At 31.6% G+C, this 72,089-nt stretch overlaps 5 protein-coding genes and 1 pseudogene across 18 annotated transcripts; 4 read left to right on the plus strand and 2 right to left on the minus strand.

Annotated features, from left to right (window-relative positions):
- Positions 1–3,257: 3,257 nt before the first annotated feature.
- Positions 3,258–6,868, minus strand: LOC107944346 (uncharacterized). 12 transcript variants are annotated; one of them, XM_041106414.1, is made up of 11 exons: positions 6,727–6,859; positions 6,425–6,594; positions 6,246–6,341; positions 5,954–6,148; positions 5,767–5,873; positions 5,613–5,657; positions 4,633–4,754; positions 4,219–4,349; positions 4,007–4,120; positions 3,832–3,900; positions 3,258–3,729 (listed from the first exon to the last, which is right to left on the minus strand). In XM_041106414.1, the coding sequence occupies exons 2-7, from the start codon at positions 6,545–6,547 to the stop codon at positions 4,739–4,741; spliced, it is 582 nt and encodes a 193-aa protein (XP_040962348.1). In that variant the 5' UTR covers positions 6,548–6,594; positions 6,727–6,859; the 3' UTR covers positions 3,258–3,729; positions 3,832–3,900; positions 4,007–4,120; positions 4,219–4,349; positions 4,633–4,738. The 12 variants fall into 12 exon arrangements, with proteins under 12 accessions (XP_040962348.1, XP_040962353.1, XP_016733658.1 ...); XM_041106419.1 differs by lacking the exon at positions 5,613–5,657 and having other exon boundaries at positions 6,727–6,868; XM_016878169.2 differs by lacking the exon at positions 6,727–6,859 and having other exon boundaries at positions 6,246–6,320; positions 6,425–6,701.
- A 21,280-nt stretch (positions 6,869–28,148) lies between these two features.
- On the plus strand, positions 28,149–29,069 carry LOC107912861 (uncharacterized). Its single transcript, XM_016841215.2, has one exon. It carries the CDS (start codon positions 28,149–28,151, stop codon positions 29,067–29,069), a length of 921 nt encoding a protein of 306 aa, XP_016696704.1.
- A 1,356-nt stretch (positions 29,070–30,425) lies between these two features.
- Positions 30,426–31,533, plus strand: LOC107911326 (uncharacterized). The gene has a single exon (XM_016839186.2). It carries the CDS (start codon positions 30,501–30,503, stop codon positions 31,380–31,382), a length of 882 nt encoding a protein of 293 aa, XP_016694675.2. The 5' UTR covers positions 30,426–30,500; the 3' UTR covers positions 31,383–31,533.
- Positions 31,534–43,391: 11,858 nt separating this feature from the next.
- On the plus strand, positions 43,392–44,466 carry LOC107911325 (uncharacterized; annotated as a pseudogene).
- A 1,412-nt stretch (positions 44,467–45,878) lies between these two features.
- On the plus strand, positions 45,879–47,967 carry LOC107911040 (IST1-like protein). Of its 2 annotated transcripts, none has more exons than XM_041106422.1 (7): positions 45,879–46,078; positions 46,184–46,316; positions 46,441–46,544; positions 46,636–46,807; positions 46,901–47,041; positions 47,122–47,210; positions 47,309–47,967. In XM_041106422.1, exons 1-7 carry the CDS (start codon positions 45,903–45,905, stop codon positions 47,832–47,834), a joined length of 1,341 nt encoding a protein of 446 aa, XP_040962356.1. In that variant the 5' UTR covers positions 45,879–45,902; the 3' UTR covers positions 47,835–47,967. The 2 variants fall into 2 exon arrangements, with proteins under 2 accessions (XP_040962356.1, XP_040962357.1); XM_041106423.1 differs by having other exon boundaries at positions 45,895–46,078; positions 47,125–47,210.
- A 42-nt stretch (positions 47,968–48,009) lies between these two features.
- On the minus strand, positions 48,010–52,770 carry LOC107912859 (protein S-acyltransferase 10). 2 transcript variants are annotated; one of them, XM_016841213.2, is made up of 11 exons: positions 51,593–52,770; positions 51,230–51,344; positions 50,825–50,899; positions 50,645–50,714; positions 50,361–50,497; positions 49,940–49,973; positions 49,440–49,549; positions 49,010–49,096; positions 48,711–48,794; positions 48,513–48,578; positions 48,010–48,376 (listed from the first exon to the last, which is right to left on the minus strand). In XM_016841213.2, the coding sequence occupies exons 1-11, from the start codon at positions 51,672–51,674 to the stop codon at positions 48,202–48,204; spliced, it is 1,035 nt and encodes a 344-aa protein (XP_016696702.1). In that variant the 5' UTR covers positions 51,675–52,770; the 3' UTR covers positions 48,010–48,201. The 2 variants fall into 2 exon arrangements, with proteins under 2 accessions (XP_016696702.1, XP_016696703.1); XM_016841214.2 differs by having other exon boundaries at positions 50,361–50,488; positions 51,593–52,009.
- Positions 52,771–72,089: the final 19,319 nt, after the last annotated feature.

The following is a 72,089-nucleotide window of genomic DNA, read 5'->3' on the forward strand; positions in this document are numbered from 1 at the left end:
TCCCTAGACTATGAAACGGAGCATGTGAACCATGCCATTTTTTGCATTACAATATTACACTCTGCCGCCCCTTTGCCCTTCTCTCAACCACTAAGCTTTGTTATTCTACTGTTCCAAGCTTGTAAAATTGAATGCCTTCTTCAATAAACCATCAATCTGTCTTTTCAGGCGGGTGGCCTATACAAGTTGTTGCAGAATTCATGGGGTTTTGTTGTATGTCGTGGCCGCCCTATATACATAAATGTAAGATTCTGAATCATGAAATTGCCAGACCGATAAACTAATTTTAAGGACATGACAGTGGTTACGAGGAAATGATTGAGGAGGCAAGGCAGCATACGGCTTACACGGCCTGTACGAGTTGTTGGCGATTTGACACCATACATTGTTCATCTCTCAAACGTAACTTGAAAGAATGATAAACAATTGCAGGTTGCTGGCTAGATATGCTACAAGCATCTTTTCGATTGTAAAGTGTCATCACATGGTCAATGATTGGCCTAGCTTCGGCATGAAATTGCTTTGTTATACGTAGATGGAAGAGTTACGGATATGCATAAAGAAAAACGTGGTGAGAGGCAGGTTCAAATTGCCTGTTTAGATGCCTAATCAGAAACAGGGTGTCGTTACTTCAATATCCTTACACGTCGAGGACACAATTGTACACCTCGTTAATTGTTCATGGCATCAGTATTTTAAAGGATTGGTCATTGTTCATGAACCAGATTTTGTGAGAGATACGATTGTACAACAATCCTGTTGAAATCTAATGAAAGGCAATTTATTATAATATCATATTTATACTTCACTTTAGATTCAAAATATCCATTTGTATAGATAGCGAGATTGGTTCCGCGAGATTTAAGGTAGTAGGAGCGATGAGATTAATTATTATAATGATCAAATCAAAATTACATTTAAAATCGAACTCAACACTTCATTTCGATTAACGGTTAACCGGTCAGTTAATTTGGTTAATAATAATTCGGGTCAGTTAATCGATTAGACACCCCTAAATATATATATATCAATTGAGTTTATGTCAAGTAGTAATTTAGGGTTAACTTATATCAAGTTTATGATTAATGAAATTTATATATTAATTAAATTATTATATAGAAATCAAAATTATAAAAATATTGATAAGTTTTGCTAATAAATTTATTTTTCTAATTGGAGAAATAAAAAATCTGGGAAGAGCTAAACTTGAAGAGGATCCAATTTATTGTTTAATTAAACATAGAAACTCAAGGGATTAAAATATATTTAGTGATTTCTATAATAGGCATTTCTACAGCAACATTTCATCTATAATACTAATATTAAATTAATTTTTTTATAACAACCTCATGTTTCAAATTTTAGTAAAATTAATTTTAATTTTTAAATTGTTTAAACTTTATATAAAAATATATTATTCATATTTTATTAAACAAAAATAATTTTTAACAAATGAAATTTCATTTAAAGATGTAATCAAAAGCTCACTAACTAATATTATTAATATATTATAGTTTTAAAATTAAAATATAATCTAAATATCAAATGTTGTTATAAGGATACAACAACCACATTTCTATAATATCCAAAATTTTGACAATTAGTGAACTATTATAGTGAAGAATAAATCTACAACAGGGACATCCTATCAGCAAAAGTATTAAGCTCCAATGAAAAATGATGGGTGTAGCACGATGGGACTTTTGTTTCAAATTATATTTTCTTGGTATTATCAATGTATCATCTATGTCTGTTTTACGGTCCATAAAGGTAATGAATAAAAAAAAAGGTAAACTACAAAAATAGTCAATTTTATTTACCTCAAGTTACATTTTAGTCACTTATGTTTGAAATGTTACGTTATCGTTTGTTACGAAATTGTCACTCTACCGTCAAGATCTATTACCTCTCAAACCATAGTCCAACGTAGCAGTTAAAATAGGTTTTAAATGCCAACATGGATGTTTAGCTAAGTAAATTAATTGATTTTTAATTAAATAAATTTAATTAATTGAATTTTTTAAATTAATTAAAGGAAAATGTTAATTTGGTTTCTCGAAATAATCAAAATCAATGCATTGGATTAATCCTTGAACTAGAAAAAAAGAACCATTGGTCTCTTATAGTTTTTGTAATACCCGATTTTGGCCCGGGTAAAAGGCCCAAAATATAAACGGGTCTGTAAGACCTAAAATGAACAGAGGCCCAATTACAGTTTAGCCCAAATGGCGAGAACAGTTTCTGAAACCCTAGCAACAACAACATCTCGCGCCGCAGCCCTCCGAATCTCCGTGGATCTTCACCTGCACAGCAAACAAATACAAAAAAGGAAATCAAAGATTGAAAATCAAAGAAGAAATCAAGCAAATTTCTTTCTTTTATATTTTACTATTATTTCGACTATAAAAAAGGCCATCGAACACTGTAAAAGGGGATCCCGAATGAAAAATCAATAAAAGAGCAAGCATTTTCATAGCATAAACAGACCAAAAATCGATCAAAGGTGGTTACTTGTAATTTTTATTTATTTTCTTTACTATTATAGTTTTTTTTACAAAGATAAAAAGTAAAAAAGTAAAAGATACAACCTTTTTGTTTCTGAAACGAAACTGAGGCGGTAGAGGGAGCCACCCCCGAGGATCGGTGGCCGGAAACTGAAAGGTTTGTTGCCTGCTTTGAGGATTTTTGTTGACATTTTGGTGTTTTTGAGCCTGGATTTGGGTTTAGCACTACACCAAAACAGGCTTTTAGCGGCGCTTTTTTTACAAACGCCACTATAGATCAAGACCTTTAGCGGCGCTTTCCCAAAAACGACGCTATAGATCAGGACCTTTAGCGGCGCTTTTCCCACAAATGCCGCTATAGATCAGGACCTTTAGCGGCGCTTTCCCAAAAACACCGCTATAGATCGACCTTTAGCGGCGCTTTTCCCACAAACGCCGCTATAGATCAAAACCTTTAGCTGCGCTTTTCCTACAAACGCCACTATAGATCAGGACCTTTAGCGGCGCTTTTTTCACAAACGCCGCTAAAAGTGCCATTCCGCTTTTTATTAAATAAATTTTTGTAATAACAAATGGAAAGGTCAAATTTTATTTTGAATGCATTACTTTTCATTAACAATAAAAGTAAAATAAATTATAGTAATAAATTTCAACATTAAATTATAGTAATAAATTTCAACATTCACCTATAATAAATAAATTAACATAAACAATTAAATTTCCTAACAATAAATAAATAAATAAATTTCATTATACAGGAAAAGAACATATATTCCTTTCATTATTATATAACAAAAATCAGTACTACAAATACAGTTATTATACATAAGCTTCCGTTTTCTTGCGGTGTTGAATTGATTGAACTCTACAAGTATCTATTACTGATAGGTGACAAAATTTTGGCTACCTTATTTCAATGTCCTTATTTCTAGTCTAATAATAAAAACAACAGCACCTTAATTTTCCATAGTGATGAAACAACAAAAGAAAACTTTACTTATCACTCCATGTTTGACCAAAGAAAAATACCTCCATGGCTTCTTGCATCTGCCTTCTTTGAGTAACTACATGGCAATCTTGAGTAACTACATGGCAATCTTGAGTAACTACAGTAGCATCTGCCTTCTTTGAGTAACTACATGGCAATCTTGCGGCCGAAATAGCTCTCTAATTTTTGTTCCTTCATGGCCTTTGGCTCATTGTCTGCTAGAAGCTTCGTTAAACCCTAATCATGAAATTCAAATGCCAAAACATCCATCAATATTTCAGATAAAGAAAACCCCAATTTAATTATTCAAAAAAAGTTAGAAACACTTAAAAAAATCACCTTAATACCCATATGCTCTTTTCGTTCAGCACCCTCAGCCATTAAAATAGCATCAACTGCCAACCTTACCTACAGTATTCGTATTGGATAACCAAGCTAGGTTACTGTCCAAGATGAAGAATATGTACTTCTGATTTTAAAGTTCTTTAAAAATAAAAAATGAGACAATCCATACCTTCTCAGGCAACTCCACAGATGGAAAAGGAAGATTTCAAGCAGCTAGGCAAAATGACTATTTTGTGAGTTTCTTCATATTCTAGTTCATTGTTGTCAAATCCACCATCAACACCTGTAAATCAAATTGCATGGATATTACTATTTAGCCACAACAGATAGTACTAAGGCAATACAATTATTCAGAAAACATTTGAAACTTCAAACTTTTACTTTTATCATTTTGTAGCTCTCACATGGGTTCCAGATGCAGAGTCCAATGGAACAAGACATGCAATAGCTCTAATTCTTTAAACGTGCTAGTAGATGGATAAACTAGCTCCAACTTCTTTTATTAACAACAACTGTAAATAATAGAAAATGTGAGCAGTTACAATTTATAAAGTCCTTCCCATAAAACATTATCAACCAGATCTCAAGCAGACATGTAAGAGTTGTGTAATTATGGAGATACGACTTTTCGCAATACAATATGTAAAGCTTTTCCATTGCATAATTCAATTCGAATTCGCATTCTACTTAGACTAATACCATGGCTCTAAACTCAATAATGGGATTTAAATTACAGACTGTGATAAAATATAGTACTTTGCATTTGTAAATGAAAGGATTTAACTTCTCGTTTACCTATTATCGAGTTCGAATAACTTGAAAAAAAAATTTCGCACACCTCATAAGGCATCATGACCAGCCAACGAAGAGAAAATGAGGTTATACAAAGACTTCACACCAATTATAAGGATGCATACCTGAAATGGATATGTAACAAGAATGGCAGCAATTTTAGAAGATCCACCCAGCACAGCATAATCAAATGAATTTTTTACATCAACTGGTTATGAGCTTGATTAAACCATGTATAATAATTGACAGGCACATAATACATGTAGACAAATGCGGGCATGCTACCAGTCACGAGCCTGTACATCAACTAGTATATGCCCTACCAACATTTAGCATAAAGTAAAACCAAAGTTCAAATAAACAGAAACTTCATCTACTTACCAACAAATTACTAGCACATTAAGCATATAATGACTTCCTAACTATGCTGTTCTATTTTCAGAAAAACTCCATGTACAGTATTCTGCAGAACAGGGACGAAGCCATGAACTTTGTATGAGGGAGCTAAAGCTAAAAAATTTTAGGAGCAGCCAAAAATATAATTTTTCCATTTATCCAAGGGGTAAAAGGCTTAAATTTACAATATTAATATTTAGGAGAGACTAAAAATGAAAATTTCCCATTTAACCAAGGGGCCATGGACCTTGATTAAGACTGGAAAAAAATGGACTTCCTTCCAGATAAAATAAGGGAAAAAAAAGTTATAAAAGATTATACATCAAAATAATCATTAATGAGTTGAGTATATTGGTGAAATAATTACTCATCGTTTTTTTTTTCTTTTTCTGGCTTTGGACCTACTCTCTTTATTGCCTTATCACAAAAACGAATCCGTCTCTCACACTTTTATAGGATCTCTCACAGTCCACTCGTTGCCATATGGTTTTCATGCAATCTTCTTTAAATTTTGACCCTTTGTTTGCAGTAAAAATCCCCCACCATAATGGTAAATTATAAATGTTCAGTGAGTATCTTTATAATACCTAGGGTTCTTCAAGGACTTAACTACAAGAGGGATCAAATCACCCCTGCACATTAGAACAAGGAACATAATGCACTAGTCAAATTAAATCTAAGACACCCGATTCTCTAGTCTTAATTTCTAGTCAGATAACCAAGTAAGAATTGGAGGCTTACAGCATACTATGCATTCTTTCCTTATGGAATACTGATAATCGACGAACATTATTGAGTGTTTCAACAACCAGAATCCAATCTTTAAAGTCAAGTCCATGTAAGAGCTTCTGAAATAGGTATATATGCAAATCAGCAAACAGTACACCAAATATTAGAAATTGAAGTGTAAACTGAAAGTAAATTATACCTTAAGACATGTATCAACATCTTCTAGATCACTCAAGTTCTCAGATTCAATGTATTCTACTTCCGAATTAGCTACCTCCACTCCAACATTTACAGTTTCACCTCCATTTATTTGAACAGAAGCAGAGCTCTTATTGTGCTGCACATTTAAAGTTTCACCTCCATTTATTTGAACAGAAGACAGGCTTTTCTTCAGCTGCTCTTCAATGATATAATCAACGAAAACGAAGAAATCTAAGTAAATCTTCATTAACTTTGATTTACGAAGAGCAGCACCGGGGAGGAAGAAATACCGCAGAGGAAGCAATAGATTCCAAGTGGGTCATTGGCTCTCCAACATATTTGACAGTCGTCTTGAAAAACATGTCCTGGTTGAATACCTTCTCTGCCTGTAAGATTTAAAATAGAAACAAAAAAAAACACACACACACAGCTGAAAATTCTTAGAAAATGGATGAGAAATATTAGTTACTTCTGATTTTAACATTCCCAGGAGATTAAGTGATCCATGATTCCCAAAGACAAGCATGGCCAATTGAAGGAACATGATGCAATATGCAACAACGTAAGGCATCTGAATCCCAAACCAAGGCATCAACGAGCATTTGGAACCCCTCCTCTCCTCCTAGTATCACAAAGTTCCTGTCAATTATCATTTCCTTTTCCCATTAGAAAACAAATCAAAACCCCCCATACCATAATAAATCAAAACTTTGCTACTCCATATATATATACATATAATATCAGAAAAAGAATATATAGGGAAGAAGAGACCTGTTGTATGTAAAGATTAAGAGTCTCATCAGAAAAAAAATATAAGGAAGAAGCAAAAATAGCAATAGGCATGGAGTTAAAAGTTTTAGAGGACGGTGTGTTTGTAAAGTTGGGGGTTTCAAGGGGGGAAATTAGGGATTTTAGGGGGGAAATATTTCAGGGGGAAAATTTATAAATGGCGCCATTTTTTTTTAAAGCAAAATTTTTTGTTGCATTTTTATGAAAAATGCCGTAAAAAATTATTTTATTTAGAATAAAATGACACTGTTTTAGCATATAAAATAGTACTATTTTTTAAAATAAAATTATTTTTTGTGGCGTTTTTTAAAAAAATGCCGCTAACGCAGCAAAAAAAATATTTTATTTGGAATAAAACGACACTGTTTTGCTATGCTAAAAAATCTTTTATTTTGTCTGTTAAAAATTATTAGTTAAGTGATTTTATAAAACATTAATTTTTTTAAATCTAATATTTAAATATATCAAATGGTTTAGATTAAATATTTTTTAGTCATAAACACCGCTAATGTTACCTTTTCCGGCGTTTACAGAAGAAACGCCACTAATAAATTAAATTCTTGTAATGAAACGACATCGTTTTGAAAATTTCTAATACATATTAGCGGCGTTTTTGCTATAAACGCCGCCAAAGCTCGCATATTTTATATTTTTTTATATTCAATTATTGTGTATTGTATATCAATTTATTATTATATCTTTTACAATTATATAAGAATTTATTTAGTATATAAATTAAAAAAAATACTAATTAATCTAAACCTTAACCCTAACCCAACCCTAAATCTATAAACCCTAAATCACTAACTATTAACCCCAAACCCCTAAACCTTATTTAATATATAAATTAAAAACACTAATTAATCTAAATCCTAAACCCTAATATGACCCTAAATCCCTAACCCTAAACCTTAACTCGACCTTGAATCTCTAACCCCTAAATATTATTTAATATATAAATTAAAACACACTAATTAATCTAAACCATAACCTGACATCGAATCCATAAACCCTAAATCCCTAACTGATCTTAACCTCTAACCCCTAACCTCTAACCCATAAACCTTAAATCACAACCCTTAAATCAAAATCCCTGATCCCTAATTCCATAATCTATAAACCTTAAAATTGTAACTTTTAAACTGACCCTAAATCTTAAATTAACCATATATATACTCTAAACCATATATATTAAACCTAAACTATAATGATAATTAAATTAAATCTTTTAAAATTAATACTATCGTATCTTTCACAATTATATTTGAAATTATTTAATATATAAATTAAAAATCAATATTTAATAACTTTTATTCGAATTTCAATATTTATAATATTTTCCTATAACCCTTTCTCAGCCTAAAAAACCTAGCTAGTATTAATTTATAGTGGGTATTAGACCAAGTAACAACCTCATTTGCCCCTTTTCATTCATTTCCAGTTCTTACTCTTGAGTAGGTACTATTAGGTCATTGTTGTGTTCATATTTGATTTACTAAATATAAAATTATTTTTGGTAATAAAATTATCAATACATAATATTATTTATCACGATATTTGGTGTTTTATATTACTTTCTTTGATTTATTTAATCGAACTATCAAAATTTATTATTCTTATAAAAATTTATTCTATTTTTTATTCTTTACAACACAACAATTTAAGTTTTATGATATTTTATTTTACTCATAATTTAATATATATTTTCTAGTAAAGTAGTTTAAATAAACTGTGATTGAAAATAATAATAAATAGTTAGGAGTTAGGACTTCTCTTTAATAAAAACATTTTGTATTAAACAATATTATTTGTTAATTATCATTTAAATGTAAATTTGACCAATATATAATAAATACAACGAAATATAAATTTTTTCAACTTACAATAAAAAAATATAATTGAAACATTACTTGAGAATATATCAAAGAATGAGATAATTAAAATGGTTTTAGATTTTATTATTATTAGCGGCACTTTTTCAAAAAACGCCGCTAAAGGTCGAGCATTAGCGGCGCTTCTTTAAAAACGCCGCTAAAGGAAAGAGCATTAGCGGCGCTTTTTCAAAAACGCCGCTAAAGGCCCCCAAAACTCAGAAGCGGTGTCGTTGGGCTTAGGCTTTTTGCGGCGCTTTTTAAAAAACGCCGCTAATGCTTATTTTTAGCGGCACTTTCCAAAAAGTGCCGCTAATGCTCGACCTTTAGCGGCATTTTTTATAAAAGCGCCGCTAATGCTTGATTTTTAGTGGCGTTTTTTGTCTAAACGCCGCTAAAAACGCCGCTAAAAGCCTGTTTTGGTGTAGTGTGGAGGGGTCGACAAGGCCAAATCGGGGATTTTCCTTTTTTTCGGCCGCCGCAGATGGCGGTGCCGGCGCCGAAGATCGGTAGCCGACGCGGTGGCTGACGACTGGCCGACAACCGGCCGATGCCCGGACCTGGGCCGGACTAACTGAGGAGGGAGAGAGTTTTTTTTCTGGTTTTGGTTTTTTTTTTTGAGAAGAATGAAAAAATGAAAATTTTGAATTATTTTTTTGGCTTAAATAGCCTTTTAAAACAACCCCAGGCGCTAAAACGACATCGTTTTGGGGAGGCTGACCCGACTCCAACCCGACCCGGCTTAGGATCCGCGTGTTTTTGAGCGGAGGGGTAAATTTCACTTTTAGCCCCTCCGCCTTTTAAATATTTTACAATTAGGTTTTTATTTTATTTTTTAAATTCGCCCTTTAATTTATTTTCGATTTCAATCTAGTCCCTATGGAACTACGCCGTTTAGAGGAAAAGGAACAATTCCCTTTCCGGTCCCTCCGTGATTATGCGCGTGTTCAATTTAGTTCTTGTGACTGCATTTACTTGCAGATTTGCCCCAGATTTTTCATATTCAGTTCAATTTAGTTTTTGTTTAATTAATTTCCATAATGTATTTATTCTTCTTATTTTTATATGCATTTATTTTTATCTATCTATATATATATATATGTATATTGGTTGTTTTTATGTACATATTTATTTATTTATTTTAACGAATATTTTTTATATTCATATATATATATACGTATATTTATTTTTATTTTTAATATTATAATTATTATTTAATATATATATTTTATGTACATGTATATATTTTTTAAAACAAATATTCTTTTATATCTATAAATACGTATATATCCATTTTATTTTTAAAAATGCCTAAATACCTATTTATATTTTTAACACATATTTTATATGTATATATATTTATTTATTTTATAAATACATTATATATTTTATATAAATTTTATAATCCAAAGTTTTACATGTAAATTCATATGTATGTCTTTTATTCTTCACAATTTCAATGTATATATTATATACCTTCTATTCTTTATTTATTTTGTTTGTTTTCTTCGTTCGCTATTTACTTATGTTTACATTCATGTTTTTTTATTTTGCTCATTTGTTTGATATTTTATATATCATTAGTTATTTTTGCTTTTATATTTGTTTACTATTCATGTTATTACTCCATTGATGTATTTATTGCGGTACTTGTTTTTGTAACATTTATGCATACATTCAATTTAACATTACATAATCTTTTTACTCAATTTTAAAAATAGAAAATTTTCAAAATAGAGATAATACTCGTATTTAAGATTTTCAAGGAAATTGAGCCTTAACGTATTGGGTTCCGATTTTCTTCGTAAAATCTAAAAATCGAGTATTGTTCTTTAATCAAACAAAATAAAACTTGTCATCGGGAATTCAATGTGTTGTGTCCTAACGTATTGGATGTGACACGTTAATTTTTCGAGATAAATATTTTTAAATATATATATATATAAAGGAAATATTGAATGTTTGGGATTTTAAGAAATCGTGCCCTAACGTATTGGGCTGCGATTTCTTCATAAATTTTAAACAATTAAATATTTTCTTAAATTTTATTATACGAGTTTTTTGGACCAACTCATCTTGAAGAGAATAAAATGTTGTGCCCTAACGCATTGGGTGTGATATTTTTCTTTTCAAAAAGAGAAAGTCTTAATAAATAATTTCATTTAACTAAGGATAGTATTTTTAAACTCTCGACTTTAAGACATTAATTAATCACTTTGGTACCAATTTTTGGGCGTTACGAGGGTGCTAATCCTTCCTCGTACGTAACTGACTCCCGAATCCGTTTTTTTGAAACTCGTAGACCAAAGCTATTTTTTAGGTGATCCAATCACACCTTAATAAAAGATTGGTGGCGACTCCCAATTTTTGTTTTTTTCCAAAAAAAATGGCTTCGATAGTTTTCATTTTCATTTTGACTGAAAAAACTATCCATTTTCATAGTCTCTTTGTTGAATCGAAATAGTAGAAATTAAATTGACTGCTCCATCAATCGGTTGGGTTTTTTTTATTCAAAATGGAAGAACAAAGGATCAATTCAATGGAAGGTCCATGCATGGATTATAGTAAGTAATTGGGGTTTTGTTATTTACTTGGGTTTTGGGTTCATATATTATTATTATTATTATTTTGCAAAAAGGTGGTCTATCTTTTCATTTTTTTATTTGTATATGTGATAAACAAAAAGGACATGCTTCATCTTTGTTTATTTGTATATTATGGGCAACGACAATAGCAAGCATGTATAGAGGTTGGACGCCTTTTCTATTCTGTTCTCTGATCGTAACAAAAAAAAATTGATGCTTCTTTTTAAATTGGAGAAAATTAGATTTTAGGGAAAAATTTTGTATTCTATTTTCATAAAAATAAAATTAATTTTTCTCATCCCAGCTAGACTTTCACATTGGCATTTAAAATTCATTTTAACTGTTACGTCAGGCTATTGTTTGGGAGGTAACAAATCTTAACGACAGAGTGACCATTTTATAACAAAACGATAACGTAAATGACTAAAACATAACGTTCCAAATATAAGTGACTAAAATGTAACCTAAGTCAAACAAAAGTCACTAACAAATATATATACACTACAGCAGAACAGGTTTTTAGCGGCGTTTTTTTAGGTCTTTAGCGGCGCTTTTTAACGCCACTAACTCCATTTCTGGCGCTTCTAGAAGCGCCACAAAAAATGCCGCTAATGACAACGTCACTAACTTTTGCGGCGCTTACATAAAAAAACGCCGCTAAAGATCATGTTCTTTAGCGGCGCTTAGAAAAAAATGCCGCTAAAGATCATGCTCTTTAGCGACGCTTAAAAAAACGCCCCTAAAGATCATATTCTTTAGCGGCGCTTAGAAACAACCGCCGCTAAAGAACATGATCTTTAGCGGCGCTTTGGAAGAAAACGCCTCTAAAAGTAATGTTCTATAGCGGCGCTTATTCAAAAACGCCGCTAAAAGTAGTGTTCTTTAGCGGCGCTTATTTCACAAACGCCACTGTTTTGATATGACTTTTAGCGGCGCTTTTTTAAAAAACGCCATTAATTTTGGGATTTTTTTAAAATAAAATTTTTTTGTTTTTTTCAGCCCTCCTGCAACAGCAAATCAAAAGCAACCAAATCTAAACTAACCAAAAACAATAAATTTATATAATATTTAAAATTAAATGACTAAAATAATATTAATTGATAAATAAAAGAGAATTCATACTTTTTTTTTGCAAAAGCGTTAAAAGTATTTATGCAACATACACTATGACGGCGGAAGTTGCGACTGCTTAAACATCGTCATCATAATCTGAAGCTGCTGTTGAAGTTTGTCGTACTTTTTGCTCTGCTCTGCTTCTCTCGATGCCGCATCTTTTTGAAGTCGTAGCTGTAGTTCTTCATATTTCTTTTGAACCTCTGCTTCTATTGCTGCTTCTCTCGCTGCTTCTCTCGCTGCGGCCTCTGCTTCTCTCGTTGTAGCCTCTGCTTCCCTCGCTGCCGCCTCTGCTTTAGGTTGCTGCTGAAGTTCTTCACATTTCCTTTGAACCTCAAATGTGGTCGCTTGCATTTGAACCATCTGGTCTTTTAACCTCTGAACTTCAGCTTGAGATTGACTCCCCGAAGCCATGTATTGGTGCGAGCTAGATCCAAAATATTGGGTTGGGCTGATAAAAGATCCTTGAAATCGAACCCGACCATACTTTTCAGGACCCAAAACTTCAGTAATAATCCGGTTATCAATGTCTTCAAGATGAACCGAACTATCACTAGAAGCAATCGCTTCGTACTCCGTCTTTTTTTCCTTTAGTTTTTCCTAATAAATAAATCACATAGTTAGGAACGCAATATATAGTAAAAAAACAAATGCAATATAACAATAGTCGCATTACATGCAATGAATTAAACCATTAGAAAATAAACACTATAAATAACTAAAACAAGTGAAATCGTATTAAGTAAACGTACCATAATTTCACCAGCTTCAGGAGTCATAGCAGATCCATCTTTCTTCTTAAGTGTAATTTCAAAAAGTTGTAGGCGTCCAACTTTTTGACCGGACGACCGTTCCTACAATATAGTAGTAAAAATATTATTTAATAGAAAGTTATACATATTTGAGAATATTAAAAAATTAAAAATACCTCCGCCTCAGCTACACATGCAAAACTTCTCGACCCGGCTGTGTGAGTGAATTTTTGTTGCTGCCGGCTACTTTTTCCAACTCGTTCACGATCCTACGTTATAAAATTTTTAGTACGTAAATAGTAAATACTATAAACCAAAATAATTACAATAGTTTGGAAGTACGTCGTACCTCCCCTTTCTGAGAATGCCAAAATCTAACCGCATCTTCCCATTGGTACCTCAACATACCCGGCGGGACATTTTGCATTTTCTCATCGAGGGTGGTTTTTGTCTTATAATAATTTTTCTTCAAAGTACTTTTATTGTCTCTCTATCTTTTTCCCAATGCCTTCTTTACATAAGCATCGGAGACCTCTAAAGCAAACCTCGCCTACAAAAAACACAAGTTAATAAATTAAATATAAATGAAACTATTTCCCAAGCATTACAGATGACATTAACATTTTGTTACCTTAATATTATCGAGGGCTTGGTTTTTGTTGCTATCGGGCATTTGACGCCATGACTCGTAGTTGATAGGCAACATATTCGGATTTCGTGCTAAAATGCCCATGTATCCTGCTAAAAGTCGAGCTTCTGATCCAACAGGCTGACCAAAAATGTTTCTGCATACCTTGACACGCTCGACTGGATCTAACTCATATAACTCTCTAAGTATCGTACGACCTCGACCTCTATGCGTCCCACCATTTTCAGCTACAAATGGTATATTATAATATAAGAATTTGAAAAATAAATCAATTATAAGTCAACACGCATGGAATTAATGTAAGTTACTTTGAACTTCCGTAGGATCCTCGTGTGTAATCAGAACATTCGAAGATCCAATTGCTGTCTGTTGTTCAGTACTATTTGTTTCTGTCGAGTTTGGATCATTTTGAACAATGCTTTCCCTTATAATTTTTCTTCTAGGCATTTTATCTACAATACACATAAAATGTAATTAAACTTAATAACTAATTACAACAAAAACAGCACATATAAAATAGTTGAGTTATATAATAAGACCAAGATTTAATACTAATGTAAGTTACATATAATTAAACAATTGTAAAATCTTACTACATCATTATTCGTAAATATCTTCATCCGTATCCTGACGAACCCATTGAAATTGTGCACTAGTACTAGGGATATTATCGTTTAAGTTTTGTTCTGGAAATGGCAAAGTTTCTGATCTGTCGTCGATGTTATCTCTACTTCCACTGCCCATGTCAAACAAGTCTCTAGGGATGTTATGGAGTACAACGTACCAACCCTCATCAGTTGGATCTTTTGAGTAAAAAACTTGTTTGACTTGACTTGAGAATACATACGGCTCATCTATCAGTTGTTGTCCTGTGTGAATCAATCGGTCAAAGTTCACCATTGTAAAACCAAATTGATCTTGCTTGATTCCACGGGCTGTATTAACATCGGCCCAATCAACTCGAAATAAGATAACTTTCCATTTGCCGTAGTAATCCAACTCAATTATGTCAGTAAGCTGTCCGAAATATTCCACATTTCCCTCGACAGGATTATTGTCCCTAGCGCTAGCATAACTTGTAATTGCAGAATTAACAACTATTCCACAATTTTGCGTTCTCCTCAACCTCTCGCGATATTTTGTATGAAATCTGAATCCGTTGATGAGGAACGCACTATATATTTTAACCACTCGATTTGGACCTTGGGAGAGCCATTTAACTCCGTTGTTTATGCTCTTCCCATTCCAAACCTATTGAATGGAAAGTAAACTAAGTAATTAAAAATGTTATGAGAAAGCATTATAATTTGTAAGTGAAAGGTCCAACCACATACCGTTTGGCTTAACCATTCATAAAAAGATTCTGTAAACAACTTATTGATATCTCAATGTTGTGTTCTTCGGGAGCGCGAACGAGATCTCAATATTTGTTTGTACTCATTATGTTAAAAAAATGTGATCTTTGTTAGAAGATAAACAAATTTTAGTTTGAAAAATATTTATAAAATTTGTAGAACTTACTTCCGTAAAGGTTCCAATGATTCGTGGTGAAACAGAACATATCGATGTGCTTGTACCCACGATAAATTATCTAATTCCGCAATTTCAACTTTGCCGATTGGTTGTCCAAAACTTTGGAACAAATAAGTATCGGCTAAGTCATAGTCCGTGAGTCCAGCATTCCTATTTGGTCTGTTCAACCTTGTTTCGACATTTTCCAAATATCTCGAGCAGAAGGTCATACATTCCTCTGCTAAGTAGCCTTCAGCAATCGATCCTTCTGGATATCGCTTGTTGCGGCAGTAAGACTTTAATTTGGATAGGAACCTAAACAAAATATACAACATTATCAAAAGTTGTAACTAAAGGCATAGAGGTGAATGAAGGAAAATTTTAAAAATAATTCTTTAAGACCTTTCTATGAGATACATCCATCGATAGAAAATGGGTCCACCAAGAATTGCTTCGTACGGGAGATGAATTATCAAGTGAACCATAATAGTGAAGAAGGAAAGTGGGAAGATTTTCTCCATGTTGCATAAAGTCAAAGCGACTCGATCCTGTACCTTCTGAAGTTCTTGAACATCCAAAACTTTGCCACAAATGGCTTTCATTATGTTGGATAGTTCAATGATACAAGACGTCACCTTCTTGGACATACAACATCGTAGAGCAACTGGCAGTAAATCTTGCATTAAGATGTGATAGTCATGTGATTTTAGCGAATATAATCTTCGATCTTTAACACTAACACATCGAGAAATATTTGATGCATACGCATCCGGAACCTTTATATCCTTCAACACCATGCAAAATAGTTCTTTCTCTGTCTTGGACATTGAGAAAATAGAAGGCGGCAACCGATATTTCCCATTCGGAAGTGGATTGGGATGAAGATCAGGCCGAATTCCCATTTGGACTAAATCAAGTCGACTCTGAAGATTGTCTTTTGATTTTCCGTCGACGTTCAAAATTGTACCCACAATGTTCTCGCAGACATTTTTCTCAATGTGCATAACATCAAGATTGTGTCGTAAAAGGTGATACTCCCAATAAGGCAACTCAAAAAAAATACTTCTTTTTTTCCACAAGTCCGCCTCATTAGGATCGTCCTCTTCGTCGGAGCTTTCATCAGCTTTATCATTTGATCTTCTGTTTCTTTGTGCGTTTGGCGGTTGGTTCATCTTCCCATAAATGAAATTCATATCTTCCAACATGAACAAGATTTCAGAGCCACTAGTCTGGGAAGGAGCTTCTCTGAACTCTTCAGTGCCGTCAAATACAGAACTCTGAAATCTAAATCTATGATTTTCCGGTAACCACCGACGATGCCCCATGTAAGAAAAATTCTTCCCATTGTACAACCATTGCGAACATGTTTGTGCAGCACAACAAGGACACGCATAACGACCCTTGGTACTCCAACCGGATAAATTGGCATAAGCGGGAAAGTCATTAATGGTCCACATCAAAGCCGCACGTAAATTAAAGTTCTCTTTTCTCACCACATCATATGTCTCGACACCAGCCCATAATTGTTTTAACTCTTCAATAAGTGGCTGTAAATAAATGTCGATATCATTCCCGGGCCCTTTCTTACCAGGGATAATCATAGATAAGATAAGGGAAGATTGCTTCATGCAAATCCACGGAGGCAGATTATAAGGAACAAGCACTACTGGCCAAGTACTGTACGCAATGCTCATGATCTTGAAAGGATTAAATCCATCAGATGCTAGCCCAAGCCTCACACTCCTAGGATCGCTTGCAAAGCCTGGAAATTTATTGTCAAATGATTTCCAAGCTAAAGAATCTACCGGATGCCTTAGCAATCCATCATCGGTTCGTCCATCATGGTGCCACGTCATTGACTCCACTGTCTTCGACGACATGAAAAGCCTTTGAAGCCTTGGTATCAACGGAAAATACCGCAAAATCTTAACTGGCTTCTTCCTCGACTGTGCATCATTTTCATCATCGTTCCCATCTTCTGTGTTTCTATTTATCCAACGGGATTGGCCGCATACATGACAGCACTGTTGGTTTTTCCGATCGCCCCAATACAACATGCAGTCATTTGGGCAACTATGGATTTTGTTGTACCCAAGGCCTAAATCTTTTATCAATTTCTTCATATCTTTGCATGACTGAGGGATTTTTGCAAACGGAAACATTTCTCTCAAAAACTCTAATAGCATTGTCAACGAGTTTCCGGTCCACCCTCTCAAACATTTTAACTGAAAAAGACGAACACAGAAGGACATTTTTGAAAATTTTGATCCCTCATACAGTTCTTCGTTCATGTCATTAAGTAGAGCGTAGAACTTTGCCGCTTCTCCATTTGGCTCTTCATGAGGTACACTAGTTCCCGGTTCGGTAAAAGCTGTTCCACCAATATTACAATCATCAGATGCCATAAAATCCCTTGGGAACGATTGCACACCATGACTGTGCATACTAAATGCATCCCGCAACATACCTTCCATGTCATCCCCTCTATCAGACTGATGGTAAGCAGTACCAGAGTAAGATACATCGATCGTTGAAGAGGAAGTACTACGCGGGCATTCACCATGAAATAACCATTTTTTATAACCCCGAACAAACCCATCAACAATTAGATGCTCGTATACAACCTCACGATAATGCCAATTTATGTTGACACACTTCTTGCACGGGCAAAGAATCATGTTCTCTTGGCTTGCATATTGAAATGCAAAATTTAGAAAACTCTGCACCCCATTTCGATAACCGTCGCTTACCCTTGACAAATTCATCCAAGACCGGTCCATTTTTTAATTCTTGAAGTCTGACGTTCACAATAAATTGCACGGGTTTAGGATTTGACAACAAGATATACATTATGTAAGTTATGTAAGTTATGTAAGCTGTGTAAGTTGCGTAAGATGTGTATTATGAAACTTATGTAAGTTATGTAAGTTGTGTAAGTTGCGTAAGATGTGTATTATGAAACTTATGTAAGTTATGTCTTATGTTAGTTATGTAATTTTTGTATTATTTACACATGTAAGTTATGTCTTATGTAAGATGCGTAAGTTGTGTATTATGAAAGTTATGTAAGTTATGTGTTATGTAAATGAATATATGTATAATATTAAAAATATAGTAATACTTATTTAAGTTATAAATTTATTATTAATAAAATTTAAATATAGCTTATATAAGCAATCTTTGCTTTTAAACTAATCTTCCACTGAATAATTCGTGGAGAGGTATATGTGTCACTAATTTGACAACAAAATATGTTTAAATATTATTAATAAAATTTAAATATAGCTTACATACCTAAATGAATATATGTATAATATTAAAAAAATAGTAATACTTATTTAAGTTATAAATTTATTATTAATAAAATTTAAATATAGCTTACATAAGCAATCTTTATTATTAATTTATTATTAATAAAATTTAATAAAATTTAAATAATTGTTATGAGACAATATATATTATTAATAAGTTAAATTAAATTGTAAAAATATATTTAAAAATATAAAAAAATTGAAATGATAATATATTTAAACAAGTTATGTAAGTAATGTAATATATACTTAAATTTTAGTAAGTAATATATATTTAAGTAATGTATTTAAAATTTAAACCAATTTCAAACAATCAAATATTTAAGTAATTTATTTAATTAATATATTCAAGTAAATTTTAGTAAAAAATATGTTTTAGTAAGTAATGTAAGTCATGTAAAATATACTTAAAAATATATATTTAAGTAATCTAAGATATAAATTTCAAAAAATTATTACTTAACAATATATATATTTAATAAGTTAAATTAAATTGTAAGTAATATATTTAAGTAAAATATTAATTTGGACTTGAAATTAAATTTTGAATTACAAGTTTTAGTAAGTAATTTTTATTTCGTGGATTTTGTTTAAATAATACACATACCATTGATTGGAAGCATTATTTAAAATAAGACAATCATCAAAAATTGGATTTTGTGAGGCATAAGATATTATGTTTCAAATATATTAAGTTAAAACATAACATATCTTCCAATATGTTATAAAGGAATATTACAAAAAAACAGAACAATTGATCAAATGGCTGTTAAAACAATTTGCATTCGATACTACTCGCATACATTTGATGAGAAACTGTGAGATACCAACTTCTACAACAAATAAAATATGAAAGTATTATGTGCATAACTAAATAAACAAAGTCCACTTGCTTAAAACCATTTCGGGATTTGCATAATACATGACAGGCTGACCAAAATGCAACGGGTATATAACTACCACGAACAGCAAGATGATTAACTAAAGATGATTAACTAAAAACCTTTTATTTGCAACATAAAATTTGCCTTTACAAAATTTACCTCCACGCCAAAGAATATCCAAATTTGGCAGCAATGAAACGAGCTCCAACCCAGCAAGCTAAGAAAGCAACGCAGACAAAAACCAGATCCAGATTTCAGAACCAAAGCATAATTCAGAACATAACAACATAATCAAAAACAAATTATTTCAGACTCAAAAATTATTTCAAATCCAAAGCATATTTCAGAACATAACAACATAATCAAAAACAAATTATTTCAGACTCAGAAATTATTTCAAATCCAAAGCATATTTCAGAACATAACAACATAATCAAAAACAAATTATTTCAAATCCACTCAATTATTTCTGCACATAACAACATAATCTAATTCTAATTGACCAACCAATTCGGATTTTACATCCTCAAGAGAATCCATAGCAATTCATTTTTTTATTTTTATCCATCCCTTCCAATTCATGTGCTATAATCTAAATCGGAATATAAATTTTGCCACCCTCTCATGTGCTATAATCTAAATTGGAATAGTAAATTGATACCACAAATCAATATTGTGGCTGTAATATAAATTTTTTCAATACCACAAATCAATACCAGAAATCAGAATATGAAACTCAAATCCATAAGTGGCTGTAATAACAGAAACGCCTTACCTATTTAACAGAAACGCCTTACATATTTAATCGGAATAGTACATTGTTGAAGTTGTTTAATCGAAACCCTAAAACCCCAAATAACTATGACTGACCTAAAACCCTAAAAATTTAATCCAAAAATAACAGAAACGCCTTACCTATTTAATCGAAAAATCTCGCAGCTGTGCCGAACTTCTTTCAAGACCGACCCCGACCTTCTTTTTTCCTTTGTAAGAAGTCTGAAATTTGTTCCCTTTCGACACTTGAGGTCTGCACTTAACTTTTCTGCAAATTCACTCTTTCTGTTTTTGGAGGACGACAGAAGGGTATTAAGTTAAATGTCCCCTTAAGAAACGACGCCGTTTAAGAAATTTTTAAGTAAGATTTGCGGCGCATTGAGAACAAACGCCGTTATTGAGTCCACACTTGCGGCGTTTTAAATAAAAACGACACTAAAATTCCAAATTCAGAATAAAACGGTGCCGTTTTCACTTATATACCGTAACATTTTTGCGGCGCATTAGCAAAAGCGCCACTAATAAAAATAGGAAACGACGCTGTTTCCTCAACTCGTTATAATTTTTTGTGGCGTTTTCCAAATGCGCCACTAAATGAAAACAAAAAACGGCACCGTGTCTTTGTTACACTTAAGGAAATGGGCGGCGTTTCTTCAGAAAACGCCGGTAATACATCACCTTTAGCGGCGTCTTTTGCTCAAGCGCCGGTAATGCCTTCATCCAAGATTCAAGCCAAATTGATCCAAAATTAAAACAAAATTTATAAAATGAAATTATCAATTAATAAAAAATGGGAGAATAATGCATTTTTAAAAATTTATTTCATGATCTATAAAAATTTTTACATCAAAATATATTTTTATATTGAATAAATATAAATATTTATGTATGCAATATACGTAAATTAAAATGATGTTAATTATATCAATAATTGTGTTAATATTTTACAATATTTAGATCAAATTAAAGTTCATGTATACAATTGAACATTAAACTGTTGTTCATACACGCTTTTAGGATTTAACCCTAAACCTCTAAACCTCTAAACCCTAAAATTTTAAGCTGCTAAATCGTTAAACCCTAAACCCTAAAACCAACAACCAGACCCCAAAATCCGAAACAATATTAACCTATTAACATGACTAAAGTAGCCTAAACCCCAAACCTTAAACCTTATACCCCAGACTCCTAAACCTTAAACCCAAAACACCCTAATACCCTAACCCTAAACACCCTAATACCCTAACCTTAAACCTACATCGTAAACCCTAAACTTTAAACTTTACACTGTAATCCAAAAATACTAAACATTATATAATGAACCCTAATACCCTATACCTAAACCAAATATGATAAACTAAATATATAGTAACCTATATTATATAATGCATGGTTAAAACCCAAAAATCTGTTAAGATATTTTGCGGCACTTTCAACAAAGCGCCACTAATTTTAGTATAAATTAAGAACAAAACGTTGCGTTTTGTTTATGGTAAGTCGCGGCGCTATCAACAAATCGCCGCTAATACTATGATTTAGCGGCGTTTTACCGAAATCGCCACTAAATCAAGTATACATCAAGACCAAAATGATGCGTTTTGGTTCAGATGCTTGGTGGCGCTTTTATCCAAGCGCCGCTAATACTATGCTTTAACGGCGTTTCACTAAGCGCCACTAATTCTACTATACATCGAGGCCAAAATTATGCGTTTTGGTTAAGATATTTTGCGGCGCTTCTCACAAAGCGCCGCTACTAATATTCTTTAGCGGCGGTTTACCGTAAGCGCCACTAATTTTATATACATTAAGATCAAAACGCTGCGTTTTTGTTAAGATATTTTGCGGCGCTAGCTACAAATCGCCGCTAATACTATGCTTTAACGGCGTTTCACTAAGCGCCACTAATTCTACTATACATCGAGGCCAAAATTATGCGTTTTGGATAAGATATTTTGCGGCGCTTCTCACAAAACGCCGCTATTAATATTCTTTAGCGGTGGTTTACCGTAAGCGCCACTAATTTTATATACATTAAGATCAAAACGCTGCGTTTTTGTTAAGATATTTTGCGGCGCTAGCTACAAATCGCCGCTAATACTATTCTTTAGCGGCGTTTGACCGTATGCGCCACTAGTTCTAGTATAAATCAAGACCAAAACGATGTGTTTCGCTTAAGATAGTTTGCGGCGCTTCCATAAAGCGTCGCTATTACTGTACTTTAACGGCGTTTTCCTATAAACACCACTAATTCTAAGATACCTCAAGACCAAACTCTGCGTTTTGGTTAAGCTATTTTGCGGCGTTTCCAGAAAGCGCCGCTATTACTGTCCTTTAACGGCGTTTCGCGTAAACGCCACTACTTTTAAGATACACCAAGACGAAAACACAGCGTTTTGGTTAAGAGATTTCGCGGCGCATTGTGGTAAACGCCGCTAATGATGTTCTTTTACGGCGTTTAGGTCTTTGAGCCGCTAATGATCGGTTTTTAGCGGCGTTTTTCGTCCAAGCGCCACAAAATATGCCGCTAAAGACCTGTTTTGGTGTAGTGATATATGTCTAAAATTTCATTTCACGATCAATTAACCTAAAGGAACAGCAAGTTGTCATATTCCGTAGATATTTAATCGAGAGTTTCAAACAAATTGAAGTGAAGGAAGGCATGCAAAGTTAAATTAGGTTGATGAGTTTCGTTTGAAGAAGAACATAACCTAACTAACAAGCTAGAAATACTTTGTATTCAAAATGTTAATCCTCCTCCTCAAACATCTTAAAGTTACTACCTTTACTTATTACCAATAAAGCACCTCTCAAATCAAGTAATTATAGTGATTACTATTCTTTTAATAAAAAAAAGTGAAATGTATTGACTTTAAGTCATATGTTGGCAACGTGGGCGATTGACGGAGTGCATCGTTGGCATTATCACCATGCATCGTGATCTCAAAACATGCAAAGGTTCTCTCTTCTTCAATTATTCTTGGAATCAAACTTTCAAAATTAATATTCTTAATTTATTTAAATGCCACTTGGAATACATAAATACATAGAGTTGTGAGGGGAAAGGTAGACCCACGTAAGCCATTCTCTCTAACCTAGCTTATGTTTGGACAAATACATGCAGTGATGCCGGATGGATGCAATATATTCAAGTCCAGGGGTTTTAATTTAGCCACATGCAACTGATTTGGGTCTTGAATTGACAAGCATTGCTTTGTTTAAATTTAATATATCTTTCTCTTGTTGAAAACAATGATAATAGCATCATCGATTTTAATCATGAATTAGGAGGTGGTTCTCCAAAAACAAGGCAGCAGGTACATAAATTAATTCATCATTAAATTAAGGTTAGATGATCCATTATGGGCTACCGGCTAACGACTAATGCCTCTCATTATTTGATTATTATTGAAAAATGTATGGCCGACCTGACAAGTGGGGAAGATGGATGTTTAGAGTCGGCAGATGATACATATCCAACAACTAATAATTATATATTTTAAAAATATAAATTTGCAAATAGCAATCCAACACTGGCCATTGATTTTAGGAAATGAGCGGCTACCTCTTCTTAAAGAATGACAACAACAAAATTATTTCATGCAAACTCATTTTATCATATTTTTAAAATAAATAAATAAAATATGTTAATAATATTTAAAGAAATTAAAAATATGTTAAAGATTACAAGAATATTACTTAGTCATAAGTTTTTTTTTTCAATATTAATTGTGCCATGTTAGTAGTGGTAGTGCATAGTCTTCCATGATAATAATGTTGGTCTTACGAGTCAATCGGGTATCAACTCAGTTAGGGATCTTACAAAAATGTAAGTCTGCGTTTAAAATAAATTATATTATTTGAGAGTATTTTAGTCTTTTTATCTTTACAAAAGAACCAATATATTAATTTACTATAATAGGATCTGGACCCATGACATTTGGGCTAGAAAAACTTTACCACTTAACCATATTATTATTTAATTATTTAAACCCTTGACTGAGTTGGTGTCACGATTAGGAAAATCATGAAAATGTCATTTCATATTTAAAATAAGTTATGTTATTCTAAGGTACTTTCAGTCTTTTTATTTATATAGTCAAAGAAAAACCAATAATTAATTTGCATATGGTGTTGTTGACACCTATTTTTTGTTAAAACGGGGTCGACTTGGATTTTGAAAAAAGAATGAAAACGGGAGTCGCCACCAATCTTTTTTGATGAGGTGTGATCGGGTCACCTCGAAAAGTGGTTGTTTTTAATAAACGATTTAATTTTTATTAAAACAACGATTTTGGTCTACGAAATTCAGAAAACGGGTTCGGGAGTCGGTTACGCACGAGGAAGGATTAGCACCCTCGATACGCCCAAAATTGGTACCTAGTTGATTAATTAGTGTCTTAGTGTCGAAAATTGAAAACCTTGAAGAGTTTTAAAAATACGATCCTTAAAAGAAACTCTGATAACGTGAATTGAAATATAAGATTCTCTTGTTCCGAAGGAATATCACATCCAGCACGTTAGGACACGATACTCTAAACCATCAAAACCAAGATCACCTTATAGTTTAATGAAACCATACTTTGAAGTTTAAAGGGGATATTTGGCTATTTAGTCGAACGAGAAATCGAAACTCAGCACGTTAGGGCACGTTTTCTCGATTTTCCAAACGCGAAATATTGCCTTATTTTAAAAGTTTAAAAAGGATATTTGGCTATTTAGTCGAACGAGAAATCGAAACCCAGCATGTTAGGGCACGTTTTCTCGATTTTCCAAACGCGAAATATTGCCTTATTTAGAAAAACTTTCCTTTTGATGTTTGGTGTTAACATATGTGACAAAACAATAACGAATATAACAAGTTAAGGATAAATAGTACAAACAATCATAAAAAATGGAATAAATAAATATAAGAGATGAATCAAACACTTAATAACAAGTAAGTAAACGAATAGAATTAAAATGTTCTTTTAAAATAATGATGAACATATACGCAAATATATAAATAAACATCGAGTAAAAAATAAAAAAATGTGTGTTTCTATATACATATTTTAAAATAATAAAATATAACAAATGTATGAATTATAAGATATAGGTACATATACGTATTATAAAATGTATAGATGTACGTAGTTTAAGATTATAAAATATATATAACGAATATATGTATGTATATATGTTATAAAATAATAAAAAAACCTATGTATGTAGACACATTCATTACACATATATAACAAAGTTTGAAGAATAAGAAAGATATAAATAGCATCGATATAATGTAAATAGAGTAATTAATATAAAGACAAATATCTTTGATATTTAAATAAGTAAATACAAATAACGTATAACGTATAACAACAATAAAACAAATAATAATAATCATGATAGCAATCAAAATATTAATATTATTAGTAAAATAACTAAAAATAATAAAACAAATCGACTAAATTGCATTTAGAAACAAAACTTGGGGTCTAAAGTGCAAATAAACAGAAAAGGGGCCACCAGGGACCAAAATAAAACCCGCTGAAAGAGCGAGGAACCAAGGGCGCAAATATCCCCTAAGGAAAAAACGCGCCGATCCTTTCAAGTCGGGTCGAGTCGCGCGGGTTAAAGCTCGAAACGGCGCCGTTTTGGTGTAAATGAAACTACGTCGTTTCATGCTATTATAAAAGCCCCCCAAAAAAAATTCATTTTCAGCCCTTGCTTCGAAAAAAAAAACTGAAGAGTGGCTCAAAGCCTCTCTCCCTCTCCTCTTCTCTGGCCAATAGGGCCACCATCTGTCCGTCGGCTACCCGCCGGCCACCGACGACGGCACCGCCGTGCATGGTGGCCGGGAAACCTAAAAGTGCCCCTTTTTAGCCCGTTTTAAGCCTAGATTTTAGATCTAGAAGACAAATGCCTGAAAAGTAAAAAAAAAGAAGAAAAGATTCGACCTTTGTCCCCTTTTTTACCGATCTCGACGCCGGGAAAAAGACCACCGACGGAGGGGCCACGGGCCGATTCTGGTAAGTTTGTTTTCCTTTTTATTTGTTAAAACACTTGTAAAGAAAATAAATAAATAAAAGATGAATAAAAAAGAAAACAAAAAATAAAACAATAGAATCTCAACATTTTCAACTTCTATTCTGTTTTTGATTTTTATATGTACGTTTTTTACAAGGAAAATCGAAGAAGAATACAAGGATGGTATTCTAGGCCTTTATAGCCGAGATTACAACTCTCCATCTCTATTGTTTTTGTTTTTTTGTGATTTGTTTTCTTCTTTCTACTGTGTGTTTATTGCTCTTTGCAGGTGGTGTGCAGGTGGTGTCAGAGCATGCGGATGAGGCGATAGGCGAGCCGCGACAGTGGCCAAGGGCGTGCGGGGAGGCTGAGCGGCGCACATGGGCAGTAGGGGCTGCTAGGTTTTCTCTGCTGAAATGTTTTAGGTTGCTTGGGCTAGGTTTTTGTAATTTTTGGGCCTGCTAGGTTTGGGCTTGTAGTTTTTGGATTTAAATTTGCTGAGAATGGACTGCTTTTATTTTTATTATGTGGGTAATTCTGTTGGTATGGGCCCGGACAAAAATGGGCTCTTACAGGTGTGATTTAAACCCATGACATTTGCATGGATAAAATTTTACTACTTACTTAATGCTTTATTTTGAGTTGATATTACAAATTAACACAATATTAACTCGAGATTGAAGTCAATACCATAATAAATAATTATATTACATTCAATATTCTTAATATGATAGATACATGTTTAAATGTAGTTTTAAACTCAATGTTTTTTTCTTTTTCATTTTAATATAGTACATCATTTAGTTTATGACCTGATAACCGCCTCTGGCGGATACATCAGCCACATCAAAGAAGACAAAGCGAAAATGTTAAAAAGAATAAAGCCACCCCACGGATCATCATGGCTCATGCATGCTCTTGTTTTTTATAAATAAAAAAAGAAGAAGAAAAAATGTCGTTTGCCTCACTTTGCTAAGCCAAGTGCTTCTCTGCACAACTCTCCAGCCTTATCACATGTTTGAGAAACAAAATATCAGTGACCTCTGGATTCAGTTCCTTCACATGTTAATGTATGCCTCGTGCCTTACGGGACCGACTACCTGAAACATCTGCCGCACACCCATCTTTGCTTTCCTCTTCTTAGATGGGCATGTGCTTTGCAACCTTATCATACATAATCCACTCCTTACAGATCATCCTTTGTCCTCAACTAAAGCAACCGCTAATGTTGTTCATCTCTTCAGGTTCTCCACTTCTGTTTTACAAAGCCAACACACAAGACCTCAATTTGCATGTCTTTCCGGACCTTGTTACATTCAAAAAACTATACGACATTAAACAATAAATAATATTCTGTATTCAGTTCCCAAGATAAATGAAAATCCTCTGCTTCATGCTTCCTTGTCTCCTTTTGGACACAAACTGCACAGTAACAACCATTACCCATAGATTCCGTTCAAGGACTAGAGCTAATATTTTTAATTCTCCAACATCTTATCTTAAGGTAACCCAATATTCTTTAGTCTATGACGGTACAACTCGCTGTTGGTTCTTTGAAGAAAGACATGAATTTCAAACATCAACATGTATATATATGAGTAATTATTATCATCATCATCAAAGAATCAGAATGACTTATTGTTAATTGAGAACATGGTACTATTGGAGAGGCAAAGAGGCATGCAGTTAGAGTATTGGCCTGTGTTTGCTGTCTAAATATTCCATCTCGTTAACGTTGCCCATCTTATGACCATGAGAATTAAAAAAAGAATTACGGTTTATCTAGTGTTGCCTTAAAATACTACAGAAAGTTAGGTCACCCACAACGCCATCACATGCGTTTAGTTACCTTGAGACGAATATGCCAAGGGTTTCCCTTGTTATAAATAGCTAAGGTAGCGAATCATTTGCAAATTAAGCTTTCAGAACTGGTAAAGTAACTAAAAAATGGCAGCCTTACCTCCCATCTCTGATGTACATCAACCCGTTAGGTCGATTAGTTTACCCTCCAGGGTCCATCCCACTTGTGTTAAACTTGAAGCCGCACTTAACCATCTAAAAGCCTGGAAAACATCCTCAGTTTCAACCAGTACTGCTGGTTTTTCCGGTGAGACCATTCGGATTGGTCTAGTTGACCTTGCAGATTTGTATAACTGTGTCCGAGAAACCATCACCTCTCCTCAAACCCAAAGATCACTTGTTCAGTATCAAAACGGGAGACTCGTAGAAGAGGCATTAGATGAGTCCGTCACATTTCTAGACACTTGTGGCAAAGCTAGGGATCTATTGTTGGCGATGAAACAACATGTACAAACCCTTCAATCGGCTCTACGCCGAAGACGTGGAGATTCAAGCATTGAAACTCAAATTGCAGCTTACATCAACTTCAGGAAGACGGTAAAAAAGGAAGTAGCCAAGTGCCTTGGAGCATTGAAGAAATTAGAACGCAGATTCGTTTCCTCGTCCACACCCTTGGATGTAGACCGTCATCTGCTAATGGTGGTCAAAGTCCTAAGAGAAACAACCTCCATTACCATCTCTGTTTTTCAATCTCTCCTGCTCTTCCTATTAGTTCCTTCGATGAAGACAAGGGTTGGAGGATGGTCAAAGATTACAAAATTAATTCCATTACTTTCATCTGAAAGAGACCACAAGATGATAAATGAAGTTGGGGCCGTCGATCTTGCTTTCTGCTCCATCAACGGACAGTTGAAGAATGGTGGCGGCATGGTCGAAGTAGACATGTTGCAGAGGACTTTGAAGGCTGTCGGTGCCACCATTGATGGCTTTGAAACTGGATTAGATTGCGTTTTTAGGTGTCTAGTTCAAAACAGGGTCACTTTTCTCAACATCATCACTCATCAGTGATGCCAAATTGTTGTGTAGTTATACTTTAGTTGAAAGTTGGATATATAATACAAATAGAATTAGACTTCTATAATTCTCTCCATTTTGCTTTCGTATGGTTGTTTAATCATTGAATGCATAAAACATCTTCATTATAATTTCCAAAGACTTAAGCTAAGGCTAAATCTATAAGGATACAAAGGCAGTCAGCAGAGACAAGACCAGCCCCTTAGACCTTATCATTGAATAGTTTCTTCTCTTGTACCGTGGCATGATTGCCTTAAATTTAATAAAAAATTGTGAAAAGTTAATAAATAAATATAAGTACCAACTTATTACGAATTTAAAATAGGAATCTTTTCGTATTTTAAGAATTATCTTCAAGTCTTTCAGAAACTATTAAAACATCAATAAGTTAGGCAAATCCGATCAATAATTTGGGCATTCTTTTTAAGGGTAGTAGCTTAGATTTTTAATGTCTTTTAAGAAATTATTGGAATGGTAGAGTTTTTAATGTCTTTTAAGAAATTATTGGAATGGTAGGGTGTTTGACTGTTTGTTTTAGTTAGTTCTTTTAGGTTTTTTTTTCCAAAAAAAATAGTGAAGCCTAAGTTTTAAATATTTAAAAAGGAAAATTCAAAATTAAATATAGCCTACCAACTAGTAGAGGATTGGTAATTTCCAGATTTTCATGGAAAGAGCAACAGCTGTGATGACTAAAGGCAAATCAATGATTTACACTCCTTATTATTGGCACACGTGTTGGCATAGAGCAATACGTGGTCTTACCTTATTACCCGAATTAGATATGCCATGGATGGCTTAAAAGATAGAAAAAAAGTGGGTTGCTTTTAAACAACGTCCAATGGGCGAGCAAATAAAACAAAATGATGGAGACAAGAGTAGTACAAGCCACTCGTGCACACAATATACTAGCATAAAAAGGGTTGCCAATTATGCTATTATCAAGATCTTGGAATTACAATATCCTAATTAACTATTACACTTTGCCATTTGGTTTATGTAACAGATCTAGATCTCAATCTCGAGAAATATTATTAATAAACACCTTTTGCTGTTCTAAGGTTCTTACAAATGGAGACACACCAGGTAAGCCACATATGTAGAAAGTGAGACAGCTGCTACTATTTTTTATACTTTGGGAAGTTGGGATAATGTGGCAAGCAGGCAGGGAGGCAAACTCTTTAGGTTACATCCAAAACATGACACCTCATGCATGCATGCATATTTCTTCATCATTTTGGTGAATGACGTGACATGGTGTCCGGATTCAAAGGTGGGAAAGCCCATGCTGGCTCACATGATTGCTCACATTAGAATTGCTTAGCATTCAATACTTATATAAATAGATATTCCCTGGTTTGGTTTTGACAGAGACCATCTCAAACTCTCAAGCTCCGAAAGAAGAAAAAGAGCAAACTAAAAAAAAAAATGGGTGGCAAATACCATGTAAGATCAATCAGCTTGCCTTCAAGGTCACATCCTACCACCCTTAGAATCGAAGATGAGCTCAACAGGCTCAAAGCTTGGGAAGCATCATCACCTTTGACCACATGTGAGTCGATTTTTACATGTCTTTCGGGATTGGAAGACTTGTATCGATGCATGGGCGATCTTCTCAGCATGCCTTCGACACAACAAGTCCTCTCCCAGTATCATCAACATGAGAAATGTGTTGATGAATTGTTGGATGGATCTGTGAGGCTTTTGGACATTTGTGGCATTGCAAGGGATAACATTTATGAAATCAAGGAACATGTTCATGCTCTTCAGTCAGCTCTCCGAAGGAGAAAGGGTGATTCGAGCATTGAGGATAACATTGTTAACTACACTAAATTCAGGAAGCAAATGAAGAAGAAAGGAAAGAAATTGATCACAGAGTTGAAGCAAATGGGAAACAAACTTGGAGCATCACCACTCCTCCTGGACCAGCACCAGGACGAGGACCAGTATCATCATTTCTTAGCTGTGATTCGGGTCCTAACACAAGTTAATGCAACCAGTGCTTCAATCTTCCAATCATTTTTCTCATTTTTATCGGCACCAGTTTCCTCAAAGCAAACAAGATGGTCTGTGGTGTCAAAGTTGATGATGCACAAGGGGGTAATATCGTGTGAAGAGAATGTAAATGAATTGGAAAGCGTGGATGCTGCACTTTGCAAACACACTTCCGATGTTGAGAAGATGCAGATGGCACATAAAAGATTGGTGGAGTTGGAAAGTGGGATTGAGGGCCTAGAGAAGCGTTTGGAATGCGTGTTTAGGCGGTTGATCAAAGCAAGGACATCTCTCTTGAACATGATCTCTCAATAGAGATTCCCAAATCTATTTGTTGTGCTGAGGCATCCAAATTTTAGAGGACATGCCCAGAGATTTTTTATTCCAATCTGAATTCAAACCAATTTGTACATTACACACAAAAACTATTGTTATAGAATGATATATAAGTTACGTCATTGGATCATACTGGCATGTGTTTTGAATTTCATCAAAAAATTATCAAAATGCAAATTTAGAGCTAAAAGAGAAAAAAAAATGAAGAATAAAAATATATTTTTTATAAAATTATAAAATTAAAAAAAAATCATTATACCTTTATTTAATAATTTCTCAAATCAAGAATCACCTTCAAAAATTGATCCAAGTTGAAACTAATAATATTAGAAACACTCCATATGAATCAGTATCTATTGAATAGATGAACTTACTTTGGAATATCGCATGATTATTGATAAAACGTTGTTGAGAAACTCATTGCATGCTTGTTTGTGTCTACACTTTTGTAAATTAAGGCAAGAAATGTTATCAAAGTTCTTCAGGTTTTCTTTTGTAAATTATAGCGTCCATGTAGCTAATATTTCCATTAACCGGCAAACTTCCATTTTCAATGACCCAGAGATATTTTAGCAACACAAAGCTAAGGAGAAAGGCAACAAGAGTAAAATAAAAAAGCGTAGGAAACAAAACGCATTTCAAGAATAAGGAGAATTGATATGTCGATAATATTAATATAATAAGTTATGACGATAGAGTGCAACGAAGACAAGAGCTTGGGGATTCATTTATAAAGACTCTGATGACAAGGAGTTTTAAAAAACATGTAGAGGATATGAGAATGCAAAATATGACTACAACTATTCTACTAGGGCAAGTAAACGACTATTGGGATCTAGTGCCCTTAGTGTAGTGATTATGTCTATGTACTTGTAATTTTTCGAACAAATTGATTTAATAAAACTCTATCATTATCATTAATAAATTTTGTATATGTGGACGGATCGTAACGCGAGAAGATAGTTTGTATTAGTAGATAATCTAAAACAAGTCTTTAGTTTAATCGAGATTGAACAAATCGATTAAAATACTAATATGCCAACTATCAAGTCCAAATGAGGAGATACATTATCTTAGGGATTGGAGCGGATGACTCCTAGAAAGTAGAGACATAGGTGTGATTGTTTGGACTAACAATATATTAGATAGGACCCAAGTTAAATAAATCCTATATCCGTTTATGGATTTATTCGCTTGTCACATTCATAGTATGGTTACCTTAATCCTAAGTAAATGACAGACAATGTGTGCGTAACTCGTATGCTTTGATGTATTGATAGTCTTAGTTAATGTAAAGACCTAGTTTCCAATGATATCGAAAATTATGGTTTTGGGACCCCATTTCCGTAAACTGAGCCCGTAAATATTAAGTGCAAATATTTACGGAGTTAGTATATAGGTGAATTGAAATTTGGATAGTCAATTTAGTCGAAATTGTGATTAATTAAGGCTAGAGACTAAATTGTAAAGTCCAATCGCTATATATTTTAATTATAAAATGGCTTGATGACTTAAATTGCAATTAATTCAAGGTTCAAAACAACAAATATACCATGTTAGGTCTTAAGTTAGAGGACGGTAAGGTTTTGGGATTAATAATTTAATAATAAGGTTTATTAAGTAAATTAAGGTTAATTAACCATTTAAGTATAGTATAAAAGACAAATTAAAAGGGAAAGAAATCAACTTTCTTTCTCGTCCAAACCGTACAAAGAAAGAAATGAGAGAGGAAGCCATTTTTGTTAGGTTCAAGCTTTTAGCTTCAAAATTCAATTAAGTCTTTAGTTATTTTCTTGTAATTTTTATAGATTTGAGGTCATGGGAGCTTGATTTAGCTAGCTCATGTACCAATTTGTAAAAAAATTAAAGTTTTGAAAGTTGTTATTGTTGAGAATTGAAAATTTTAGGTGTTACATTGATAGAAATTAAGCTTATTTTAAGAAAATGACTAAATTGTAAAACTTAATTGATAGTTTTGTATATTAGGGACAAAACTGAATAAAATGTAAAATTTATAGTAGGAATAAGAAATAGGAGGTCTCTAATGGGTATTTGTGAAAATGGGTTTCAATTTCGAGCTATAAATTGAAAGTTAGGTTAGTCCCAGTTTTAAAAACTAAATTAAATAAATTGAAAATTTTATATAAATTGATAATTGATTGTGAATTGGTTGGTTATTGATAGTGTGATATGTTTTTATATCAATTCGTGGCTAACATCGACCCGAATTCGTCGAGAGGGAAAGGAAAATCTAAAGTCGTCAACGAGTAGTTCGAAATTCTGGTTTGTATTTCTATGATTTGGGAACTATTTATTTTCCACATATGCATGTCATTTTGCATTATATGAAGTTCGAGGTGAGTTATTGGTAAATACTTGAGCTGATTGATTTATTTGAGATTGATTTCCAATACAAGGACTAAATTGAATAAAATACAAATTTTATGATTTACTTGATATATGATAATTGACATGAAATTGTAAATAAACTATATATACTGAATTGGAAGTTGAATACTCTATTAGTTATTCGGACCGAGTCAAATATAGTTGGCATGCTATAGGGTCAGAGTATTGATTGAAAACTATCGTTGTCGGGAAATTTGGGGTTAAAAAATAATCAATTTGTGAAAGCCATCGTGGCTGGGAAATCCGAAGTGGTAATATGTCCTTGATAGTGTCATCATTCTCGAGGAACCCGGGGTGATGGATTCGTATATTCATTCCAAGTCCATGGTGGTTAATATGGTTATAAATGAATGAATTACTTGATTTGTATGTGGAGTAATATATATGAAATGGAAATACAATTGGTGAAATGAATTGAATATGAGCCCTAGGGGTCGGTCGTGCATTAATGAGTCGATAAGCTTGAAAACGATATAAAATGTGGTATGATATGAGAAGTATGTGTACATACATGTATGTTAAAGATGAAAAATTATGTATATAATTGTAATTAGATATAGTGATTGAATTGAATCAAATAGTTTATGGAATTATTGAGAAATTGTTAAACTTGTATGCAAATTTAATGAGTTAGTAAATGAAATTAGTTGTATACTTGCCTTGTGAAAATGGAAGTGTTTTACATAGAATTGTAAGGAATTAGATTAGAAATTTAATGTATACATGTTTCTTAATTGAGTGTATTGCTCAGTGTACGGTTTTGTTTTCTTCATATACAGGTTAATAGATTCTCGAGCTAGTGACAAGTTAATTCCAGCATCTAGTGGATGATTCCCAACTCACCAAAGTTTGTATATCCCGTTTTAATTTAAGAATGGCTTGTACCTAAGTTAGGTCAAGTTTTGGTTTGCTTCTAAATTCTTGTATCTTTTGAAGTTGGCATGATAAGGTGTAAATTAGGCTAAGTGAACATATTTTATTTATAAGTCTTTTGCATATATGATCTAAATGGTATGAATGGTTGATATGTTAAAGATTAGTTGATTATATGTATGTATGTATGTGTGTGTGTGTGTATGTCTTATTATGGTTGTATTTAACACTTCCATCATTATGCCTTCATATTTTTTGTTTATTATTTATTATCTTCGTTTATGGCTCTTATTATGGTTGCTTATGTGGTCATTATCATTATTATTATTATGGTTCCCCATATTATTATTTGTATTATTATGGTCTTTGTTTATAATTGTGATTCATCGCTATCAACGCTATATGTTTTTATATTATGCAATATCATGTTCTTGTTATTTTGAATGTATATTGTACTATAGTTACGAGCCATGTATAACTCCTTTTACGTATTAAATGAATTCTCTAAGAACCTAATAAATTAAACGTACATTTTTGAGCATTTCATTTCCCTTTTATCCAAATTAAAAATCTCGAAATAAGACAATGATTTGCGTTTTGAGAAATTCGAGAAATCGTACCCTAACTTACTGGGTTTCGATTTCTCGTTTAACCTAAATGACAAAATATCCTTTTAAATTATGACTTTTGAATAAGTAAAATTTCGTGTTTAGATTCGAGAAGGTCGTACCCTAACTTACGGGGTTTTGATTTTCACGATAAATCTAAATACACGAATATTTTAAACATAAGTTTTTTTAAAACGATCTCGTAAATTAATAAAATATCGTGTTCTAACTTACGGAATATGGTCTTTTCCAAAATCGAGATAATCAAATGTCTTTCAAATAAGTAAATTTTTTGGCATGTATTCTCGTATCGGGAATTCGATACGTTATGTCCTAACGCATTGGATATGACATTTTGTTTTCTCGATATGAGGATTTTTTCTAAAAAATAATGAAGGTAATATTTTGCATTTGGAAATTCGAGAAAGCGTGTCCTAACGTGCTGGGTTTCAATTTCTCGTTCGACCAAATAGTCAAATATCCTCTTAAATTTAAACCCATATTATTCCAAATTTTTTAGGATCGTATTTTTAAAACTCTTCAAAGTTTTCAATCTTCGACATTAAGACACTAATTAATCAACTAGGTACCAATTTTGGGCGTTACGAGGGTGCTAATCCTTCCTCGTACGTAATCGACTCCCGAACCTATTTTTCTGAATTTCGCAGACCAAAAGCATTGTTTTAATAAATCTAAATTATTTATTAAAAACAACCGTTTTTCGAGGCGACCCAATCACACCTCATCAAAAAAGATTGGTGGCGACTCTCATGTTCTTTTTTGTTTTCAAAATCCAAGTCGACCCCATTTTATCAAAAAAATGGTGTCAACACACTTTTGATACACCAAGGACTTATATGACCTTAGTTAAAGCCAAAACAAACATATACCAGTTATGTTTCAAGCATAACATTCAATTATACCAATTCTAACTATTCATCAACTTAGCTACCTTATTTTTCTCATTTTGTAATCTTCCACATGTCAAAGCATATAAGCTTATATCATCACTCATACTATCATGAAACATGATTAGTGTCATACATTTACCAAGTCAAACGGAAATCATATTACAAAGATTTAACCATGCCACAATTGCCATATAACCAATCCAAAAATCATCATTTTCACACTAAGGTGCCTCTATATACATGCCACAAACTTTGGATTCTAAAGAACATAATTCTACCATCTTTTGATAGTGTGTGATTCCCACTGATCTGGCTCGGCAAGTTCCGCAATGTGACAATCAACAAGGAAAGGAAACAACTAGAGTAAGCATTAAAAATGCTTATTAAGTCCAAATGGAAATACTATGCTTACCTTGATCATTTATAAAAATAAAAACTACCTATCACTTTTGCATACAATTTGGCTATCTTTGGCAAATAATGTTTTAACTAATCACGTGTCAACATTAACATTCAAATAAGTTAGATATACTTGAATATCATGAATAATATCAATTAATACCAAAGAAATTTCATGTCACATAAAAAACTATAAACATATATCATTTCATATCAATACATTTTTAAGTTTTTCCATTTCAATTCAATGAATTTTGCCTGATGGAACTATAGTAAAACAGACCCGAATACACGGGTGAACTGAGTTGCTCACACAAACTGAAAGTACATCAAGTTACCCATCCAAGCTAAAATTATATTACATATGACCCGAGAATCTATAAAACATGCTAAATCTCGTTATAACAAGTAAATTTTTTTATCAAGCGCGCGTATAACCTATTGGCATGTCAACCGTATCCTAAGCTTTTACTAAGTTCACATGGGCATCATTTTCGTATATATGTCATTACCTATCCCTATAATAATCAACCATAATTCATATTGTACCTTGTGCATGACCAAATGTTTTCATTTACATGCCTTGTAATCAATCAACTTTCACATTTGTACCTTGTACTATTACATAATATGATCACATAACATTTCAATTCAGTCCATTATTAACCATACATGCAATTTTCACTAGTGTTCTAATTATATCCAAACATATATATGAAATCAAACACAAAATTGCACATAATATAAAATAATATAGTAAGTTCCACATGAACTTACCTATTCAAAATGTGAAAAGAATGGATACTTCAAAGACTAATTCATAATTTTTGTTTTTCCCCTATTAGCTCCACTTTGATCCAAATATTGATCTATACAATTATTTTATATCCAAATCGATACTAATCACTTTCATACAATGTTATGATATGTATGAACCTATATAAATTCATTTTTTCGATTTCCCTCATATTTTACATTGTATTCAATTTGGTTTCTAAACTCGGGATAAGCATAACTTTCAATTCCTAGCTTCAAATTAAAATTCAATTTCATATATTCTCATTAGAGACCTTATACTTTATATTTCTAACATATTTCATGTCAAGTTTTACATTTATTCAGTTTGGTCCCTAATGTAACAAAGTTAACAATAAGTTAAATTAACTTTACAATATAGTCATTTTCATAATCTAAGCTTAAAATCTATCAATTTCAAGCCTAATTCTTCAAGAAATCAACAATGAAAACTTTTCCAAACTTTAACGGTTTAATAAATTGGTACATTGGCTAGCTAAATCAAGCTCCCATAACCTCAAATCTATAAAAATTACAAGAAAATAACTTAAATATACCTTTTAATTTATGGTTGAATGTCGTGAAAATTTCTAGGTTTTCTTCTTTTGTACTAAAAGAAAATAGGTGGAAGATGAAGATGAAAATTTTCCACTAACTTAACATATGTCTATAATTGGATTAAAGAATAATCAAGTTAGTTTAATTAACATAAACATAATTTAATTAACTTAAATTAACATTAATTAATCTTAGTGGATTACACCATCATCATCCACTTTCTCCTATTTAAAAATGGTCTAGTAACCATTTTGACCATTTGATTAATTTTTATTTAAGTCCTCAAGCCTTTAGTCTGTTAAAACTCTATATTAATTGAACTTTTACAATTTAATCCCTGGGCCTTAATTAATTATTCATTCGATAAAATTACTTGACCAATCTTTGATATATTTTTATAACAACTTCATAAATACTCATATTTAATATTTTACAGATTCGATTTACGGAATAGGGTTCTGAAATCGTATTTTCCAATACCATTGAAAATTGGACCGAAACATAAGGACCTACATATCACTTAATAGAGAATAAATTTAATTTTTATTTTATTTTATTTTGTTTTGTTTTGTTTAAGATTATATTATCATTTATCAAACAATATATTCAATATTTAATTTTAAATAATATACCAAATTGATTTTATAACTTAAATTCAACACTTAATTTTTCAATATTTATTTTTTCAACACTTTTTTTAGCACTTAATTTTTGACTTTATCAAATATATCATAAGTCATCATAATTTCATAAGAATAAGTTGACTAAATTTATTTGCTCATAAATTCTGATACAGTACCGTTGCCATAATTTTAACGGGATTAGAATTGGGCTGAGAAATAATTTAATTAGTTTAATTAATTAATTAAATGTGTAGAGGCCCAGTTTAGCCCGGGAAATAACAAGGCCCAAATGGCCCAAAACTTTACACATTTTCAGTAAAACCTAACCCTAACACCCCATGTGCGCTCATCCATCTGCTGCCACCCTCGGGCGCACTGCCCGCACCTCGGCCCGAGGTCTGCTCCTCTGGCGCATCTCTTGCACCAAAATGGTAGGCTGCCTCTCCCCTGACCACTTGCAAGAAAAGAGAAAGAAAAAAGGACTACCGAACAGAGGCAAAAACATAATAGAACATCAATGAACTATGTAAATCGGCTATAAAGGCCGGGAGTAAAAATGTAATAGGGGGTCGATTTTTGAAGGAATTCTGAATACAAAAAGAGAGTTTGAAACAAAGAAAATCAAGGTGCCATTTTTATATTTATTATTATTATTTCGAAAATAAATAGTATAAAAAATAAAGAGTGAGATCCCTTACCTTTAACGCCGCGGTCGGAGGCTTCTCCAGTCTTGAGGGTGGCTGAGACGGTGGGCTCGCCGCAAACCCCACCGGCGACTGCGGGGAGCCGAAGGGTCCCTTAGTCTTTTTTTCTTTTTTTCTCTTCGTTTTTTAGGTCTTTTGGACCGTTTTAACCCCAAATTCGGGCTCTACTCGAAAAGAGGAGCGAAAGCGGAGATTTTGGTTTTTTTTTACCACCTCGGACAGTGGCGCCGTCGCTGGCGGCCAGTGGCATGCGCGGTGGCCGATGACCGGACCCCTGGCCGGATTCTGGGGAGAGAATGGGGCTTGAGAGAATTCTGTTTTGTTTTTTAGAGGTGGGGGGAAAATGAAGGATTTTTTAAAAAAATTTGGCCTTTATAGCAACATGAAACGGCGCCGTTTTGAGGAGTGAGCTTAGAGGCCAAAACGACGTAGTTTTGGCCTCAGACCCGACAATCGACCCGTTGACCCTCAGGATCCACGTGTTTTCAGCGGAAGGGCTAATTTCACTTTCAGCCCTTCCGCTTTTTAATTAGTTTTCAATTCAGTTTTGCATTTCTTTAAATTTACCTTACAATTTTATTATTATTTCATTTTAATCCTATAAAGAACGACGACGTTTATATGATAGGGGAATATTTCCATTTCGGTCCACGCACCTTTGCGCGGGTTTTATTTTAGTCCCTAGATCGGCCCTATCTTTTTTTAAGAAATCTGCCCTAAAGTATTGCCCAAATTGCAATTTAGTCCTTGGCAGCTTAATTTCGATTTTTTCCCTTTTTTTATTTATTATTTTATTTATTTATTTTTAGCTATTCACTTTTATTTATTGTTTATTTTTTATTATTTCTTCAACCTTTTACATTTAAAATAAATTTTAGACTAGATTATTATATTTTTATTGTCCCTTTTATTATTATTTTGATTGTTCCTTTATTTTTTATTGATTTATCATTTCTTTAAATTATTAGATTTTCATGTTATGTTTATTTTTTTTCTTATTATTATGGGGTTCCTATTTTCATTTTATTTTATTTTATGATGCTTCATTTATTGTAGTTGCAATTTAACAATCAACATCACATCATTAATATTGTATCCTATTATTTACCTTTAAATATTTTATCCACAAAGTATTTTGCATCATTTCATTATTGTTGTGTTATGCATTATGTTTTTAAGAAAATTTATTTGTTCTCTTTCACACTATGTTTGACTAAATTAAACCTATGTCCTATTAAGTATCACATTAGTTCTTACTTAAATTCAAAAAAAGAAAATTTTTAAAAATAAGGCAATGTTTTGTTTTTGGAGATTCGAGAGATCATACCTTAACTTATGGGGTCTCGATTTTCTCATTGAACCTAAACAACTGAATATCCTTTTGAGATTAAAAGACATAAGTTTTTTTAAAAAAAAATGCAAGCTTATCCTCGAAGGTCCATTGTGTCGCGTCCCAACGTACGGGGTGTGACATTTTACGGTCTAGAGACGAGAGGGTCTTTAACGTTTATTTCGATTTATTCAAGCAAATCTTAAGTAAAATTAACATTAATACAAAAAGAGATCGTATTTTAAATTTTCGTTCAAATTTCAATCTTCGACATTAAGACATTAATTAATCAACTAGGTATCAATTTTAGGCGTGATGAGGGTGCTAATCCTTCATCGTACGTAACCAACTCCCAAACCTGTCTTTTTGAATTTTGTGGACCAAAATCGTTGTTTTAATAAATCAAGTCGTTTATTCAAAAACAACCACTTTTCGAGGTGACCATATCACACCTCATCCAAAAAAAAGGATTGGTGGCGACTCCTGTGTTCATTTTCATTTCCAAAATTAAAGTCGACCCCGTTTTAAAAAAAATGGTTTCGACAAAATGAATAAATAATTTTTTAAGATAGGAAAAATATTTATTAGGCTAAAAAAATTTATATAAGTTGGTTTAAAAATTGGATAACACGCATAATTGATATGGTAAATGACGAGGCCCAAATAAGACTGATTTTATAGGGAGAGATAGCAAACCCTAATCCCATAAAGGGCTTGCCCCACCCCCACCTTATACATTCCTAGTAGGAGTTGATTTTTTCTATTAAAATATTATTATTTTATTACAACTTGTTCAATTAAAACTCTTGTTATTTTTATCTATAAATATATATTAGGGGCTAGGTACGTTGATATTCGATTTTTTAGCCCTCAAAATTTTACTAAAGTGTTCATTGATTTGTGAATAATGCCCACACTCTAACAAACCAAGGTCAATGATAGTGGAGAAGATCGAGTGGTCGGAAGCCATGAACAACTTATTCTGTCTAATCCAAAACACATGTACTATTCAAGTAAATGGTTTATTGATATAAACATCCCAACCGGTCGGCTTTAAAGAAAATTTTTAAATTTCCATTGTGTTTAATTCCACTATTTTCAAATTGATTTTTCCAATATAGTCCAACAAATATGGAATGCTAAAATAATTAAATAAAATTATCTATAATGTTTATTTTCTTATTATTTTTATTAGCAATCGTATTATTAACTATTTTTTTGGACTAATATATTATATATGATGATTTATTTTCATTTTTATTACTCGTTTATATTTTTTTTATCGTATTGATATTTTTTATAGTAATTAATATTTTAAAATATATATAAATTATATAACTGTGTAATTATAATTTATAATTACGAATTGTATTATCAAACATAATATATAAAATTATGACATAATTACACTCTATCAATCAAACATATTTAGACAATTAAAAAGGATTGTAATTACAGAAAAGGTTACTGTCCAAATACACCCTTGTTAAGTATTAATGCAGTCCCTATGTTGTAATTAACATTGAAGTCTATATAACCAAGGAAGGCTTACACAACGCCTCCATGCGTCTTTGCTCAATTTTTCCATTATTTTATAACTGGTCAAATTTTAATTCTAATCCTTCTATTATGATCACTTTTGAGATTTAGTAATTTGACACTCTGCTCTTATAACGATATTAGTAAATATAAATATTTATTATCTTCAACTATTTTAATTAAAATGTTAAGGATGTTGTAAGGAAGAATTTTGTTTTCGTCTTAAAAAATGCGTTTTCTTATAAAAGGAATGCCCTAAGGTTTCTCTTCGTGACACGTGTAAAATATTTATTTATTTTTTTAGCCTTTATAAAATGATGGTCAAATGATAGTTTTGATCCTCATATTATGCACAAGTCTTTATATTTAACTTTTACATAATTTGATCATTTAATTTTACAATAACATTAGTTAGTCCAAATTATTAATATCTTTAATTGTTCGACTTAAAGTGCTGGCAAGAAAAAAATATTTTAAAAGCACATGGAAATTTATTTCGACATAATAAGTTAGAACGAGTATTTTAAAAAAAAATTAAGCTCAACATTGTGTCAAAAATAATAAAAGGTGTCAATTATTTAGATTAATTAATGATATTATAAAATTGTAAGGGTCAAGTTATGTCAATTTAAAGTACATATACTAAATTCTAAATTTAAACATAATGATGAGACTATAACTATAATTTAATATGTCATTCGCCATTTGATATAATAAAAAGTGTAACCTTTTTAAAAATTTTAATTTTATTAACCATTGAATTTAAAATTTTAAATTCAGAAATTAAAAGAATAAATTCATAAAATTAAAATTAAAAATATGATTACTAAATTTTAAAGGTATAAAATTCAGGGATTCTAACTATATTTTAATCTTTAAATTTTACTTTTGTCAAAAAAAAAAAAGGGTAACCGAAAAACAATAGTAATATATTATTAACAAATAAAAAGTCAGACGTAGAAAGCGAGACAACTGTTGCAATTTTTAAACTTTGGGAATTTGGGAAATGTGGCAAGCAGGCAGGGAGGCAGAGTCTTCATGTTGCAGCCAAAACATGACACCTCATGCATGCATACATATTCTTCATCATTTTGGTGAATGACGTGACATGGTATCCGGGCTCAAAGGGGCAATGCCCATTCTGGCTCACATGATCGCTCACATTGGCATAGCATAGCATCCAATATTTATATAAATAGATATTCCCTTGTTTGATTTTGACAGTGAACATCTCAAACTCTCAAGCTCTGAAAGAAGAAAAAGAGCAAACTAAAAAAAAAAAAAAATGGGTGGCAAATACCATGTAAGATCAATCAGCTTGCCTTCAAGGTCACATCCTACCACCCTTAGAATCGAAGATGAGCTCAACAGGCTCAAAGCTTGGGACGCGTCATCACCTTTGACCACATGTGAGTCGATTTTTACATGTCTTTCGGGATTGGAAGACTTGTATCGATGCATGGGCGATCTTCTCAGCATGCCTTCGACACAACCAAGTCCTCTCCCAGTATCATCAACATGAGAAATGTGTTGATGAATTGTTGGATGGATCTGTGAGGCTTTTGGACATTTGTGGCATTGCAAGGGATAACATGTATGAAATCAAGGAACATGTTCATACTCTTCAATCAGCTCTCCGAAGGAGAAAGGGTGATTTGAGCATTGAGGATAACATTGTTAACTACATTAAATTCAGGAAGCAAATGAAGAAGAAAGGAAAGAAATTGATCACAGAGTTGAAGCAAATGGGAAACAAACTTGGAGCATCACCACTCCTCCTGGACCAGCACCAGGACGAGGACCAGTATCATCATTTCTCAGCTGTGATTCGGGTCCTAACACAAGTTAATGCAATCAGTGCTTCAATCTTGCAATCATTTTTCTCATTTTTGTCATCACCAGTTTCCTCAAAGCAAACAAGATGGTCTGTGGTGTCAAAGTTGATGATGCACAAGGGGGTAATATCGTGTGAAGAGAATGTAAATGAATTGGAAAGCGTGGATGCCGCACTTCGCAGACATACTTGCGATGTTGAGAAGTTGCAGATGGCACATAAAAGATTGGTGGAGTTGGAAAGTGGGATTGAAGGCCTTGAGAATCGTTTGGAATGTGTGTTTAGGCATTTGATCAAAGCAAGGACCTCTCTCTTGAACATCATCTCTCAATAGTGATTTCCCAATTCTATTTGTTGTGCCGAGGCATCCAAATTTTAGAGGACATGCCCCGGATATTTTTATTTATTTATATAAACTCCAACCATTTGTACATTACACAAAAATTATTGTTATAGAATGAAATATCATGTGTTTTATCTTCTGCTGATATTGAGATTTAATAGTTTCTCCCCCAGTTTTGGTAGTTGAGACCTTGTCAATTTCTCTTAGACTTCAGAAATGATATATGGGAGAAAGTGATAACAGGAAAGGATTAGAGACTGCGGAGCAGATCTCTCAAACTTAGGTTCATAACTTCAACTAATCTGATATAACTATATTAAGTATGGTTCTTGTGGATTATTCCATCCATCCTCTCCATTCGAGTGAAATAAAGAGTTACTTCATCAGCTTTTTGGATTACATTTTTTTCTCTTTTAAATCAAAAGCTAAACTAATCATCCATTTCTACATGTCTAACAAAGCAACCGGATAATTACACGTGGTGTACTACATGTACCTCATGCTGGTGTGATACATTTTGCCACATTATTAAATATTTTAAAATTAAAAAATCTCTAAACTAAATAATTTTTAGTAATTATTTTAAAAAAACCATGCCCAATATGTATCTAGACATGGTTTTAAAATAATTATTAAAATTTATAAAAAGAATATAAATTTTTTGAAATTATTTAAAATTTATTAAAATAGTGTTTAAAATAAGCCTCAACAACTATTTGTCTAAGTTTATTCTAGAGTTGTTTCTTAGATAATTATAGAAAATTAGTTAATATTTATTAACGATGGTAAGAAATTAATAAAATAGAACTTATCAGCTTAATTAGCTAAAAACATCAATTGGATTAAAACGATATCTGTGTATGTTATATATGGGTATGTTTGATTTCTTTAAAAATGCATGCGTATATGAATTTTAAAAACTTTAATCATTATTTATAATTATTAGAAATTTTAAATATATATTTTTTATAATTATTTAAAAAACCACTTTAGAATGAAGTTGGATGATCATTTGTCCAAAGTCGTTCTAGAGGTTGTTTTTAAAATTTTTAAAGTAAATTTTTAAAAACTTTAAAACTTCTTATAATTTTTAAATAATTTTGGAAAATTGTGTCCATGATATACCTTTATGAAGCTTAACCCATGCCTTTTTATATGAGTGAAACAGAAACTCAAGCAAATGAATCAGAGAGATGATTCATTATCAGAGAGAACAAAAGACATCTTAATTTTTTTAACATTTGACAAACCACAATATTCCACCTCATCAAGTTCCCAGTGTTATTTTTGTAAATTAAGAAAATAGCTATTCCGAAGAAAGAAATAAAAAACTTCCAATTCTTCTTGTTCGGTTTATTAGAAAATTTATATAAATATTCAAAATTGAAAATCCATTTGACATTGGAAAATGGGCTTCTTTGATCCAAATTGAAGCCCGAAAAGCTGATAGGATCCCCATCGGATTCTTCCCACGTGTCAAATCACATAACGGTTACATTGGTCGCTGTAGAAGAAAGTGGGACCCAGACAATGAAAAAGGATTTAAGTATTGCTGAAAAAACAGTGTATCCCAATGCCCTTTTTGCCAATCCAACCGTTACAAATAGACACCCTTCTTCTTCTTCTTAGATCCTCTGCAAGGCCAAGGGTGCAAGCCATGACGGTCGCGGCTGCCGCCACTGCACATTCCAAGAAGCTCATGAAGCTTACGCTCTCTCTCTTCGGAAATGGCTTCAACTCCTCCAATTGGTACCCTCCATTTTCCTTAAAAACCAAAAAGAAGAGAAGTTTTTTTTTTCGATTCTGGCTTTCCATTTCTTTATTTTTGTTTTGTTTCTCTTGTTATTTATCCAGCAAAACGGCTGCCAAAATGGCGGTTGCAAGGATAAAGCTACTCAGGAACAAGAGACAAGTAGTGGTGAAACAAATGAGGCGTGACATCGCCTTGCTTCTTCAGTCTGGTCAAGATGCCACCGCCCGCATTCGAGTATTCATTTTGCGTTACTGTTTAGTTCACCATTAGTAGCATTACGCCATCATATATATGGATTTAAAAGTCCTCCTATTTGTCTTTGTCTGTTTTGTTTCTTATATTGGGAATGGATGTTTAGGTTGAACATGTCATGAGAGAACAAAATGTTTTGGCTGCAAATGAGTTCATTGAGCTCTTTTGTGAGTTAGTGGTAGCCAGGATTTCCATCATCAAGAAGCGTAGGTGAGGCAGCCTGATGACACCATGGGTTACTTTCTATAGATTTTCTCTTTACATAAAATAAAATGTTCCTAAAGCAGTCCAACTATTCCAGGGAATGCCCTGCTGATCTGAAAGAAGGAATTGCTAGTTTGATATTTGCGGCCCCAAGATGTGCTGAGATTCCAGAGCTAATAGAAATTAGAAACATTTTTGAGAAGAAATACGGAAGAGATTTTGTAGCTGCTGCCACTGATCTGCGGCCCAACTGCGGTGTTAATCGCTTGGTTAGCTTTCTCTTTTATCATGAATTGTAGGATATCAAATTTAGCTTGCTGTTGAGAATACTGACATTGCCTTGCTTGTCTCTGTGCCTACAGCTGATTGACAAGCTCTCAGTTAAAACTCCTACAGGTGAAGCAAAGTTGAAAGTCATGAAGGAAATAGCTAAGGATCACAACATAGAATGGGATACAAGTGAATCAGAAAAGGAGCTGCTCAAGCCTCCTGAAGAGCTTATTGTTAGTTCACAAGTCCATTCATTCTAAGCTCATTTCTTTGTCGTTCTAATATAAACTAATGTGCTTTTCTAATTGAATAGGAGGGGCCACGTAAATTCGTTAGTGCAACCAGCGTACCTGTGAAACCTGCTACAAATCATTGTCCCGAACCAAAAGAGTCTATGACCAGGTAACTCTGCTCTAGGTCAGTTTTCAATCAAAAATTTTCAGCATCAACTGTTTCTAACTTGTTTATATTCTTTGTTCTTACTAAAAATAATGTGGCAGAGGAGAAGAGGGCCATAATCGTTTTAAAGACACGGTTGCAGCTGCTGAAGCAGCAGAAGAATCTGCAAAAAAAGCAATTGCTGCTGCACAAGCTGCTGCATATTTGGCCAACCGAGAGAGTAATCTATTTAGTGAAGCATCTGGTTGTGTAGGCAACGCTGCTCGAGGATCTGTTCCAACTTCTCCTGGAGCTAGGAGAATGAATGAATCTCGGAGTTTTGGGACGTTCTACCCTCCAAGTACTGAGGATGTAAGACCCGGCAACAATGGAGGTGGAAAGACCTGTAGGAGACACAGCTACAATCATGCCCCTGCTGCACATTCAGATATAAAGTTTGATGAATCAGATTGTGATGAAGAAATAGAAATTGAAGATTATCCTGGTGGCAGCACTGATCTGCCACCACCAGTACCTTCTCTTGAGAAACAGGATTCTTCTATTCACCGTGTACACCCAAAATTGCCGGATTATGATGACCTAGCAGCTCGTTTTGAAGCTCTCAAGTATCGCAAATCACTACCATGAAAATCAGATGCTTGTAACCAATTTTATTGAGATTCAGATATTATTATACAATTTTATGAATGCATTTGTTCTGTATGTACTGTCCTTGAGAAAGGAAATAGAAGATATAATAATCATATATAGTTGATGTCAATTTTTTGTTTCTGGTAATGGAAGATGACATGGGTAACAAGCCTTATCAAATAATAGTTAGAATATAAATCTAACACAGTTTAAAACATCAGAAGTATAAATCTAAACCCGACAAGCAACTCTGCCTTCAGCCAACCATATCTAAATAAATGATACATAACACCACCTCACATTAAAATTTTGCGGGTAAAGAATCAGTTCATAGATATGGTAAATGATATATTGCCCTATAATGTCAGCAGCAACGGCATGTTAAAACATCTAAGCAAGTGTAGGGCCTTGACTTTTCTTCAAGCTCTTGAGCTGAGGGCAGAGGTTCCAAACTGTATATGTTGCTTCCACCACAACAGAAGTCGTATAAATTGTGGCAAACTCCTTTACTAAAAGGATATACTCGCTCAGGAATCCCCCTGCATATCACAAGAATGGCAAATTTTCTGAGCCCGTATTCATAGCCCCCATTTACATCCCAATTAACTCTCATTAATATGTACAATTTACATCATGATGCCAAGCAGTATGAAGTGAATAAAAGCACCAGCTTACCTTAGATATGGGATTCGCCTGCGTCTAACGAGTTCATAAGTTGTCTGATTTGTCAGAATAAGATAGCTGCAAAAAAAACAAAAAAATAATAATAATAATAATAAAGGTTCCCATATTTGAACAGTGCTTGTGGAACAGTAACACGAAAACTAATCACCAAATCTTAAATTCAATGCTCAAAACAAGAACAGAAGTTACCTATGAAAAAATAGAAGTAGTAGTAGAAACACAATAAAAATTGACAAGGGAATCAATAGTAAAATCGCAATAGCATCATTCCACCTGTCAACAAAGGTTTTCAATGTCAAATTTCAGATTCAGGTAAATATACAAGCTCTTTCCCAAACCAAAAAAGAATGAAGATGTAACCACACAAACACCGAATGAAAAGTCAAAAAAATCAACATGTAGCAAACTATAGTGGAGTCATACTAGAAAATTTGGTATTGCCATACCAACACGTAAGAAAGAAAAGGTGCTGTCATAATATAACATACCAGGCCCTTGATATGTTGGCCCTCAGGTATGTAATGTACAAGATGCCAGTCCAGAGGCACAGCGCACTCTCTTCACAAATGTACCACCTAAATTTACAAATTGAAACAATAAAACAATTTGGTTCAAAATTAGGAAAATATATATTTCAAATATATGAAATTGGTAATGTAGGCAGAAGAATACCAGCATGCATACAAATTCATTTTATTCGAGGAATGAACTGAAGTTGGATACATGTAAACAGTTCAAAATAGATCCAGATATGAAAGAAAAAGAAAAGAAAGGGGGGATCCTCTTCAAAGTTGGATAAGTGTTTTTCCCTTTACAGTTTTTAATTACATTTTAGCAACATATTTCATAGTAACATATATAAGGGCACAAGATATAGGCAAAGTCATAAAGAACATGTCCAACATGATGTAGACTCACCAAAATTTACAGTGATTACCCTGGCCAATGCATGTTCCGAGCCATACACAATGGTGATCAAAGTGAAGAACACATTTATCACAATCATAACAATGCTTTGCACGTGGAGGCTGCAATTGTGCAATAACAGTATAAGTAACAGCCACATGCCATGTAATGTGGACAATCAGAAACAACTCTTCATAGAATTCATTACACAAAAAAATAGCTGGATGATTAGAAACAACCATTTACACAATTTTTGCAATGAAGATCCAATCAAAAGCTACAATAATGACTCAATTTAACAATTTTTCCTGCGTACATGGACCTCCATGCCACTAACAAAGCAAAAAACACATACACATGCATTCTTTTGAGCTAGACTTTATACAAAGCCAAGAATAAGCATCCACCATCAAGGTAAATAACACAAAATAAACAGATGTTACCAAGAAATCTTGATTCATGAAAAAAAAAAACTGTATCATATGAAGGACATAAACATAGAATCTCAATACCTGCTCAACATTACAATAGGGGCAAATGCAAGACCTGAAAAATCCAAACCAAAGTTAGAATTTCTGTAAATTCTATAAACTTACCATAACTTCCTTCTACTTTTTCTTGTTGGTTTGAATGATAAAAATTAGATTAAACTCAAACAGAAAGCCAACATTCATGTCATATGTTTAGTAGACTTGCTTCACAATATGAAATTAAACTAGCAAGGCAATTAACTTAAAATTAAGTCCACAACTGAGTTGGGTATATAAAAGCAACAATGGTAAGTAAAAGGCAAGAGCAACAAGTGAAACACAACAGAAAATACCATGATAGCTTAACTTATTTGGCTCTTGGCACCCATGAAGATTCATAAACATAAGTCTTTAAAAAAAGAAACTGAAAGATCTATCAAAAAATCAATGAAGTTCTACACACCTAATGGAGGTTCCAGGGGGATACATGTCCATCACCAACTTTGTCCAAGAAGTAGAATCAGTCCCTTGAAAATTTCTTCCTGATTGACACCCTTCTACAGGCAAGCTTCCATTTTTGCTTGAAGCAGTCTGTCTTTGCTTAAACATTATAAGAACAAGATTAGTAAGATTCCATGTATATATCCAATTCTGTTTCTACTATATCCAGAATAATTTAGTTCTAACTTCCGGAATATGGAAGAGAAAGAATTGACAAGGAACAATAAAAGAAAAAAAAATGCTTACTTTGGCCATTGATGACTGCTTACATATCACATTTGTCTCATTAACAGCCCTCATTGCATCAAGGACATAACTAAAAGTAGAAAAACATGAAAGGGAACGAACATATCAGATTGAAAATGTAATGCGTACATTATACAGTTAAAACTTTGATCTCAACAGTAATTGCGGACTGATATTTACCCAGGAGAAGAACCAGAAGTAATGAAGTATTGCACCAATGTGGCGAAAAACAACAACAAATATAAAGCAGTGTACCTAAACGGAGAAAGAATTAAATTGAAGGTTCAAAGCTATGAAGCAATTACTATCAAAAACGGCAAAAGGAAATACTAAAGCAAGTGAATTTGGAAAAAAAAAAAAAAGAACTTTAAAACGTCTAGTAAAAGCAGAATGAGTAATATTGCTTCATAAATATTGAAATGTTATTATGCGTATAGCCTAGTTTTCTTCATAGGTATCATTATGCAATAAAAGTAGAAGCTTGAGGTGGAAACAATCATTTAATGTAAAGGTGGAATAAAGGTATCCAACTCCAACTTTTCATCTAAGATAAAATAATAGCATCGAATGGAATACCATACATACCAGGGTTCTTTTTTCGTTTTATCTATCAAATCACTATCGAAAAGGAAGAGAATGCCAACGTATACCAGATGCAGCATCACTAATGTCACTTTCAAAACCAACGATGATCTCCGTGCTGAAAACCCAACAAGAAAATCAAATTCAATTTTTTTTAAAAAAAGAAAGAAAGAACAAAGAAAATGAGGAAATTTAACGGTGGAAAAAAGAGGAAAAACCATGCTTACTAAAAAAAACTGAGAAATTGACGAGTAATTAACTAATTAACTGCAATTCAGATGAGACTCGCACGGCAAAAACACAGTAAAACGCTTTCCCACCTTTTTCTCTTTTTCGGGAAATAAACAGAGATAAAAAAAAAAGTACCAGGATCGGAGAGGCAAGGGAAGCAGTGATAGCATCGGTCGAGAGCTCGATCGCGAAAGGAACGGCACATACCAATGACCATGGTCACCAAACAAATCCTCCCAACAACAACAAAATTTCAAATCAAATCAAATCAAAAAATTAAATGACACCACTCGTTGCATCACAATGCTCCTCTTTTGGTTCTGTTTTTCCTGGTAAAGTTCTTGTTTTTTCTCTTTTGCTAGCAAGATAATTTTTTCTAGGGCAAGTGACAGTAGAATAGAAATAGGCAAAGCCAAAACTCTTAACTAGAAACGTAAAGGGAAAAGAATACAGCTTGAGGAAGATTGCAGATAAACTAAAAAAATAGAGAGGTGGTACAGAAATAAAAACATATTGGATGAAGTAAGCTGCTATTTAATTATTGCGTAGATCACATCGGCGGACAATCCGCATACATCCCCATATCTTTATGGGCTTTCACTCTTTAACCTCAAGCCCAATTCAAAATATAATATAAACATTATAAATAAAGTCTATCTTAATATTTGTATTATTTAATTTAAGACTAACTTTTATTTATCTGATTTAAATTTTAAAATCAAAACATAAATTTAAATAGATAAATCTGAAAATTATTTGATTAAATTTAATATTTTATATGATTTTAACTTGGGATTTTGTCCCACTACCATCCATTTATGAAAAACAACTCAATTTAATGCTCCTCACTTTTATTTTATTTATCATTTTGATTCTTATTTTTTAAATTTTAATTATAAAAAACTAAATTGTTTAAATTTTAAGCCCATGTGGTAATTTATATACCTCATAAAAAATTCAAAAAGATAAATAAAAATTTAAAAATAATTGCTTTGTTTACTACTGCGTCAATGTTGTTTATATTTTAAGAATTAAGATGAACAAAAACCATACAAATACCAATGTAAACGTAGTTACAAAATTTAAGGACAAAAAATTACGTTAACTCAAATTTTAACAATACGATCAATTTTTGCAATAGAATATATCAAATTGACTAAAACTTAAAAGTTAATATCTAAATTGATGAAAAGAAAAAGACGAAAGATTAGAGTAAAATTTTAACATAGACCTTAAAAAGTAATAAATGGTAAGAAAGCTTGATGAAGTAATTAAAACCTTAAAAGAGGGTTCTACATAAGATTGTGGTGGGCAATTTATCTTAACTAGTCTGGATACTTTTGTTGTACACCTCTCTCACCTATAGAAGATGGAGACTGGTAGATGGAGACTGGACCACACGATTTCAATGGTCCAACTCCTAACAGTCAACCCAACCCAGCTGAAATTCCACTAAACTTTCTACGTTGCGTTGTTAGGTGCTGGTCAAAATTGCAATTATTCACGTTATAATTAAATATTTGGTTAAAATATATTATTAGTCTTTGTAATTTGACAAATTTAAGTTTTAGTCCCTATATTTCAAAAGTTAAAAATTGTTATAAAATAAAGAGAGTTAGAAAGAATAAAGAACAAAGAAAATATGAAAGCAATAGAGAATATACTTTTTTAATCAAAGGGATGATTTACAATGCTTCATCAGAGTCTCTATTTATAAGCATAAGAAGTATAAAATAAGTAAAGATCTAATTCTAATAATTATTAGAATTTAAAGTACATCAACACTTTATCTTTATCATGATGGACATCCACTTAACAAGATATTCATAACACTCCCCCTTGGATGTACATTGGTAGATAATGTGCCTCGTTAAAACCTTATTAGGAAAAACCCTGTGGGATAAAAAACCTAATGAAGGAAAAAGAGTGTACAATCTTCTATTACAAGTTGTCTCATTAAAAACCTTTACTAAGAAAACCCAATGGGACAAAACCTTGGTTAAAGGAAAAGAATACAACTTGTTTTTAGACTCCCCCTGATGGCAACATTACATTACATTTTTGAGTCGACGCATTCCAATCTTGTGCAGTATCTTTCAAATGTTGAAGTTAGCAATGCCTTAGTAAAAAGATATGCTAAATTATCACTAGAACGAATTTGTTGAACATTTATATCACTTCTTTTCTCAAGATCATGGGTGAATAATAATTTTGGTGAAATATGTTTCGTTCTATCACCTTTGATGTAACCACCCTTCAATTGAGCTATACATGTTGCATTATCTTCATATAAGATAGTTGACATATTTTCCTATAAAGGCAAATTACATATCTTTTGGATATATTAGATCAATAACATTAGCCAAACACACTCTCGACTTGCCTCATGCATTACAATTATTTCTGCATGATTGAAGAAGCGACAAGTAATGTTTGCTTTGTTGAATGTCATGATATGGCAATACCCCCATGTAAATAAATATCCTATTTGAGATCGACCTTTATGTGGATCTAATAAGTATCCAGCACCGGCATAGCCAACTAATAGGGATTTTGAATCATTTAATAAACTAACCTCATATCAATGGTCCCTCTAAAATATCTAAATACATGTTTAATTACATTCCAATGTCTACATGTTGGAGAAGAACTAAATCTTGCTAATAAGTTTACAGCAAAAACTATATCAGGTCTTCTGTTGTTTGCAAGATACATCAATGCTCCTATGGTACTTAGATATAGTACTTTAGGACCAAGAAACTTTTCATCATACTCGCAAAGACGAAATTGATATTTATTCACATCTAACGATCATACAACCATTAGCGTACTTAATGGGTGTGTTTTATCCATGTAAAATTTCTTTAATATCTTTTCCATATATGTTGATTAATGAATATGAATTTCATCTTTTAAATGTTGGATTTGTAATACAAGATAAATGTAATACCCCTAACCCAAATCCGTCACTGGAACAAGGTTACGGAGCATTACCGGAGTTTACAAATTAAATACGGTCATTTCTCAACTTTTCAAAATTTTTTCTTAGAAGTAGGAGACACATGCCCGTGTCTCTGCTCGTGTGAATGGAAATAGGCCATTATTAAACAAAATACCTATACATGCCACTATATCCAAAATCCAATCATTCGAACATACCGATATAACCGATGGATAGTGTGATATATCTCCGACAAGTTTCCAACCCAATCGAGCTTCCGATAATCTGTAGGATAAATAAAAACAAATACCAAAGCAATGAATGCTTAGTAGGATTTTAAATAACTCTAATACTTCATAATTTCTTTTGTCAAATACAATATAATCAATAAACACACTTCCTTCATATCGATATCAATAATAATCTATAATTCTTTCAATTCAAACACATAAGTCTCTTACCATTTCTTACTGAATCAAAGAACAGCTTACGGATATGAGTATATCGTTCTTTTTGTGCCATAGTCCAACTATGGTCTTATCCGACAATTCATCCTTTGCCACAGAACGATTGTACTCAATCTCGATTTCAATCTAAACTGAGTATTAAATTCGATAATATATTTCCAATAAAAATTCAATTTGGCTTTCATTAGTTAATATCATATACTATCACATTGAGCCATTATTTATCTCTTGAATATTTAGTTCATGTTTTTATTTCACATTTCATATTCAATTCACATTTTCAAATTATATTCCACAACCATGTTTCTTTCAATAGTTCAACTGTTTCATTTTATTCGATTTAACTTTTCATTTAATTACCCCTATTAACAGACTCGGGCTTTGGCGGATATGTTGATTCCAACCAAACACACCAGTACAGCACATTGTACCTTAACGATACACAGTACCTAAACAGTAATTAGTAACGATAGCAGTAACAGTAACAGTAACAGTATTCAACACACAAAGTGCTAAATTTGTAACAGTACGGTAACAGTATTCGACACACAAAGTGCCGAATCGGTAACAGTAACGATAACAGTATTTGACACACAAAGTGCCGAATCGGTAACAGTAACGGTAATAGTATTCGACACACAAAGTGTCGAATCAATAATAGTAATGGTAACAGTATTCGACACACAAAGTGCTGAATCGGTAACAGTAACAGTAACAGTAACAGTAGTCGGCACATAAGTGTCTGATCAATAAGCTGGCAAAAACCCGTACACTTCCATATCCTATGGCATGCCAACTATATCCTACTAGCCCGACTAGTTAATAGGGTATTTAATTCACTTTTTAGTACAAATTTCCATCTTAGTTCAGTATCAATTATAATTCCTTATTTCAATTAGTTTCACAGTATTGCAATAATTCATTACTTCAATAATTTCACAGTTCAATGCAGTACACATTCAGTAACTTCATAATTCAATTCAGTACTCAAAATAATATTCAGTATTCCATAATTCAGTTCAGTATCAGTCTCAATTTCAATACCCAATCATAGTTTATCATTTTACTAAACACTTACCTTAAAATACTTATCACACATAATTAGTAAATTAAACACATAATAATGATAAAGTTTGAATTATAGTGATACAAACACATATTTCTTATTCAATTCAGTTCTCTAAATTCAGTTCAATACTAACAGATATACATATATATTATTCATCACCAAATAACATTCACTTTAATCAAAATTGTATAGAATATAGTTCATACGAACTTACCAGGTTAATTTGCAAAAATACTAAGATACAATGGCATTTTGGAAATTTTCTATTTCCCTCGATTTTCTGCCCGATCTTGATCTAAATTAATATTTCATTCAATTTATTAACTTAAATAATAAAACAATTCATTTCATGCAAATTGGACATTTTTACAAAATTACCCTAAAATTTTACTTTTATTCAATTTAGTCCCTGAACCTATAACATATAAATTAGCTATTTCAAAAAAAACTCATATTAGCTGAATATTCACATATATTTTTTCTCCTCCTCCTCTCTATTCCACATCTTTAATGTGTATAACACATTTAAACAACATTATCCATACTATAACTATTTTCCTGTATATAAATTCAAGTTGTCTGTCTGAGTTAGAGTCACTAATTTATTTATATCTCGAGCTACAGAGCTAAAAATTAAGATCCGTTAATTTTACCTAAAACTAGACTCACGTATATTCTTACCATAAAATTTTCAGAATTTTTGGTTCATCCAATAAGTACATTTTATTCTTTAAAGTTTCACTATTTCAGTATTTGATAGTTCCGACCTCTCTTCACTACAAATTGATTATCTCATTGTATAGAATTTGAATGATGTCATCGTTTATTTCTCTTGAAAATAGACTCGATAAGGATTTTAAAAATATAAATTATAACTCATAAATATTTTTTTAAAATTTTTAATGATTTTTCCAAGTTAGAACAGGGAATTCCAAAATCATTCTGACCCTGTCTCACCCAAATTCAAATATCTCATAATATAAAATTATTTTGTATACACCGTTTCTTTCATGTGAAAATAGGGTCATTCAGATTTAATTTCATATATTCTTCAACCTATAATTCAATTTCTACCAATTTTTGTGATTTTTTAAATTCACACAACTGTTGTTGTCTAAACTGTTTTGTTGTTGAATGTACTCTTTCATAATTTTTCACTTTTTCTCACTTTTCTTTTTACCGATCAATGTCAATTTCTCATCTTTCTTGATTTATAACAACACATTTAACTTATTTAACATTCAATTATTCAATTTAGTTCGAAAATCACTCTTTGGAAAAATTACATTTTTACCTCTAAACTTTTCATTAATTCCTATTTCATCCCTAGGCTCGAAAAATGAAATTCATGCAATTCAATCCCTTTTTCAAGCCTAAATGAAATTCATATATATCTATAACAGTCCATAGATTTCACAAAAATCAAAATTTTCCTTTGAATTTCACAAGTTTACCATTTAGTCCCTAAATCTCAATTTCACCCAAAATCACTTTGTAAAAGTTGTTTATTTACTAACAACCTTTCATTTTCTACCATAAATTTTCAATTTTCAGCATGTTCATCCATAGCATAATTTCTATACCTTGATAACTTTTCAAATAAATCCTCAAAATAGAGAGAACATGTTATCTCGATCTCAAAAATATAAAAATTATTAAAAACGGGACATGATTACTTACCAATTTATGCCAAGAAAGTCTCTTTTCTCTCTCCTAGGGTTTCCATGTAAATTTTGGGGAAGAAGATGATAGAAAAAGATGATATGTTCATGTAATTAATTATCATCTTTTAATTTCCCTAAATTCCAATTTAGTCCTATTCTTTTTCTCAAATTCCATGGATGATTCATCCATAAAAATCTACCATCTTTTGATTGATAGTCTATTTATCATATAAGGACCTCTAGTTTTGAATTTCATAGCTATTTAACCCTTCTAGCTTCTAGAATTCAATTTCTACATTTTATACAAATAGGTCCTTTCATTAATTAATCACTAAATCGATAAAATTTTCATATCATTATTTTCATGCAACATTCCTATCATAATGCAACCCATGTCAAAATTTTAAAATAAATTTTTCCTCGTCGGATTTGTGGTCCCGAAACCACTGTTCCGACTAAACCCAAAATCAGGCTGTTACAATAAAACTTTATTTTTCCAAGATCTTTCATCTCAAATTCTTTCTTTAAACAATTTATTGTATTTTAAAGCTCTTCAGGAGTTCCAATAATGTTTAGATCATCAACATAAATAACAATTATCACAAAATCTTATCCAAACCTTTTTATAAAGACACATGGACAAACTGGATCATTTTGGTAACCTTTTTTTAACAAGTATTCATTAATACGATTGTACCAATGCTTCTAGATTGTTTTATTCCATATAAACTTTTCTTTAATTTGATCGAGCAATTTTCTCAAGAAATTCTATATCTTTTTGGGATTTTAAATCCTTCAGGGATTTTCATATAAATTTCACTATCAAGTGTACCATATAAATAGGATGTAACAACATCCATTAGATGCATGTCAAGTTTTTTACGTACTGCCAGGCTAATAAGATATCTAAACGTGATTGTATCCACCACAAGAGAATATGTCTCTTCATAATCAATGTCGGGCCTTTGCAAAAATCATTGTGCTACAAGGCGAGTTTTATATCTTACGGCTTCATCAATTTCATTTCGTTTTCACACAAATACCCATTTATATCCTTGTGCTACAAATAACCTTTAGGTGTTTGGACTATAGGTCCAAAAACTTCACGTTTAGAAAGTGAATTCAATTATGCTTGAATTGCATCTTTCCATTCTGGCCAATCTTTTCTATTTTTACATTTCTTAGTAGATTTAGGCTCAAGATCCTCATTTTCTTTTATTATTTCAATAGCAATATTATAAGCAAAATTGTTGTCGGCAACTACATTTTTTTTCGGTTCCATCTTTTTCTCGTATTGACACAACTTATCGATATCTCTTTATTTTCATAATTTTCATTTTCACTTTTAGGTACTTGAATCTCTTCTTGAGTTTTATAATTAGTTATGTCATAGGCCTCTTCAGGAACCCTTGCCTCCACTATATGACCATCTTAAATGTTTGTTCCTTTACTTTTACGAGGATTTTTATCTTTAGAACCAGTCGGTCTTCCACGCTTCATGCATGGATAATTTCTTTTGCATTAACAGTTTGCCCTATTAGGACATCAATTCGTATTGGAGCATTTTCAACTGGTATGTGAGATTTAATGAATCTGACAGTTGATTTGTAAAATGAATTATCTGTTGAACTTCTGGTTCACATTGCTTTGTATGAGGATCTTAGACATTGATAATTCTTTTCAAGTAATTTATTAATCCAGCTTTTTATTCTCTCCCCTTAATGTTGGGAAAACTGACAACTAATGTCATAATTAAATCTCAAATTAATAGCTCAAAAATATTATAAGGAGACTCATATAAATATACATTCTCAATCTCTTATTATGACCCATCTTTGTGCGTTGTGGTGAAACAGTTGGAACATACACCACACATCCAAAAATTGTAAAATGGGAAATATTTGGCTCTTAACCAAAAATCAATTGTAATGGGGAGTATTTATAATTTATTGGCTTGATGCGTACATGTAAATCAATACAATCTCATGTTGAAATAAAAAGTTTTGTTCTCATAAGTAATGATTTAGATATTAGTTGGAGGTATTTGATAAAAAATTCAACTAAATCATTTTATGTGTGAACATAAGCTACAAGACGTTCAACTTTTATCCCAAATGACATATAATAATCATTGAAAACTTGGGATGTAAACTCACCAACATTAGTAATATGAATTGTTTTAATTGCATAATCTGAAATTAATCATTTAAACAAGCAATCTCACAAACGACAGGTTGCGAGTCGATAACGCATGTGATTATTTTGTAGATACATTTACCAAAATCATATAATATCAAAACCATCCACATAGTGGATGAATGGACCCATATTCATTTAAAAAATGTAAGACATTAAATCTCAACTTTAGCTAGTGAGTTTCTAAAAATCAATTTCATTGAGAACAAACAACAAATAAGAATTATTTAAATTAAAGAATCTTCTGGTTCTTTAATGAATGTCCATATAAATTCTCAATTAATTTTCGTATCATAAATAATCTAGGATAGTCTAACTGGTCACGCCAAATAGTAAACGCATTTGTATTAGTAAACTTCTGGTTTACTTTAACATGTGTTTCAATTGTACTAAATTGTAACAAATTGATTATTTTATTATCTTTTTTTTTAATTTGGATCCACATATAAATACTATTGTGACATTTACTACTGGAAATGTCTAAATCAATGTGAAGTCTATAATGCCACCAAGTTAATAAATGAATATAATTTTTAAATAATTATATGCAATATTCGCTTAAGGGAATATGTCAAAAATCTTCAAATATAAGACATTTGGTCTAGTGGTATGATTCTCGCTTAGAGTGCAAGAGGTCCCGAATTCGATTCAAAATATAAATAACCCAATCCTCTTTTGATTCATATGAAATATAACATTTTCCTCATTCAAGATCTCAATATGAGATCCATTACAAATATCTTTTAAAAGTAATGCATTAACCATCACAAACTTTGTGCCGTTTAGATATTGATATATTAGCTCTTTTGGAGCTTTCAACTAATTTTGTACTATCAAATATTAGAATATATTTGTTTATTTCAGAACCAAATAAAGATAAATATTTTTTATCTGTAATGATAAAATTCATTACTACATTATCATATCCTTCCTTAAAGAATATTAATAGAGACAAAATGTTTGGGCATACACCACATATGTGACCAAAATCTTTCATATCACATTGATAACATGAGTTATCTTGACCGTTTGAAAAGTTATATTGAGAACTCACATTGTTCTCTTAGTTATTATTATGTTCCCACTTTTAGTGGCCCCCACTTTTAGTGGTCCATTAGTATATCTTTTATTTTCTTTATGTTTATATTCACTTCGGGGAATACAACAAATCTAGTAGGACGACCTTATAAACATCCCAATAGATATTTTATTTCATAATCACCATCGCAAACATGCGTGAGATTTCAATTCAAAATCTATCTATTCATATTGTCATGATTAGTCTCAAATTATAAAAAAATGATATAATAAATAAAACATAGTAAAATATACTTGAAAATCTTTAACATCATCGTCATCACATTGACTATTATCACGAGCACTATTACAAGTAGTAAAATAATTTTGTTTTCGTAATAACATTTATAATCTAATAGTGAAATTCATTTAATAAATAATCAAAATTTTCGTGTACGATACTTGAAAATTATCTGATACACATTGTACCAAATTTTAATACCACATATATGTTATAAAATCTTATCTTACTCTAATAAAATATTTATAAGTTCAATTTAAAAGATATCATACAATCATTCAATATTAGCAAGTTAATAAGACTAAATAGATCCTATCAAATTTCCTTTTAATCAACAATGGTAGGTTAATAACACTTTCCACCATAACTTTAATAAACATACAAGGGTATTTAACAACAATAATTTAATAATTAAATATTTAAACATCTAAATATTATGCATAATATAACTTAATTTAAAAAAACTTCAAAAAAGAATGATTTACCAAAAAAATAATAGATAAAACATACAATATTAATAGCAAACATATCTAATCAACAATTATGTCTTTTACATAAAAAATTAACCTAGAAAGGCAAAAATTAAATATCATCAGAATGTGAATTTTATAAAAATTAATAGTAGTCATACCTTAATTAAAAAAGAAAATATGGTCGAAATATAACATTTTCTTACCAAATCTATACTTTACCTATACTTGTACAATAAATCAAAGATCGGGAATAAGAACCATAATCCATTCTGAGATTGAATCTTTCAACAATCCTAAAGAAGAAGTTGTAAGGGTAAAAGTTTAAGGTGAAAAAGAATTTCATCTGTGGGATGACTTCGAAAGATTTTGAAAAAAATAAAGAATTATCGTGCTGATAACGTGTTATAAAATAAAGAGAGATGGGGAAAATAAAGAACAAAGAAAATATGAAAGCAATAGAGAATGTACTTTATTAATTAAATGGATGATTTACAATGTTTTATCAGAATCTCTATTTATAGGTATAAGAAGCATAAAAGAAGTAGATATCTAATTCCAATAACTATTATAATTTAAGTACATCAAAACTTTATCTTTATCATGATGGACATCCACTTAACAAGATATTCATAACAAAAATTAAATTTTTTATTTAAAAATCTCAATCTAAAAATATTTTTCGTCAAAATATGTCAAATTTAACATATAATTAAATTGTCCTAATGTGAAAATAAACTTGTTAAGTTAATTAAAACCACCAAAAACAATATTAATTGAACTAAACTTTTTAAATTAAAAATATACATAGATTAAAACTTTAATCCTATAAAAGTAAGAAATTAACAACATATTTTAATCTAGAGACGGAGCCACATTGATAGTTGTAGGGTCAATTAACCCCACTAATCTAGTTTGGCAATGCTTTTGAAAAGTGTTTTTGAAAAGTGACGTGGAAAAGTGCTTTTGAAAAATACTTTTGAAAAGTTTGGTTTAAAATTTGAGTGTTTAGCATTACTCTCAAAAAGTGCTTTTAAGAAATAAAATGTCAATTTTAAACATGTTATTAGCAAGTAACAAATATACATTTAAATAATATTTAAATTAGTTAATATTGTAATATTTTAGTAAAAATATAAAAAATTATTATAACTTGTTGTTAATATTTTAATATATGAAATATAAATTTTAAATATTTTTAAGCAATAAATATTAATTATTTATAAAATTTAATTAAAATATATAAACTATATTTTAAATATTTAAATATAACCATTAAATATTTGTAATTAGTATTTTAAATTAATAATTTTAACACATTTGTAATTAAGCACTAAAAGGAAAAAAGTGAACGTACTATGTTATTGGAGGGGTGAAAAAGTAATTAAGCACTAAAAGTGCTTTTGGGAGAGAAAAAACTAAAAATTTTAGCTTTTACTTTTCAGAAGTGCTAAAAAGCTAAAAAATTCAACCAAAAGTAGTTTGTTTAGCACAACTTATCTTTCAAAAGTGCTTTTAGAGCCAGAAGTGTTTTTTTAAGCATTGTAGAACAAGCCCTAAGAAAAAGTCCTGAGATGATGCGAGTAGCCCTGAAGCAAGACTCTGCTAAAATTAGTTACCAGTTCTCACAGACCTTTACTTTTGTTTGACTTCTTTTTAATTACCAAAAGTTATATATAATTGGTGTATTAATTCTAAAAATATTTAATTTCATAAAAATTTGAAAATATTTTTTATATAAAAATAAATTAATTTCTATCCACCTACTATCTTTTATTTTCTACTAAAACTCATAAAATTTCTTATTCTCTCACAAACACTCTCTAGAATTTTTACACAATTTATATTCAATCTTTCGATACATTCAAGTGGGTCTTTCAAATTTGGTGACAACTATTTTTTTTCTTTTCAATCTTTATTGATTAATGTCTAGAAAATTTGTGGCTTTTTCTTGTGATAGATTAGGATTTTTATGTAAGATTTAATTTTTTATTTATTGAATGATTTTGAGATATTGATTTTGTATGAGACTCCTACCATCATGAATTAGGTAATAATTTTTAAAGGTTAATTAATACAAATCCTTGAAAAAATTAGGATCGATTGTATCTATAATCTTGACTTTCTTGAATATCGATTAAAAATTTAGCATTTTTTATTTAAAAAGTATTGTTACTAGTGAGATTATTGTGAAACTTATATTTGAAAATTTGATATATTGCATTATCATGATCCCAAACGCGCTTAGTGATTTTCATTTTTGCGGAAGGAAGCTACTGTTGTATATTAGCTTTGTAAAACATTTATGTGTTTAAGGCTTAAGTTTATATTTAACAACAATGAAAAAAAACACATTTTAAAAGAAAATCTACTAGTGAAATAGAGAAAGAACAACAAAAATAAATATTATACATTAATTAATAAAATTTTTATAAACATTTTAAAGTCCATAACCCAAAATTTCAAACTCCATCCAGTTTTAACCTAAACATTTTGAAGAAGAATACATAAATCTTGATTCACAACAGTTATATATAGAACTTTCCCCTTTATCATAATTGATACTTTTTTTTTTTAAACTTTATTATTCACATATATGCTTTGATTATGATTCTTATTTCATTTTATCCCGCTCTTAGTTATGTTATGCAATGCATTAATAATATATAGGACCAATATGAAACATTCTGAGCTTTCTTGTAACCGAGTTTGACATAAAAAAGAAAATTTGGTCTAATCACGAACCATGTGTTGATTTAAATTATGTTTATTCATTACGTACAATTTATTTAAGGCTAATGAAAATTTTTACATGTAAAATAGGATAGTCAACGTAAAAAGTTTTCTAGTTAACATAAAATTATCCCCTTATTCCCGTAAAATCTCTTACCAGTTTTTGTTTCGTAAGACATTTTTCGAAATTGATAAGGCTCTGTTCATTGTAAAACCCCCATACCCGACCCGAACATCGGGTCAAAGCACCATGATGTTATATTCTCTACTAACATTTTCGCTTATCAAATATTTTTTTATAAACTTTCATAAATTTTCAATTTAGTCCATTTTGTCATAAAAGTAAATATTCACTAATTAATCACATTAAATCAGTTTTCTTTCTTGTTACACTTTAATCACATAATTTATCTCAATATCTTGTTTCACATATCAAATTTCTATGTATTTCACTTCTATTATTTTATCCACATATTTTTTCAAGTTTAACAATTTAGTCTTTGTCATCATAAAAATTTCATATTTTTTTCACGATTTCACGTTTACAATACTTTATGCATATTTCATCATCTCATAACACATTCATTAAACTTTTATCATAATTTCCTTATTCACATATTAAATTTGTAACACCCTAAAATATAGGGGGTTAGATGAAATAAATAAGTGAGAAATAAGTCTTAGGCTTGATGGTTAAGTAGTTTCTACATCCCTTAGAAGTCTTAAGTTCAAACCACTCTCCCATATTTTCTCTCTTTTTATTTTTAGCATTCAACCTAGGATGAAAATCACATTAAAATAAATTACCCTAGGATTTTGATTCCTTTTCTATTTCAACTTGAATTCTCCCTCTTTTCTCTTTAAATTCTTCTTTTCTTTTCTCCCCCTTTTCTTTTCATCAAATTGATCATTCCATTGCTAAAATTAGTTTTGCTCTCGATATCAAATCAATCCTCGATAAATCGATTCTCTACCGATTGTTTAATTCATCGTTGATAGCCTTTGTAATTTCATCAAGTTCGATAAGTGCATCTCGATCTAAAGTTCAGGACCCCAAATTTTGTAGAATTTGTATTCAATATTGATCTTTCAAATCAATTAGTCTGTAACACCCCATATCGGGCCTGGACACCAGGCCGAATACTGAGATGCCACACTACCGTCTCTTGTCATATACAACAAGTAAAAGTTCATTCTAAAAGAAACATCTTTCATAATATCATCCGTATAGGTTTTAAGTCCATTATACTTGTTAGTTATCAATGTTACATGCTAACCATACATCAAATAGTCTTATAATATTAATTAAGCATGCATAAGGTCCATTTAACAAAATCTCAAAACTGTCACGTAGGTTTCGATACTTACACTAGGGTATCGATATTTTCTTTGAGCGGTATCGATACCACATGGAAAAATGATACCAAACTTGCATTCTATTTCTCGATTAAAAACCCAAAGTCTCAAAATTTATCGATACCTGTCATGAAATATCGGTATTTTAACCCCGAGTATCAATACTCGAGCAAAGGTATCGATACCAAATCTCTATTCTGACTTCCTACACGTTTCAAAACATAGAGGTATCGATTTTAAAACCCGATTACTGATGCCTCTTCCCAGACCTCAAAAATGTAGCATATATGAGCAATTAATCCATTCCAATTTAGTTCCTAAACATCTTACATCAATTAATTCAACAAATAATCATTTAACGACCTAATTAGTAGTTCTGTAACATCCCCACTTTAAAAGAAAGAAAAAAGAGAAGAAGAATATTTATGGTAGAAGTCCTTGAATAAATTATCTATAAATAAATAGTAGTATAAGAAATTGTGATAGTTTTTAGAGAAAATCGTCAGACATGAAAATACAAAGGATTATTAGTAGGAGTATGTGGTTAAGTTAAAAATTCAGTATCGAGTTTAAGGATTAAATTGAATAAGTTAGAAAATTATAGAGACTTAAGTGCAATTATCCTATAAAAGTATAGAGACTTAAGTGCAATTATCCTATTTTATTTTGATAGAAAGGACTTAATGGCAATTTTACCATTACTTGAAAAAAATCAAAAATTTCATGATGGTTTTAAACGATATTATCATTAAATAATTATTATTTAACATTTTATTTAAAATAATAGTAATTTATTAAATATTAATATATATATATATAAAGAGAGAGAAAGATAAGTTCTTTTTCATCTTTCTCACGAAAGTTTGGAAAAAAAACCCTTTCATCGTTTTCCTTTAATTTCAAGCTTAAGGTATTGTTTTTTCTTCAAATTTATTTTATAGATTTTGAATGTTTGAAGCTTGCTTACATATATATACCAATATTTTTTTATTTTATCAAGTATTTTGGAAGTTTTCATTAAAGGACATTGATGGAAGCTTAGAAAACTTAAATGAAATAGATATATTTTTGGATAGGAAATTATTAGAAGATCAATTCTAACTTGTTAGAAGTGTGAAAAAGAAACAAAAATAGATGAAAAGTTTATTTGATAAATTTGGCCATGTTAAAGGGGAAGTAGAGAACATTGGTCACTTTGTGCAATATTGGTGCTAAGTGATAGCTTGTGAAGCAGTGAGTACTTTGGTGAAGAAAGAATTGAAAACGGATAATCGAGTTGAAAGATATGCGAATTTCGGACTAGAAAACTTAAGTTGTCAATATGAATAATTATGCATATTTAAGTTTGTTTTTACTAGTTTTAGTTTTAGAATGAATAAATGATGTTGTTTCATATTGAATTGCTCCTATTGTAGCTAAAAACGAAGCGAACATCTTGAAGGAGAAAGGCGAAGAAAAGGAGTAAAGCGATTAAAACTTCGACTTGTGCTAATATCTTATTTTCATTACATAAAGCTTTAGAATATTTAATTTAATATGACAAGTTATATTTATTTTATTTTATTTTTGTGAGTTTTGAATGAGCTTGAATAATTTAGTTAATATTTATAAAATTATGTTTCGAGATGAATACTATGTTTTTCATAAGATTAAATTAGCAAATTCATGGTTATGATTTGAATTTGAGTATTATGATTTTAGATGATTGAGCAAGAAAATATTTAATATGTTTCAAATTTGAAGCCTATTTTATATTAGGCGATATGTAATTTGAATATGAAACAGAATTGAAATAAGAATTATATGAAATAGAATTGAAATGGATCATGAAATTTGGTTTTTACCCCGTTTCACTAAGTTAGACTAAATCATATATAGTTAGCATGCCATAGAGTCTTTATGTTAGAGAATTTAGATCTCCCCAATTCCTAGAGGGTCGAGGGAGAAAAGGTCAAGTCGATCAGTTGTTATTGTTGTTAGCCCCAATTCCCAGAGGGTCGTGGGCAGTCCCAATTCCTAGAGGGTCGTGGACTACTCTGATAGCCATCGTTGCCGAACAACTCGGGGTGGCGGATTCATGTACTGGTTATGAGTCTAAACTTTAGTACGGGGTCTAAATTGAAAGAAAAGCAAAAACAAAACTTGAATTTATTTGAATTTTCATATTGTGCAAATTAAATTAATTACACGATTTTGAATTTAATTAAAAATCTTATTTTCTTTTTTCGATTTGTCAATATCAATATATTAAAGTTTGTTAATACTAGAATTTTCTTTTTTTTTGTGATGTTTTTAATGATATTTTTAATCATGTTTTAGTTTATTTCTATCAATTAATTTGTGTCAAATACTTATGTAATGATTTATATGATATTAGCACCACTGAGCATAAAAATTGCTCACTGTACGGTTTGTCTATTTTTCCGTGCACAGGTAGTTAGATTTGTTAGATCGTTCCAGCAGCATCCGAAGAACCGAAGTTCAGCTCAAACAATGTTTGTGAAGAGTTTACTTTATAGTTGATGTAAATGACATGTACGTAGGCTTATATATATAATATTATGTCGTAAACTGAATTTAAATATTTTCATTATGTTTTCTTAGCTAGGTTTTTATAACTAATGTTTTGGTAAAATAGTAAAGTGTAGAAATCTAGTTTATTGATATGTTTTGAGAAATCATAGTACTGAGAATTGATTTGGGAGATAATTTGAATGTGGATATTTTGTGAAAATCTAAATTATTTTGCAAGGGGTCTTACGTAAAATAGATAAATTGCATATGTCACAATAACATTGCATAATGGTCACATGTCATATAAACACACATCATAATACACACACATTCATAATTTAAGATAATTTGACACTTTAGCTATAAAACATAAAAGTGAGCTCTATCATCACTCATTGGATACCTGGATCTCCAACACACCAAACATAGACTAGAGTCAAACATGTCCCAAAAGTGAAGCATAAAGCTAACACTCTCCTTATTTCCCCTCGCATGTCCCGTTAAATGGAGCTTAACTCACATTCCCTTATCCCTCCAACATGTCCCAAGGCCTCAACGCCCAAAATCATTGTACATATGGGTGAGTACTCACAATCCTCTGGCATGCCAACTATATCCAACGATTTCAAGATCACAAGGCCAAAATATCTGAAACAAACACATGTCACTTATTGATTATTCGTGCACTATCACTGCATATTTGCATTTTTAGCAAAACACTGTCACTAATATTTAACATATACATAACATGTACACATTTGCACTTTCACAACGATTATCATAACCATATATCACATGTTATAGCATCTCATCTCAATTCACATATTCACGTTCACATAAGCACATTGCTCACATGATAGCATACATATGAGAAAGCTTACACTCAGAATTTAGAGTAGGGGTTTACGCTACTACTAAATTCCCAAATAATGTATTGAATTATGTCCACAAGTAATTATTCTAAAAACTCACCAATTACAATTTCGTCGAAAAGTCGAAAGCTCAAACTAGCTTTTCCTTGCCTTTATCTCTACTCGTAGATGGTTCTATCGAAACCGAAACTTTAACACAACAAATTCACACAACAATACATCCAAAAATCAGTCAATGACTCATTACAAGCATTCAAAACATAAGCCTAAACTAAGTTCTCATGTAACCGAAACTTATAGCACAACAAACTTTAAAACTCAAATATCTCGGTCTATACTCAATCTTTTATCCTAAAACCAACTCTGTTCATCTTATAATTCACCTACAATTAATTCTCAACCTTTAAAATACAATAAAATACACAATTCATAGTATCGACTTTTTCAACATGTTTTATGGCTATTTTCTGAAAATTCATTAAAACTCAAGAATTCTTTAACGAAACTTTAAAGTAAGTTAAAAAACCTTCTAATCATGTTAAAACAAGTTGAAAAACACTTTGAAACCATGTTTTTATGCAAAATCCCAAAATCCACCATTAATGACTCAATTTTCAGCTTTTATTTAAAACTTGCAATTTAATGGCTAAAAACTTGGTTTTAAAGACTAAATAACATTTCAAACTAATAAAGATGAAGCGTTACCTTAGTTGATGAAAAATTGAGTGTTTGGTCGAAAACTCGAAAAACCCGAAAGCTTGACAATTGAGGAAACTACGGTGATTTTGGGTGTTTTACTTGGTCTTTTATATAGGTTTAAGGTTCAAGGGTGATGGAAATCAAAGAGGATTAGGAATTTGAGTTTAAAATTGATTGAAATAGCAAGAGAGAGTCAAGGGGCGGTAACACTAGTTTTAGGAAGAGTTAACATGAAAAAATGTAGGTGAGAAGGAAGAAATAGGTTGGTTTTTAAATTATGGTCTAATTTCTACTTAAAAAATCATAATTTTGAATCTTTTACAAATCAATCCTTTTTCCAAAATTAAAGATATTTAAAACTCATTTTCAGAAATTGATTTAATTTTCTAAAAACCATAATTGAAAACATTACTGATATGCCATGTCACAGAATTCTGAACACTCTAAGGCTAAAATTTCTAAAATACCCGTAAAACTCCTAGGCCCTGTTTTGAGGAGTGACATAGTTGATCTTTCACGATCCTTGATGAATCTTTCATTAATATCATTGAATCTTGATCAATCTTAGAAAACAAACCTTAACCCGTGTACGAAAGTCATTTGAAGGACCCATTACAGGTGCATCAGACCAGATTTGAATTGGAGAGGCATCACTCGAAATCTCGCTGAAAGGTGTGTGTTCTTTTACAAGTGAATTGGGGCAAAACTGTGCCTAAGATAGGCCTCACGGCCTAGCCCCATCGCCATGTGTCCCCTATTTTTCAAAATTTTCAAATTTTATAGATTTTCTCTTTTTTATTGTACAATTTTACCCCTATTTTGCAGATTTTACAATTTTGCCCCTTTTTTCTAGATTTTATAATTTTACCCCTTTTTTCAGATTTTACAATTTTACTCATATTTTCTAGATCTTACAGTTTTGCCCTTATTTTCCAAATTTTATAGTTTTACCCCTATTTTTTAGATTTTATAGTTTTACCTAGAATTATATGATTTGTTTAGATAGGTCCCTGAATGGTTCCCAAACTATTTTTAGTGTTTAATTTATTCAATTAAGCCCTTGATAATTGAACAATGCTAGAATCCATAATCTAAATTACTGAAATAATATTATATTTTTATATATTTGCATGAATTGTGAATAAATATGTTAAAAGTATTTGTATTTGTGATTGTTGTAGATGTTGATGATGTAACTACTGCAAATGCTCATGAAGAAATAAACGATTACCATGGATGCGAAGCTAATGTTTCTTTGGATGAGATTGATTTCTCAACTACACAACCATAACCATCTAGAAACCAAGATGATTCAACATTTTCAAAGAAGAAAAAAAAAAGATTTTTGATGCAAGTGAACAAATTTCTTCTACTTCATATATTGACGCTGCCACGTTATTAGGGGAAAACACACAGACTGTTGGCCTTGAAATAAGTAGGAGCATTGCCTCCGAAGTGCTAATTCAACAAAAGTCAGAAATGATCATTCAAGAAAGTGCTCTAGAATTTTATCTAACCTTATGTGAAGTAGAATGATTAACTGAGGATGAGCGCTATCGTGCATTGAGTAAAATTCCAAACCATCCAATGCAAATGCTCATTTTCTTTAGTCTAGCTACCTTTTTCTATACGATTAGAATGGGTGAGAAGATTTCTTTCTGACATTAAAAATCATGGTTGTGTTGGTTATGTTTTGATAACTTTGGAAGGTACAATGACATGATAGAATGCCATAGCATATTATTATAATAAGTTATATATTATTTTTATAATATTATATATTATGATTTTTATGAATTCATATTTTAATAATAATTATATTAAGAATGTTATTAAATTACATATTATTTTATTAAATTGTTTTTAATAATAATTATGATAAAATTATTTATTATTAAAATATATTTAATAATAATCTTATTAAAATTTAATAATAATAACAATAATCATCTACCTAAAAAAATTCTACTAAGGGTAATTTGGTCATTTAAGCCTTTTTTTCTTATGCTATTACAATATATATTTCATTCAACCAAACAAAAGAATGCTATTATAGCTCTATTCCATCCCATTTAACCAAATAATTGAATTACTGATTGCAACTCTATTCCATTATAGCCCTATTCCATTCTAGTGAACCAAACGTGTCTTAAAAAAAAACATGTTTTCATTGTTTTATAAAAAATGTTTTGGAAAAATGAAAAAAAAATTAAAAATGAGGGATTTTTTTAAGTTTCATTTTATGCATCAAATTTACCCTAATTCAAATCCTATACAACTTTCATTTTTATTTTTATTTTTATTACATTTAAACTTTTTTTTTAATTTTCACC

The sequence above is a fragment of the Gossypium hirsutum genome, chromosome D11 (assembly GCF_007990345.1).
Source record: "Gossypium hirsutum isolate 1008001.06 chromosome D11, Gossypium_hirsutum_v2.1, whole genome shotgun sequence".
Classification (NCBI taxonomy): Eukaryota; Viridiplantae; Streptophyta; class Magnoliopsida; order Malvales; family Malvaceae; genus Gossypium; species Gossypium hirsutum.

Bases quoted from the DNA above. Each gene is read 5' to 3' on its own strand.
- LOC107911326 (XM_016839186.2), top strand. From the start codon at position 30,501: ATGGGTGGCAAATACCATGTAAGATCAATCAGCTTGCCTTCAAGGTCA.
- LOC107912861 (XM_016841215.2), top strand. From the start codon at position 28,149: ATGGCAGCCTTACCTCCCATCTCTGATGTACATCAACCCGTTAGGTCG.
- LOC107912859 (XM_016841213.2), bottom strand. From the start codon at position 51,674: ATGGTCATTGGTATGTGCCGTTCCTTTCGCGATCGAGCTCTCGACCGA. The intron at 49,974-50,360 runs GTGTGTAGAACT...TGGATTTTTCAG, and splicing joins CCCCCTGGAACCTCCATTAG to GTCTTGCATTTGCCCCTATT. The intron at 48,795-49,009 runs GTATGTTATATT...CTTTGTTGACAG, and splicing joins GCCAACATATCAAGGGCCTG to GTGGAATGATGCTATTGCGA.
- LOC107911040 (XM_041106422.1), top strand. From the start codon at position 45,903: ATGCCCTTTTTGCCAATCCAACCGTTACAAATAGACACCCTTCTTCTT. The intron at 46,545-46,635 runs GTGAGGCAGCCT...CAACTATTCCAG, and splicing joins TCCATCATCAAGAAGCGTAG to GGAATGCCCTGCTGATCTGA. The intron at 47,042-47,121 runs GTTAGTTCACAA...CTAATTGAATAG, and splicing joins AGCCTCCTGAAGAGCTTATT to GAGGGGCCACGTAAATTCGT.
- LOC107944346 (XM_041106414.1), bottom strand. From the start codon at position 6,547: ATGCCTTGGTTTGGGATTCAGATGCCTTACGTTGTTGCATATTGCATC. The intron at 6,149-6,245 runs GTATTTCTTCCT...ATTGAAGAGCAG, and splicing joins AATCTATTGCTTCCTCTGCG to CTGAAGAAAAGCCTGTCTTC. The intron at 5,658-5,766 runs GTAAGCCTCCAA...TCTAATGTGCAG, and splicing joins GAAAGAATGCATAGTATGCT to GGGTGATTTGATCCCTCTTG.